The sequence below is a fragment of the Phragmites australis genome, chromosome 15 (assembly GCF_958298935.1).
Source record: "Phragmites australis chromosome 15, lpPhrAust1.1, whole genome shotgun sequence".
In the NCBI taxonomy this organism is placed as follows: Eukaryota; Viridiplantae; Streptophyta; class Magnoliopsida; order Poales; family Poaceae; genus Phragmites; species Phragmites australis.
In genome coordinates, this window is record NC_084935.1 from 30,275,112 (window position 1) to 30,347,200 (window position 72,089).

Consider the following 72,089-nt stretch of genomic DNA (forward strand, 5'->3'; position numbering starts at 1 on the left):
CATCTCCGTGATTGGCTGCCTACCGACCACACATAGCTGCGGACTGGCTGGCTTCTGGCTAATTATATATATTTTGACTACAAATACATCCATCCATCGTAGCTACGAATTGAAGAGAAGAATCTCAAGATTGCGACCGTGAATTCGATAGATGACTAATAATAGTAGTTGGATGCATGATGCATCTGACGACAGCAGCAGAAGCGGGAGACAATATGCAAGAAACAAACCGCGCGCCTGCTATAGCTAGCTTAGCTGGTCCACACGCCATGGAGCCGGCCATTCATCGATGAGTACCGCTGCTGCAGCTGAGCTCTCAATGTATATGTGGTCATGTACGTGTAAGCATGAATGAGATTGATCGGCAGCATGCATCAAAACTGCACAATTAACGTACAGCAACAGGTTGTTGCAATCGGTACGGTGGCATCCGATGACCGAATCGATCCATCGATATGCATGCATGATGGATGGATGGAAGCGTGCAGTGTTAAGCAACCGCGCCTACCTCACCTACCTAGCTAGCAAATTAAGGTCCATGCATCGATAGATCACATTCGGATAATTACTTATTGATTAGTGCGTAAATAGTTAAGCAAGGGAGAGGATGGAGATGAGTGAGTGAATGATTATATATAATTTGATTTGAAACTATGCTGCAGCAAATACAAGCTAAGGTAGCTGGTTCCCATGCACGACTTGGAGCATCTTCAGCAGATACCGGAAAGCGTGCTCTCCAGCAGATACAGCAAACTTGTCGCCATTGCCATCGCGACCTCCTCGCTCGGCAAAGGTAGCGAGTCCTTCACGCGTCGCCATTCGTTCGGACCATTCCGCGTTCCGGCGTTCAGCTGCTGTGCACGTCGGTGGGAGGAGAGATAAGGCAGCAAGTTGCCAAATGCATCAAAAATTCATTCCTTCTCTCCTCTTTTATAAATTCAAAAGATAAACTTATGAAGTTCCTAAAATCACACTGATTTTTTCTCATATAATAAATAACAGAAAACCCATTTTAACTTGTTCCAACTAAAAACCTGTTACAAATTGTAAATGAAAATTTCCCAAATTTGACTGTTTTTTATTTCCCTTGAATTTTTAGTGCATAAATTTAATTCCTAAAAATCAGGAAAAAATTATGAATATTCATCTAAACTAATGTACTAATTTTTAAAATCATTGGCAACCCTAAGTTACATGGGAAATTTTAGTGTTTAGTGTGTGCTGTTAATGCTTGCACTTTAACCGTTAAAATTATAGTTGTTGTAAAAAAAAATAGCCATTACAAATAAATTGGGTACGAATAAAATACAGGTACACGAGATATGGAGAGTTAAATAAAAAAATAATCTGCTAGCGTGTGTAAAAAACATGAAGAAAGAATTTTATGGAATGGATAGCCAAGTGAAGGTATAGAGAGTCAAATTTGACTAGTCTACTGGAGATGCTCTTACACACTCGCGAATATTACTTTTAGCAATATAATTTATAGACGTGTAGTAGAGGCGCACTCTGGCGGGTGTGCGAATGTTGTGCGCGCCATCTTATAATCGAAGAAGATAATATAACTAATTTCTTGAGCAAGCAATGTACTCCCTTCAACTATAAATAAGTATCGTTTTAGGTTACGTGCAACCACTCTAAATTTTAATTATAAATTATTTTTTATGTGTTGATTATATATATTTGAAAATGATATGAATAGATTTCTCTTGAAAATAACTTTCATAACAATATATTTTTACTATATTTTATAAATATATTAAAAATTAGTAGTCAAAGTTGTGTCATGAAAACTATATTGATATTTAAAATGATCATTATTTATAACTGAGGGAAGTAATACTGAATAATGTAACGGTAGAAGCTTAATTGTAAATGTGGATAAAAGCTACGATGGATGGTGGATCGAGACGCGCGACATACTAATAATCAACTCCAGTATATAGGTCAGAGAGCTCTCTCTGAGCTTCGTACTCTTGTTACTCTCGTCTCGTGTCGGCCGGCCGGCCGGCCATTAATGGCAGGCAGTAATCAAATCAAATATATAGAACCCGCGCCGCCCTAGCTATAATAAATAACATGTACGTACAGTTTCAAACATGTACGTACAGTTTAATTTGTTTGATCTCCTCGTTAATACTACATCAGTTCTGTTTTACATATCATTTTAACCTTTGTAACAACCAAATCTATCTCCCAAAATGGTCTCACTTGTCGGTACCATTCCCTTCCCTGTTCCTTTGCTTCCTTTTCTCCCATCCACGATTCAATCTGATTCCTCGCGAATCAATGCAGTGGATCACCGGTTGTCACAGCAATTGGAAAATGTTGATCTCTATTTGAAGGAGGTCACCAAGTTAGTTATTTGTTTGCGCAAAGAGGCTCGAGCGAGGCGTTCAGGCTGCTATTTTTTGTGTAATATTCTCTAGATATACAGATGTACATGCCCACTAACGGACGTTGACGCGGCCACAACCTATGCCCCATGCCCACGCGCCACGCGGCCACAGCTAGCGGTCCAGGAACCTCCATACCTCATTGACGACTGTGTGCGACTCTGCATGATGACTGATGACCCAAGAGTTCTCGACCATGAGATGGAGGCCGGCGGTGCAGGTGCGGGCTCAATCCAGAAGGGCGGCGGTGGCCGCACGAGCACAAGCTAGGCGGGGTATAGTGACGGCTGCAGTGTAGGCTCAAGTCAGGAGGGCGACGGTGGGGGTACGGCTGTGATGCGGCCACGAGCAAGGTCAAGGCACAGCTCGGCAGCTACGGTGCTGGTGTTGTTGGGTTCAACCACTGGATTACGTGCGCAACCACTTTGGATTCACGACAACGTAAGTGACCAGGCTTCTCGACCACTCGAGCGACCAGAAGTATGGAAGCACGCAAACTCACGACCACCAGTCACGACCAGCTTGAGCGACAGTCGTACGTGCTTGACCACGACTAGTCTGGCTATCCGCTGTGTACGTGCTGCTCTCGGTCACGCCGATCGACCAGCAACGTCCAGCTACTCCTGAGTCGTGTACTACTCGGCAAGGACGATCTCGCGTATCTCGACGAGAAGCAAATAGAACGTCAAATAGCAGAAACTCGACGAGAACAATAAAACAAGGCAAAAACTCTCTGTAGGAAATTTTAGACTCTAATCAACTCGTGACTTGCACGACTCTGTATCTTGCTTACAAATTAGAGATCACAACTCATATTTATAGCGACCTGCTAACCCCGAATCCTAACACGAATCGTGTCATCCCACGATCCGACTCTGACTCGAACTCTAACTACTCCCGTGCATACCGCACGATCGAACCTTGCAAGTTACAACCAGGACTCTAGACAATCGAGTCCCCGAGGCCTATGACAAGGATTAAGTCCAACATACTCCCCCTTAATCTTGTTGTGGGTCTAGATCACGAACTCCCAAAAGATGTCGCATGACTGCTAGCTTCACCGCCAGCAATGCCTTCATTAGAGCGTCAGCTCGCTACTCTTCCGTGCAGATGAAATCTACCTCAATCTGGCCTTCTTCAACACACTCACGGATGAAATAAAACTTGGTGTCAATGTGTTTACTTCAGCCATGAAACACTAGATTTTTCATCAAAGCAATCGCTGATTTGTTATCAACACATAATTTGACTACTTTGGGCTCTTCTCCTGTTAGCTCCCCCAACAGACTTCTAAGCCACGGTGCTTGGCATGCCGTCGCTGTTGCCGCCATAAACTCAGCTTTGCAGGAAGACAAAGCCACCGTTTTTTGCTTCTGCGAGTTCCATGACATGAGGCTATCATTAATGTAGAAGGCCATACCTCCAGTACTCTTTCTGTCATCCATGTCACCAGCCAAATCACTATCTGTGTAACCGGTGAACGCCTTTGTTTCTCCTCCTCTGGTATACACAATACCATAATGCACGGTACCCTTCAAATACCGAAGAATCTGCTTTACTACCTTGTAATCACCGTAGGCATTTCCTTGAATCTGCTTGCCACACCGATAGCAAAAGAAAAATCAGGTCTTGTATAGAGTAAATACCTCAGGCAACCGATGATGCGACGATACTCAGTTGCTTCAACCAGTTGTCCACCTGGATCCTTATGTAGTTGCGCCCTTTGTTCCATGGGGAATTTTGTGGGATTACAATCCAGCATACCAAATTGACCAAGAACCTTCTTTGCATACACTGTTTGCTTGATTGTAATTCGTCCATTTTCTTGCACTACCTCAATCCCGAGATAGTAATTGAGTAATGCGAGATTGGTCATCTTGAACTCACTCATTATCTGCTGCTTGAATCCCATGATCTCCTCTGGACTTTCTCCTATTACAATGAGATCATCAAGATATACTCCAACAATAACTCCATATGTGTTCTTCTTCAGTTTGTAAACCCATTTGAGCCCAATCAGCTTGTGACAAGCTGGTAATACTGTGAGAGTCCATGTGTTATTCTTCTCTATGAACACGATCTCCTTGGCCATAACGTCCTCCCAGACCTGCTATACAGTAGCCTCAAGGTAGCAAGACGACTCCTCTGTCTCTACGAGCATGGCCTCTGTTTCCAAGTCTTCATTGAGATCCACCCTTAGAGCATCTCTCATGATGTCGTCAATGTGCTTGTATTGAACAGGTCCTTCATCTGTGCCACTGCTCCCGCTCGATAGCGGTGTGGCTCTATCATCCACCAGCAATTCAGGTGCCGGCAGCACCACTAGATTGGTGGGGGTTGTTGGAGAGTCGGTAGTCATGCGTGTTGCAACGCGTCTCCTGGTTACTGGCCCTTCCGGAGTCACCTCACCGGCCAGTAGAGTCAATGAAGGAGCTTGATCATCATGTACCTGGACCATCCACAAGTGGCATAGTATCGCCCATCAGCGGCTTAGTGCTAATCGCCTCCTCAACATCAAAATCAAACGGCTCTCCGCCACCTGTTCTTATACACCAGCTTCACTCCATGCTTTCATTGAATTTAACATCATGACTTACATGAATTTTTCCGCGCCGTGGACCAAAGAGACGATGGGCCTTGCAGCCGTCCTCGACACCAAGATACACCATCAGCTGGCTTCGGTCGTAGAGCTTCTTCAGAAGTGTCGTTGTAACCTTCGCGTGTGCAGTGCAGCTGAACACACGAAGGTGCGCCAAATGCGGCTTCCTTCCGTTCCAAGCCTCGAACAGGGTGCGTTCATCCAGCGCCTTTGTCGGCAGAAGGTTCAGCAGATACACCGTGTGCCGCACCGCCTCCCCCCAAAACCTTCCAGGCACGTTCATGCTCTTGAGGAGGGACCTCACCATCGCCATCACGGTCCTATTTGTCCGCTCCACCACGCCATTTTTTTGTGGCTTGTATGGCACGATGAGGTGCCGTTTGATCCCAGCCTCCTCGCATAACTGGGTGAACTCAGCAGAGAGGAATTCCCCGCCGCGATCAGTCGCAACATCTTGATGTGTTGCCCACTTGTGTTCTCGGCCTACAACTTGAACTTTCTGAACATGGAGCAAGCTTGGTCCTTCGACTTGATCACGAACACCCACATTCATCATGAGTAATCATCAACAGTTAACATGAAGTAACTATTACCAACGAGAGTCAAAGGTGTGATCGGCCCATAGAGGTCAGCATGTAGTAGCTCTAGTGGCTTCTCCGCCCTGAAATTTGCCGCTGCGGGGAATAGCTGCCTCGCCTGCTTTGCCAGCAAACACCCGTGACATAACTCATTCGGGTGTGTGATTGGCGGCACTCCTGCCGCCATCCCCTTGTCAACGAGCAGCTTCATAGCAATGAAGTTGACATGCCCGAGTCTCGCATGCCAGAGCCACGCCGGTTCTTCAAGGCTGGTTAAGAGACACACCGGCGTCGCTTGATGCAGCTCGATCTTGTAGAGGCGATTTGTAGTTCGCCTCTCTTTCATGAGCAACCGTGCAGGACTATTATCATACACACGTAGATGTTCAGCATCTATGATCACCTTGTGTCCAACCTTGGTAAGTTGTCCAAGGCTGATGATATTGTTGCACAGTCTTGGAATGTAGTAGACTTCCTGCAATAGCCACTGGTCGCCGTTCTTGCAACTGAACACGACAGACCCTAAGCCCATGATCTGCACCGTGGAGCTATCCCTGAATTTCACCTTGCCAGTGACACCTTCGTCCATCTCTCTGAACTTCTTTTTGTCACCGGTCATGTGATTACTGGCCCCATTGTCCAGGTACCAGACCTTAGAGCTGGAGCCTCCCCTCCATTGTGTCGCACAGTTCCTGCTTCACTTTCTCCTCATTCAGCAGTACGGCTCCCCGCTGGTGCTGTTGTTCTTGTGCTGGCTCTTTTGACACCATGAGTAGTAGTGTCGGCTCGGTGTTGTCAACACGAGTGAGATGTGTCTCCTCTTCCTTCTTCTTTGGTGCCTTGCACTCATTCACGTAGTGCAACATCTTGTGGCAGTTGAAGCACTTGATGTGGGTCTTGTTGCGGCGACCGCCGCCTGAGCCGCTCTCCTCCATCATTGCACGACATCCCGTCGCGACCACCTCTGCCACGGTGTTGGTGGGTGAACACCGCAAGCGGGGATCCTGAGGGACCCCCTTTGAGATTTGGCCGGGGGGATGATTCTGAATCTACCTCGTATGTGAATTTAATGCGAGTATGTGAGATGTAGGCAGGACGGATGATTGTCTGTTAGTGGGAGTAAATGCTCGAGGGATTTTAGACAGGTTCGGGCCGCATAGAGCGTAATACCCTACTCCTGTGTGTATGCTATTAATGCTCTTGGAATGCCTCTCTATGGATCTCTGTATTACAAGATTTTTTTTGTCTAAGTCTAGAGCTTCAGTCTTGCTTCGAGCTTGGTGAACCTCTGCTCAGCTTCTAAGACTCATGCTTCGTATGCTTCGGCTTGTTCAGGTGTGTTGCTCCCTCTCTTCTCCGAAGTGCACCCCCCTTTTATCCTATTGGGGGAGGCTTAGCGTGCCCAGAAAGGAGGGCACGAATTCCCATGAGCTATAAATGGAAAGCAACTATCATGGGGCTGCAGTTTGATGTTACAGGAGGTTGAAAATGCACCCTCGGTCGTCCTGTCGCTCATTACTCCAACTTTAGCAGGTGCATGGGGGGCCACTGGGCAGCCGCCGAACAACCCCGCATGCCCGCTCGGTCAGAGCTGGTCTGACACAGTAGGGGGGCAGGCGATATGCCTCGAGCCCAGCGAAGATATCTCCTAGCCGTTTCCCTTATGGGCCCCATCGCAATAAATGTCCCCACGCCTTCCCGCCAGGCGGTGGCAGGGACTGACGTACTCAGTACGACAGGCGTGAGGGGAATGGTTGGAAGTGACAGGCCACGCTCCCTCTTAAATGCAGCATCGGGCCTCTCACCAATTAACACCTCACCGCTGAGCCCTTGTGGGGTCCACCGGCAAGGGGCTTCTCAGGTCCTCGGGGAACTCTGGGTGCTCGGGGACTACTGTTCATAGCCCTGAGCGCCCTCTCCCGGATATGTCTCTTCTCGGTCCTCGGGGAACTCCGGGCACTCGGGGACCACTGTTCGTGGCCCCAAGCACCCCTCCTGGAACTGACTCTTCTGGGGTCGTCGGGGAACTTTGGGTACTCGGGGACCACTGTTCATGGCCCCGAGCAGCCCTCCTGGAACTGTGTCTTCTCGAGTCCTCGGGGAACTACGGGTACTCGAGGACTACTGTTCATGGCCCCGAGCACCCCTCTCGGAACTGGGTCTTCTCGGGCCTCGGGGAGATGGTCTCCGAGGGAAGTCGCCACGTGGCATTTGCTTTCCTGGCCTCAGAACTCGGGGACCCCTGGTTCCCATGTCACCGACACACAGTCTCTGCCGTTTCCACGACCACCCCAGTCACGGTTGCTGCTAGCTGCATCAAGGTGGGATTTGCCCTTGTTGCTTGATGAGGAGTTGCCACCATCCTTCTTCTGCTGCGCCTGCCACTCAGCCTGAGTGAACAGTAGCTGGCTGTCGCCAATGCTATTGCCACCAGATGCACGTGGGCGAGTACATTCTTCAAATGCCTTAAGCCGCCCCACGGCTTCCTCGAACGGCATCTTGTCCAGGTCGTAGAACTGCTTGATCTCGGCGATCAAATTCAGGAATCAATCCGGCACGGTGTCGAACAGCTTTTTGACCAATGCAGCGTCGTCAAGCGTCTCCCCTAGGTTTGCATACCTGACGGACATACTGTTGAGCCTTCCGGTGTACTGGTCCAGGTTCTCTCCCTCCTGCATGCGCATGGCGTTGAAGTCGCTCTTCAACATTAGAAGCCACGCATTCTTGACGCGATCCGAGCCGACGAACCTTGTCTTGAGACAATCCTAGATCTCCTTTGCAGTTTTCTTCCTTGCCACCTGCATCAGGAGATCCTTCGGGAGCGTTTAGAAGAGATGTGACCTCGCCTTCTTGTCCTTCTTCTCGTCGACGGCCTCACCGACACTGGCTCGACTGCCTCCCAGGCGCCTTGATCTTCCATCATCGCCTGCACACGAATCACCTAGCTCGTGTAGTTCATTGTCGTCAACTGCGGGTACAGGAACGGCCCACCGTCACACTTCCGCACCACCTCGCCCTGAGGTATGATCGACATCTTCACGAGTTAGTGCAACGCACTACGAGCTCTAATACCAGATGTTGGGTCCGACCATTGGATCATGTGCGCGGATCACTCTGGATTCGCGACAACGCAAGCGACTAGGCTTCTCGACCACCCGAGCGACCAGAAGTATGGAAGCACACCAACTCACGACCACCAATCCCACGATCCAACTCTGACTCAAACTCTAACTACTTCCATGCATATTGCACAATCGAACCTTTCAAGTTACGACCAGGACTCTAGATAATCGAGTCTCCGAGGCCTACGACAAGGATTAAGTCCAACAGGCGTGAGCGCAGTAGGGCATAGCCGTGGCAGCGCGTGTGTGGCTGGGCAGGGTACATCACTGTTGTTCAATGTTCATAGTTTCATACATGTACATCAGTACATCACTATTGTTCAAATGTTCAATGTGACATTGTGACAATGTTTTGAACTTCTGATTCAAAATTGTTTGGTTGGCTCGCCCCTGTTTTTCAATTGAACACTGATTCACTGTTGAAGTTGGTGAGTTGATTGAACTTTTTGAGAGTGACATGGGCTGATGAGCATACATGATACTTCTGATTTAAAAGTTGTTCAATGCAATGTTCAATTGTTCATACATGATACTGCAACGCGAGACAACAAGAGCATTTAGTTCAATTGTTTAGACATGATACTGCAATGCGAGACAACAAGAGCATTTAGTTATTTGTTGTACTGTGTTGGTGTATCTGTTCATATACTCACATGCTCAATTGGTCATATGATTAACATTAGATGTATTATAATTATAATTTTTTAGTTCCTTTATAGTACCTTAGATGTTGTCATTGTTATGAACATTTATACTTTGGAACTTGTCATTGTTCAATATTTATGGTTATTAAAAAAATAACTATGTATAATGTAGTATGTACACCTAATTCGTGTATAACCCTTGCATAATGAAAACTGATATATTAGTCGTGCTCGTGGTTATGAGCGGCACGAATTCTCACATGATTAGTCAGGTGGTTTCTGGTTGGTTCAAGTAAATCACAACGGTGGGAGCTATGATTCGACTTTGGTTTTGATTAGAGGTGGATGGAACCTCAGTTGTGGAGCAGGATGGTTGGAACATTAGCTAGAGTTTTAGAGATCTTTCACATAGTAAATAGGTTGCTTTTATAATTGATTGACTACTAAATGACATTTATACGAATAAACTTTTGAGTTAAGCTATTCTTGATATTGATCACATATCATAATTTTTCACACTTGCTGAGTATTCTATGTAATCACGCTCGCTCTCTCCCCTCAACATGTTGCTGCTCAGAAGGCAAAGAATTCGAGGAGTTCTCTGAAGATGAGACGGAGTTTTAGACGTGTGGGCTTTTCGGTCGATTACTTGTGGAGAGCTGAGCCCCGCACTAGTCTATTGTTGTTGTGTACTTTTCTTTTAGATCTTTGGGTTGTTGATATAATAAGTTAAATATTGTAATAAAGGATATCGTTATTTCATTTATGACATCACTGTATATATGTAATTTGATCTTAGCATACATATAACTACATTCAGTTTGGTCTTAAAATCGGCTGTGACAACTTTCAGCACATAGAACAAGGTTCAATAAAATTCTTTCCTCCATGACATGTTTAACTTTCTCAATTTTTCCCATATTCAACCAATGACACCTAAGTCACCAATCCACCACACTCATTCACAATTGAAATTCCACTTCCTAATAACCTTTAATATAAGAACTTTAGTAAAAACACCACATTAAAAACCTAAAACGATATATATTTAATTATAAATCAAGTTCCTAAAATAATATCTATTTGACAACAAATGAGTATATTACTGAGAAGCACTAATCGGAGAAGGCACACTACATGATGGTACAGTAATAATGTCGGATGTTAGTCAGTAAAAGTTCATTATCACTGATAAAATCATCTGTCGGTTAATGAAAATAGCAAACAATGGATCGGCAATTCGTTATTCATGGACAAACGATCTCTCAGTCGGTAAAAACTTGTGCCGACGGGACTTACACAGACTGATTTTTTCGGTCAGCAAAACATTTTACCAACCGATAGGAAGTTGTTGGTAGGTTCATTGCCGACATCTGTCAACGATTTTATGTCGTGGTGCAGTGGCTGGATGAGTCAACTAACCACTCGTACCAATCAAATTAACCAGCATGCAGTTCATTCAACTTAATCATGCATGTAGTACATTCAAAATACAGTAGTAATATAGATAGGTACATAAATATTATCATTCAACTTAATTATGCATGCTCGTGTCTCAACAAACACTATGTAAAAACAGATAAAGGAACATAATTTAGTGACGAATTATTAAACAACTCGTTACTTATGTCATCTCGGGTGAGGACCGGGTATATAACCATCACAGATTATAAGTAATAAGTGATGGGTCATAATATTACTCATCACTTATGACATAAGTGACGAGTAATGATTAAATCCGTCACCTATCATCTGATCATAAGTGACGGGTTTTCCCGCGTCAGTCATAAGTGACGGGTCTTCCCGCGCCAGTCATTTATGATTTGGCATAGGTGATGGGTCTCGTTGGTCAGTCATAAGTGATGAGGCGTAATATGACTTGTCACTTATGCGAGGTAATAAGTGACGGGTAATGTTATCACCTATCACTTATAACATAGATCTGTATAAGAGCTAGCCAGCCACTATGCGGGACGAACAATTATTCAACAATATCGCCCACATTGTTCTGACGATTTTCTCTGATTCCGCGAAAGACTCTCTAATATATTGTTGATTTGAAGTTTGAATTGTTGCTAGGTCTTTAAAGGTTTACATCTTCCCGTTTCCTCTCCTCCTCTAATCCCTATATGCTAGATTTGTTGTATTTTGAGTTATAATCGACCGTTTTGCATATTTATCTAAAATCTTAATACATGTGAGTTATATTTATATTAGATTTGGTACTACTAGGTTTACCACGAGATGCCACAGATCTAATGTAACTGTATGAAATTTTAATCGCACGCTTAACAAAAAATTAAGGTAATTGTTAATGAAGAATGAATGTTTTTACATTAGTTGTAGATGACAGACAGAAGTTGAATGTAACTTGAGACCCACACTTATCCGGAGTACCTGAGCGGGGTGAAGCATTTCATGAGTGTTGTCTTAGCGGATATGAAAGATCGTGGTAAAAGGACAATGTATTGTCCATGTCGCGATTGCATGAATAATAAGAAGTTCCCAAAACCAAACAATGCCCATGCACACTTGGTCATACATGGATGTAAAGAGAATTATATATGTTGGAACAAACATAGCAAGGAATGCCTTAACGAGGGAGAGATGGAGTGGAGCCTCCCTGCCGACAGTGTGAATCAAAGACTTACACCTGATGAAATGGATCACGATATCAAGGACGAGGATATATTAGGGTTCAATGATAATGATCTTGCGGATTTTATGGAGAATGTTAACCAGATGCTGCGGGATGTCGAGTGGTACGACGAGTATAACAATGGCGAGTTTGCTAAATTTTAGAAATTTATGCGCGATTCCAAGACACCCATTTATCCCAATTGTAAGGAAAAGTGCGTGTGTATATTTAAGAACCTAAAGCTTCTACAGTTGAAGGAAACACATGGTTGGACTGATAAGAGTTTTGAAGCATTGCTGGATCTGTTAAGGGACATGCTACCAGAGGGGAACTTGGTGCCTGAGGGCATCTACAACGCAAAGAAGATAATTTATCCTTTAAGATTAGAAATAAAAAAATACATACATATAAGCAGGATTGTATCTTGTTTCGTGAAGAGTATGGAGAATTGGACCAATGTCTCGTCTGTGTAACCCATCGATATAAGCGTAGAAATGATGGTGGTGACGGAGACAGAGGCAAGAAAAGTAAAGGTGGTCCTAGAGAGGTGACGTTGTATTTTCCTATAATTCTCCGGTTGAAGCATCTGTTTGCCAATATAAAGGAGTCCCAATTGGTGTGTTGGCATAAGGAGAGTCGTACGGATGATGTAATGATATGACACCCGGTGGATTCCGGTCAGTACAAGCAAGAGTACTTTATCTTGCATATCATGTTGTTCGTCACCATCAATAATCTGCTAGCACTTTGTAATTTATCAGACCAGAGCAAAAGAAAAGGTGAAGCTTGCCCATATTACTTAGATGACACATGCAGTTTGAGGTTGAACAACTCAAAGAAAATAGTGTACATGCGGTATCGATGTTTCCTTTCCAGGAAGCACCCGTATCGAAATATGGACAAGTAGTTTAATGGTACAAGGGAGAAAGTGTTACCTCCGAAGTATTTTAGCTGAGAAGATGTCTACAATCAGGTTAAGAATACCAACGTTTCCCTTGGCAAGCGAAAACAATCCTCCAAGGATGATGAACAGTTAGAAATGTGGAACAAGAAATCAATACTATTCGAGCTAGACTATTGAGAAAAATTAGATATTCACCACTCTATTACCAACATGCATGTAAAGAAAAATATATGCGAGAGTCTGATCAGTATATTGCTCCAAATGAACAAAAAAGGAAAAGATCATGAGAACGCATGAGCTGACCTTGAAGAAATAGGTTTAAGGCTGAAGCTCCATGCAAATGATACGGACAAAGGAAAGCACCTACCCCAGCAGCTATCACTCTCTCCAAGAAAGAGAAAAAAGAATTTTGCGAGTTCTTACACAGTGTGAAAGTTCTTTCCGGTTACTCCTCCAACATCGCAAGACTTATTTTGGTGAAAGAGCTAAGAATGATTTTTTTCCATGATGAAGTCCCATGATTGTCATGTGATGATGATGTCACTGTTTGCGGTAGCTATTAGGAATATCCTCTCAATAAAGATTTGCGTGGCTATCCTAAGCCTGTGCTTTTTCTTCAATGCAATTGAACAAAAGATGCTCGATCCAGACTCGCTGTTGGAGCTAGAAAGAAGACACTTTGAGACTCTATGTCTTCTTGAGGTGTATTTCCCACCATCCTTTTTCGATATTATAGTACATCTCTCTACTCACCTTGTGAAAGAGATACACTACCTTGACCCCGTGTTCCTGCATCACATGTTTCCATATGAGAGATATATGGGTATTCTCAAGTCGTACGTAAGGAATTGAGCCTTTCCTGAGGGATGCATCATGCAACGTTATGCGACGGAGGAGACATTGGAGTGGTTTGTTAATTATATTGACCCAAATAACCCAATTGGCATGCCTAAGTCTCGCTATGAGGGGAGACTCGCAGGTGTGAGGGTTCTAAGGAAGATGATAATAACTCCTGATCCGAAGGCATACGACCATGCTCATTTTCTCGTACCGCAACAAATGAGTGAAGTGTGCCTATATATCGATGAGCACAAGTACATGCTACTTGAAGAGAATCCTCCCACGATGCCCTCTCCGCCGTCGGATCCTCGGTCAACTGTCGCTGCCGCATCGCCGCTCCTCCCTCAGCGAGTAATCCAAGCTTGCTTCTTTTGTTGGTGAGTAATCCTAGCTTGTGGGTCAACATGGTGTCGGTGGGTAGCAGCCGTGGGGCTCGGTCTGGTGGTTGTGATCGTGTGGAGAGTGTGATATTTAGAACATTTCAGAAGAAGCAACATGTCTAAGCGAACTCGCATGATTAGATATTCTTATCCCTATTAAACATTTCGGAAGCAACATGTCTGGATTCCATGTCACATGCTTATAAATACATTTCATCGATCTCTGTATTGCTTAAACTATAATTAAATTACCTTGTCCAAACCGACTGCTAATCTGCATCAAAATGGTTAGCTAATCTTGTGCCATGATACTCATCTACATGGGACAAGGTTTAGATTTCTGTTGCACCATGTAAAGAAGATGTATGGTTCTCATGTAAAGAGGAAAAAGGTATACGTTTGGTTGATAGTATCCATTGGTCCTTTGAGCAATACTGGCAACCTTGCAATTAGTTGCAGATGAAAATCACTTGCTATAGTGTTAGAAAGAAAATGTCAATACAAAATGTCATTAGAGAAATGCATGTCTACTAGACTTCCCTTTTATACTTTATGTAGTAAGGTGACACAAACCTTAATGGTCGAGAGGTCAATAATCCATCCTTATAGGTTATATCAACAGTAAGCTCAAAGATAACTAATATGCTCTATTTAGTGTGTTGATGTTTTCTGAAACACCGATAAGTGGTTTCATCCTTATATTCTCTAATGCTTTATAATCATACACCACTCAAGTAATTATCTATCTTCTGGTAAGGTTTCATAATTTTTTGATAAGTGGTTTGGGAGTAATGGACATCTGAACATTTGATGTCAGTGATTCAGGCAGATTCAGACATTAGTTTTCAACGGCAAATTATGCCACCCTAATGATATAATAAAAATATGATATAATAAAAATATGATGTATCCACTAAAGTTGTAGATCTTTTTCTGTAGTTTCCGAAAATGTACTTGTTTTCTATCGTAGACATGTCAATGATATTTTCAATGCATTTTTGTAGCAGCCACAAACTTGCAAGACTAATTTCACATGTTTCTTTTTTAAATTCAATTGTGTGTTGTTCAAGTCTTTAGTATTTCTTCATTCTTAATTTCTCCAGTGGTTGTCTGGCATCCTTTTGTCATAGCACATTAAGAATTCAATCATAATGGTTATTGAAAAACATAATTAAGATTACAGTCTATTTCTACAATCGCATTCAACTCACAATTTCTCACTAGTGTGCAAACAGAACAAATTAGCTTGAACATGGATTCAATTGTTTTCAGAATTTCAGCTTGATACATAGACATATATTAGCTCTTCAATTTATATATTAGCTTCTATTGACTTAAATCATCAAGCTTGCAATATCTGTAAAAAAATGCATATAGAGACATCTTAGTGATAGTTTGACTAGTAGATTTAATCACTATGATTATATTACACTTGATCGAAAGAAAATTCTTAACCTTGATTACGCAAACGTCACCCGGAAAGTTTACCCATCTACAGATCCACCAAAACAAAAGGAGAACAGAAAAAAAAAACTAAGATGTACACCGAATTGACGGCAGATCATACATATCTGCACTAAACAACGCACATGCAGTCAATACCTCAACCTGTAGGATCCCAGAAGTCACAACGACGGTTAAGATGACTACCATGTTGCCTCACCAACAGAATGTATCACCACCACTACAGCACATCAAAGCTCACTTGCAAGACACCAAGAAAGAGAACAGCTCTCACAATTTACAGATGCTTCCCTTCTTTCTCCTCTAGGGCCTTTGCCGTGCGGTAGTTTTTATCAGTTCCAAACAACCTAATACATAATGTGGAGCAGCCCGCGTACAAGGATCGATATATAGTTACATTCACGAAGCAATTCAGGGGGTAAGGATCAGCAAAAATTCTCACCAGTCCATGTAGATGAAAGTAGATGAGTAATTGCCCCACTTGGTGTAGAGAACACGGTGATGATAGTCATGGAATTCAGACCTGCTCATGGCAAATATGCAGGTCCGTATCTCAGATTATATGCAGGTACTAGATGGACGACACCCTACAAATCTGAGAACGCAGTTGCATAGCTTCCTTACCCGCCATACAATGGCAAGAAATATGATGGGCTCCATGGGAAGTTGTCTCCAAGACCCTGAGGAGCATCCACACCCACAGAGTGAAGAGGTGGGGGCCGGTGACAGCAGGACAAGCTACTGTACCAAAGCCCAAGAATAAAATCTCAGCAGGGTGGGCATATTCAGATGTTAGGCCGAAGGGCGTAGCATATCTGCTTAGAGTAGCAGATGATGTTAGAGTATGATATTTTCAACAACTAGATTATGCAGTGAAAAGCGAACTCAGTGGTATGGAGAAAGAAATAACAATCCACCGTATGGAGAAAGAAATAACAATGCCGGCGACGAGCGCAGATGGACGGATCAATGGAATCAAATCGTCGTCGTTACCTCCCAGGCGGATTCGAGAGGGGATGCTGCCATTGAAAGGGCAGGCGGCCGGAGAGGAACCGGAGATCAATCTGTCAGTCAGTCTGTCTGTGATGTCTAACACCAGTAACAGCGAGCGTTAACTGACTGACTGACTGCCGGCCTGGTTGGTTGCTCTACTTACTCTATTATTATTATTATTATTATTTGGATGCCAGCAATTTTGACAAGGAACAAAACTCAAATCTTTCTCTTTCGTTTCTCCAATGGAATTAATTGGCTACTGCTAATAATTTATATGAGCACCATTTTAATTGGATGGAAATCAGATCTGCACCATTTTTATTTGTCCACAACTATAAAATTGTTTCTTCTTTCTTTAACAAATTCATCATTCACGGGACGGACACAATTACGAATCCTATCAGCTATCATCACCATACCCTACTCCCGTCAATCCTCTTGCAATATTATTTAGTTAATTATTTGTTGAGATGTACCCAAACAATTTACCCCATAATAATGCATGCTGATTGCTAGCTAAGATTCGTCCCAGCAAGCAAGCAACCATTCGTTTCATTCTTAAAAATTGCAGGCAGGCAAGCCGACACATGAGTGAGTCACCGTGACACCACACCAACCCAGCAGATTAGAGACAACACACACATTACCAAATCCAATTCCTATAATAACTATATATACCCACACAATACGGCTTGGGCTTGCCTTCAAATTTTTATATATCACATGACGCACGCACGGCCTCAAACTTTTAGCATCTAGAATGGTGACTAGAGTAGGTAAATAGATGTTTCAATAATTTTTTTTCGAAATAGATGATCTTCTTCTATTTTATGATTTTATCACCTAACGCACCTCAAAAACAAAGCGCGACATAAAGCACGGCGAAAACACAAAGTTGAACCCGAAAACATAGCGGAAACCAAACTTGAAGATCCAATCAAAAGTGGATCTCATGGTTGGAATCAAACACTAGATTTCACAGCAAACCAATGCATAAATCATCTCCACACAAAGTTTAGAACTTGAGAAGAAAGATTCAAAAATCAAAGATAAGGTTACCGGTTGAAAAAATTCTCTAAATTGATTATCTAGAGACAATAGAGTTCAAGACCCATGATTATACACTCGTATATAATTTTTATACATCTGCAACAAGAAGAATGACTTCACAAGGTATTGAAAATTCAGCCCAAAAATCAAAATAAAAATCACAACGGAACACAAAAAACTTGCAAACTTACTAGGGAACCAATAAATAGAAATTAGAAGGAGTGGAATTTAAGCATATACAAAAACATAAACTTCATTACTCAAAAAGATCAGCTCTATTTTAGACGGATTATAAATATTTTTCACTCAAAACTCTCATCTAATACATGGTAAACACACATCCTTCCTCTTCTCTAAAATCATAACACTATGCTCTCAAATGAATGGCACATTAGGCTCAAGTGTCTGGTTCCCCCTCTCTCATAGTGTTACCTCTCTATTTATAGGTCTAGAAAATTTGACTCCAAGTTTCCTAACTTTTTTTCAAAATACTCTTTCTTTTAGTACACTTCTACCTACCATCGAGGGTATTTTAGTCTATTTTCTTCTCCATTCATCGGACGGTCGTTGCGCCTTTATAACTTAGCTTCAGCTCGATGTAATCTTCACGATGGTGCCACGTACTCCTCTAATCCTTCCATGGTTTTGAGGCCAAACCGCGAAACCCTAGCACACTTCTCAAAGTGTAACTAGCCGTCACTTGCTTCCACCTGAATCAAACGCTCCAATGATAAAGTGTGTCATCCATCTTGCGATCTTGACTACCAGTAAGTCTCTCCCGCTCCCGCTCCTGCTCCCGCTCCCGCTCCCGCTCCCGATCCCTCGGGCCACCTTGTCACTTGCACCGGCATCCCATTCGCTTGACTTTATCAACACGCCATCTTTATCCTTTGTTTCATGCTTTGCTTGACCTTCATGTTATAGTTAGGATCACCCTTGACTCCGTCTAGCCCTTCTTAATCGTCCGGCACCAAGCACCCGCTTAGCCCCGATCACCCACCATCGACCGTCAAGTTACATCCGTCACCTGTATACTATGAAACAAGCAAACACATTCCTCCACACTCTAAAACATCTCCAAGTTAGCACAAAATAAAAAAATTCAACTCAGAGAACATCCTGCAGAAAATGTGAACACCGGAACACCGGTGAGTGTAACATTATCTGTTCTACGAAAAATTTGCTCTCTGCAAGAAAAGGTCCGATAAAAGCTTCTGGTGATCTCATGTACATCACTGGATAATCCGGTGTGTGCCAATTCACCGATCCACCCTTCTGCAACCTCTCTACAACAAAGGTCTGATGCATTCTACGGTGTTAACAATCTCAGCATTGGACTATCCAGTGTACATAATCAAACTTGGCACCAAAATCTCCTCTCTACAGAAAATACTCCAGCGTTCTCAAAGTCCATCACCGGACCTTCCGGTGTTTGCTTTCATTTCTGCTTCAGCACTGAAAATGCTCCGTTGATACCCTATGGTGTAGCCACCACATTCACCTGACCTTCCGATGTATTGATCTCCAATTTGGCTTGAAAATTTACTCTCTGTAAGAAATAGCCTGACGAGTATACACTACCCACACCAGAACTTCTGGTAAACACCGGAATATCCGGTGTGTGTAATTTTTCTATGTATAGAGAAGAATTCGCTAATTTCAAACATCGCCAACTCGAGTTAGACATGAACAAGAATAAGCATCCACAAACACATGCTAACCAAGTTCAATACACATCAACTGTTGTCAATACCTCATCACATGCAAACTAAAGACACTTTTTCACTTAGTTTCTCAATCTCCTCCTTGATAAGTGCATTGACAATCCTCAAAGCACAAAGATTTAGGATAGAAAAAGTGAAGTACATCCAAATGAACAAAAACTTGAGAAAGAGTAAACACAAATCAATTGACATAAGACAGATTGCAAAAGACCGAAGAGAGGCAAAAGACAAGCTAAAACCTCAAAAGAGCAAGAAAAGCTCAAAAACTAAAAAACAAATGCTCCCCCTTAATGAATACACATTTTTCATTTTGCGTTCAGATTTGTTACAAATTTTCTCATTTCTCCTTCTTTGTAGCATATTTGTGCATATTCTCATCTTTGTGCAAATGCTCTCCCACTTTAGCAATGCAAATATTAAGGATAAAATATTGTGCGATGCATTAATATGCAAACCTAATGAGATTTCACAAGTATGCCACAAAACATTTGCAAAAACTAGAAACGTTAAAGGGCTACAGAAAGTAGAAAGTGGAGCTCACAATCGTATAAAGGCCCAAAAAGAGCCAATAACATAAGAACATGAAGCTTTACAAGCTAAACTCAAAGAATTAGTTGGTGTATTAAAATTCACATAGCCAAATCATGTTAAAAGTGACCCCCACATAAGCATTCACTCGTACTGAGTCCATACAAGCATTAAGAACCGACCAACTTCAATCTTAAACTAGGCAAACAAGCATTCATAATAATAAACTTTGCAAACGCTCACATATGAAATCAAGACTTATATTGATCAAGTGATTAAAAAGAATTAAATAGTTAGACATATTTCTTTGAATTTCATTTTATCCTCAAGTTTCCTCTTATCCAAGTAAAGTGTCGTGCAACTGGATACAGCAAACACCTTGAGATCTCAAGATAACCGTATTGGATCACATTATTCAATTTGCACAAGTTATCAATATGATACAAGTCAAAACTCAACTACTATGATTATATTACATAATAAAATGTAATGCAAATATAACAAAAGTAAGATAGAGTATATACAAAGGACAACTCTCCCCACACAATATCATAGGGATGGCACACACCAAACTCTCCTCTCAAATAGGCAAATCATGTAGCATCTAAAGATTTGGTGAATATATCTACTAGCTGGTGTTGGGTATTTATGTAGCTTAATTTAATACCTCTCTTCTCATTGTGGTCTCTTAGGAAGTAAAATCTCATATTTATGTGTTTGGTTCTGGAGTGTTAAACTGGGTTATTAGCTAAGCTTATGGCACTAGTGTTATCACACAGAAGTGACACATTTCTGAAATTCAACCCAAAATACCTCAAAGTAACAACCATACACAAAATCTGTAAGCAACAGCTACATATTTAGCTTCAGCAATAGACTATACAACGCTAGACTATTTGCGAGAAGACCAACACACAAAATAAGTACCCAAGAAGTGATAAGTATCAAAGATACTTTTCCTGTCAATTCAATAAACAACAAAATTCGTATTAAAAAAAACTCGAAGAGAAAGCGAAGAAGAAGCAAAAAACCAAAGCCCATACTCGAGAGTGTACTTGAGGTACCTCATAATGCGTTTCACTGTTTAGCGGTGAGACATCCTTGGTGAAGCCTGGAAGTAAGCACACAAGCAGACGGCGAAGTGGATGTTATGTCTTATCACCGTCAAGTACAGGAGAGAGCCGATCATGCTCCTGTACTCTCGTTGGTCCACCTCCTCGCCATCTTCAACTAGATCAAGTATGATCGAGGTAGCCATCGTTGTTGCTAAAGGTTTCGCATCACTTATGTCGAACTTCTTCAGCAAATCCTTGGTGTAGTTCGTCTGGTGGACAAATGTAACTTACTTGCATTGCTTAATTTACAGCCCAGGGAAGAAGTTGAGCTCGCCCATCATTGACATCTCGAACTCCCTACTTATAGTTTCTGCAAACTTGACCACAAGTATACGAGAAGAGCTACCAAAAATGATATCATCCATATATACATGGACAAGTAAGAAATCATTATCATGCTTGAGAGTGAACAAAATTTTATTAGCTGACCCCATCACATACCTATACTCTAGTAAGAAAGATCTAAGCCTATCATACCAAGCTCTAAGTGGCTATTTAAGCTCATACAAAGTCTTTCTAAGCTTGTAAACTCTATGAGAATATTTATGATACTCAAAGCCTGAGTGTTGCCTAACATAAACCTCTTCCTGAATGAAACCATTTAGGAAAGCACTCTTCACATTCATTTGATACAACTTGAAACCCTTGGATGCCGCGAATGCAAGAAAGATCTTAATAGTTTCTAGCCTAGCTTTAGGTGCAAATATCTCTCCAAAGTCTATCTGCATAACCTGAGTAAAACCCTAAATCACTAGTCTAGCCTTATTTCTCACTACAGACCCATCCCCCCTATCTGTTTTTAAAAACTCATTTTGTGACTATAGTATGAATATTAGGGAAGGCTCTACAAGGATCCAAACTTGATTTCTCTCAAAATTCTCAAGCTCTTCATGCATGACATATGATTTTTATACCTCTAGCAACCAAAAGAATGACTTCACAAGATGCTTAAAATTTAGTCCAAAAACCAAAACGAAAATCATAACGAAACATCAAAAACTTGCAAGGGAAACAATAGAGGAAAACTAGAAGGGGAATTCAAGCATATGTAAAAACATAAACTTCATTACTCAAAGATGCCAGCTCTATTTTAGACGAATTATAAATATTTTTCACTAAAAACTCTCACCTAATACATAGACTAAATACTCATCTTTTCTCTCCTTTAAAACCTTAACACTAGACTCTCAAATAAGTGGCACACTAGGCTCAGTGGTTAGTTCTCCCTCTCTCATAGTACTATTGCTATATTTATAGGCCTAGTAAACACCAAGTTTCGTAACTTTTTTCTAAAATACCCTATTGTAGTATAGTTCTACCTATCACTGAGAGTATTTTAGTCCATTTCTTCTTCATTTATCAAACGACCACGACGCCTTTATGATTAGCTTCGCCTCGACACAAGCTTCACGATGGTGCCACATACTCCTCCAATTCTCTCACGGTTTTGAGGTCAAACCACAAAACCCTAGCACACTTCTCAAAACGTGACTAGCCACCACTTGTTTCCACCTAAAGCAAGCGCTCTGATGATGACGCGTGTCCTCTATCTTGCGATCTTGACCGCCGATAAATCTTTCTCATTCCCGATCTCTCGGGCTGCTTTGTCACTTGCACCGCACCCCCTTCGCTTGATTTTGTTAACACGCCATCTTCATCATTCATTTCATACTTTACTTGATATTCATGTGTACAGCTAGGATCATCCTGACTCCGCCTAGCCCTCCTTGATCGTCCAGCACCAAGCACCCATTTAGCAGCGATCATCCAACGTTGATCGACAAGTTGCATCCGTCACCTGCATACCGTGAAACAAGCAAACATATTTCTCCACACTCTAAAATATTTTCAAGTTAGCACAAAATCAAAAATTTTAACTCAGAGCACATCCTACAGAAAATGTGAACACCGAATATTCCGATGTGTTCTGCTCCTGAACAACAGACCATCCGGTGAGTGTAACATTATCTGTTCTAGAAAAATTTTACTCTCTGCAAGAAAAGATCTAGTGAAAGCTTTCAGTGATCTCATATCCATCACCAGATAATCCGATATGTATCAATCCACCAAACCACCCTTCTACAACCTCTCTGCAATAAAAAATCTGTTACATTCTCCGATATTCATAATCTCAATACCAAACTATCCGACGTACACAATCAAACTTAACGTCAAAAATCTTATCCCTACAGAAAATACTTCGACACTCTCAAAGTCCATCACCAGACCATTCGGTGTTTGTTTTTATTTATGCTTCAGCACTAAAAATACTCCGATGTAACCACCACATTCACCGGAACTTCTAGTGTATTGATCTCTAATTTCGCTCGAAAAATTACTATTTATAAAAAATAGTCTGATAAATACACACTGTTCACACCGAAACTTTTAATGAACACCAAAAACATCCATGTATTACAAGTTGAAATGATGCTGACATACTTATCAAATGAGTAGCAACAGATGCACAAACAAATAAAGACAACTGGAAACATCAGCACGCTTTTGCAATAAAATGAAAGCTCATGGCCTGCAAGCAAGCTCAATGTGCCAAAGTACCAGAGGAAATAAGAAAGCAATAGCCAAGCTCCCAATCTTCACTCCTTTTTCCCGATTCCGTGGGACAGGTTGTAAACTCCACGCCCCTGTATGTCAATTAAGAAAACAAGTTAATGGCTGCACGAAAGAAAGGGAAAAAACATAGTCAGAAAGTCAAAAAAAAAAAAAAACCCTACTCCATCACAAACTCAAAACGTCTTTCACTTACTATAAGAAACATGCTGGAAGCGGCTAACGCAAGTGGGATCGCAACAAACGTGACCACATCTAAACGGCCCTTAAACTAAGTATGCTTGCTCAAGTTTTGGAAATACTACTGCTGCTTAAAGAGCCTCTCCCGAGGCAAAAATGGTGCTTCAGTCATCCTGCGTTACCACACAAGAATCCAAGTAAACTTATGCTACAACAGGATAAACCGCCTCCGACAATCTCATTTCAAACAAACAGCAAACTACTTGGGAAATTTTGATATGAATGCTACACAATAGGTTGTCTTCAACATATGCAACTATTATTGAGAAATCAATCAATGTTATTACCAGTCTTGTACTCTTAAGTCTCTGTAAGAAAAAGCAAACTTTCCTTTAGTTGTTCCTTTGTAAATACTAAGATACAAACTATAACAAACCTGTCTTTAATTCTATCAATCGTTTAACTTGGTTAGCACTTTATGACGTTTGGTGACTGGCTAGAAGCATTAACTTATAGCAATATTCGTGTTGATTATTTGTTCCGGTAATGTGTCTAAAAAATAATAGGATTACCTTCGTGAATCAGAGATCGAACACGAAGCAAGACACACGCGATGTATACAGGTTTGAGTCTTCAGTTAGAGTAATACCCTACGTCATGTGGATAATTATGTATATGTATTCACTTGAGTACAGACAATGTGTTTGACTTATTACAAGAAGTAAATCGGATCTAATCTAACCTAGGACTAAAGTCGCCAAGTACCTTCTGTGTCAAGGTCCTGATGTTTGTCTCGAGTAGCCGGAAAAAAAAGAGCCTCCCCCCAGGGGATCTAGGTCCCTGTCTTATATAGAAGTGATGTACCGCCTCCTATCCATCCATAATCGATAGGGAGTTCTTATCATCCAAGTAGATAAATCTATTATAGATATTAGTCTTCTCTAGTTGGGTAAGCAATCGAGACTTTTATAGTATATGTCTTCTAGATTTCAAGAGTATCAGATACCATAGATTCGGTTCTGTAATATCTGGAGTTGTCAAGTATGCATATGGCACACTGTCCGTATATGATACACTCCTTATGCGTATATGCCTCATAGTTAGATATTCGATAATAGCCCCCTAACTTTACTCAGCAGGGAGAATTTCTACAAGTACCTACTCGAGTACCGTCAAGTCTAAGCTTGATCGAGTAAGGCAGATCGAACTTACAGTCGAAAGAATTGAACAAGAAGGTGCTTTGCTTCGAGCATCGAGTGGAAATACTTTTGGATTGAACGCCATGTTGTTATCCGCACTCCAGACTCGATAAGGGCCAGTAGCATCGATTTATCGATATCTGTCTCTGAGTAGAGTTAAAAAACCTTTCAAATTTTGAAACGACAGGTATAGGAGCATTTAATGCTCGTAAAATACAAATGGGCGTGTCGAGATTCGTATGTCGTCATCATGCCACTTTTCATGCCGATCGAAGTGCCACAAAGATGGGAGTGATTGTTAAAAAGACTAAGTCTTCTCGCACAAACATTCATTTTCGAGGTTTAGTCAGCGACAGCTGGGAGATAATTGTGGCCTCGAACGGGCTCTTGACCGTCATTGGGCGAAGGCGTCAGATCAAAGGTAGGATAATTAACCAGGTGATCAGATGGTTCTGTAATCTCTCATCGCTTTCATACGATGTGTTCTGGGTGAACCTAAAGGGGTTCGTGGTGCGTAAGGATGAGAAATTATTCATCATTATTGTCCTGAGGATGCTGTGCTTTCATCTTCAGATGAAAGGGAGTGCACGTTTATCTTATCAACGGACCATCACAGTAGTTTCAGATCTCTAGTGGAAAGTTTAGGTGGTGTATCTCGAATTTTCTGGATAGAGTAGCTTCAGGGGATCCATCAGGAGCTGTGATGACATTGAAATAATTGATGCCCGGGTTTGAGATCTGGCAACCTAGTTTGATTGGTTCTCGACTGCTCCTGGTCGAATCTCGCGTGTTTTTCCTTAAGGTTGGCGAGAAAATTGATGATCCAACCGAGAACAATGCATTGATGCAGGTTTCTCTCCACGCATTCGGTGATGATATTAGGAGCCACTAGAATAGGAGGTTGCTCCTTAGACGAAAGAAAGATCAATTATACTGGGCATGACCTCCAAAGTTGTACCATCAGTACCCGGAGTTAACAACTCTGGTCGAATTCTTAGCTTTCACTGAGTGAACTCAACTTTCGAACGTGACGATTATGACGTGCTTGAAGTTTCCAGAACTATAAAATCCCGTGAGGGGGATTTCAAATGGCATTCTTGTAAATTGATATCACTGAAACTTTCTCCTTAGTCGAGTAGTATGCTTTTTAGTATGCCTTTGTCTAATGATTGCAATGAAACGTTGCTGATATTTTGCCCATCTAACATGTTATTGTCACTATTTCCTTGTCGACGAAATAGAGTTAGTATGAGTAGATGCAATCTTGATCCGTAGGCATGTAGACCACCTTTAAGACTTATTGATTGAATATCCATTGATATTTGAAAACTCAACTAGACGAACGATTAGAAATATTGGCCCTCGAGTATCAGGAAAAACTCAACAACCAAGCAAAGACCGCGAGAGCCGAACAGAAGGTCATGAAAACCGAAAGGAACACTGCTATCATCGAGCGAAATGCTGCTACCACTCAACAAGACGCTGCGGTCTTGGCACTAAAGAGCTAAAAGAACAAACACTTGACCACATGCCTCAATCGGCCTTTGCGAGCGCCGCTACGTTGCTCGACCTCCTCAAGAGTTACAACCCCGCACTCGACGCCTCGGCAGTGACAGTCGTGTTTAACTGTACCACCGATAGCAAGACTTGTTCACAGCATCCAGTCTATGATCCCGACCTTTGTTGAGTCGCTAGGGCTCAGCATGCCTGATGATGACAGTGAGGGGAGGCCCTCAAGTTGATGACCCATTTGACTCAAAAACACTTGAAGCTTGTTTTATGATCTGGAAATGTCTGTAACAGTACTATCATTTTGCTTGTCTAACATGCTACTATGTGCTATTCACTTGCTTATGAAATAGAGTTAGCATAAGTAGATGCAACAACCGATAAGTATGTGATATAACTATTCTTGATACTAGATGATTGTATACCTGTTGATACCTGTAAACTCGGTTAAACAAGCCATTAGATGTGAGAAGACCGTAACAATAAGGAAAAGACTAGTGTAAAACTAGAAATAGAACACATGATGACCTTTTGCAAACTTTCACTGACTTGCGTGTTTAACCAACATCTGAACATGAGCTCGATAGAGGATACACATTGGATCGACTAGAACTTTATAACTTTTTTTAGCCGTTAGATGTAAGATGTCTGATAATCTCTTGTACCATTATGCCTTATTAGTGTAATTGTCCATCATCAACCCGACATCTGCCTTTACTAGCTCTTATCCAAAGCAATCGATGCAAAACTAGATAAACTTTTGCAAAAAACATATATAAAATTTATGAAAAATATGATATTATTATGTAACTTCCGACTCTATGGCCGAGGAGAAGATTACTCGATCTAAGAGTAGAAAAAAGATCATACCGGTACCATTGAAGATATGTGTTGCTATAACTCTTGACTATCTACTCGATGATGGAATCGAGTGAGGAGTAAAGCCGTAACATCGAAAATATGTGATATAACCCCCGACTCTCTGCTTGATGTGATAATCAAGGTAGAGAGTAGAGCATATGCATCAAAATATACCTGACATGGCCCTTGTCTCTTTGCTCAATAACTGAATTCGAGTATAGAATGGAGCATAAGTATTCACACAACATGGCTTCCGGCTCTCTAAATGATGTGATAACCAGAGACAAAGAGTGAAGCAAAAGCATCGAATCAAAATTATATGATGTAGCCCACGGATGTCTACTCAATGAATGAATCAAGTGGATAGTAGAGTATAAGCATAAAAAAACACGCGATGTAGCCTCAGCTTTTTGATTGATATGTGAATCAAGACAGAAAAAAGAGTGTAAGCATCGACACATTACTCTCGACCACATGCTCGAGTGCGTTAGCCCCCGAGCACAATGATTTTATTTCATATGCATGTGTTTGCATGAGTCACTAACAATCTTTAAATACCATCACATAGCAAAGATGTTATGATCCTACGATAATCCCTAGGGAGGATAGTCGAGCAGCGTTTGCTGCTAGAGAGAGGACTAGACTATAATTTAGGTAGACTTAGATTAATTCTTCTTTGCTTACCTGGAATAGATGTTGTGTCCTCCTTTATATAGGAGTCAATCCCAACAATTTAGAGTAACAAATCTTATCTCTAAGATTAGCTAATAGATCTCATCTCTAACTAATTTAACTTGATATCCAAGCCATTAAAAACTAAAAGGCATCTACAGGCTGCTGAACGCTACAGCAACCCATGCGCTACAGTAGACAAACTATGGGGCATATCTTATTGAATAAACTGTGAGCAAAGGAGAATCTGTTGACAAAATAGCGGAACACCGCCAACAGCTGCAGGAACGAATAATGCAGTTTAATCATTTGCTCAACATTCTTATCAGTGAGGAGCATAGGCATTCTTATCAGTGAGGAGCATAGGCATCGACCTACCATGGGATGAAGACCACTTATACGGTTTGAATTCACAAGACGCTATCCAATCAATCTGTTAGTATGCGGTTCTAGTTTATCTAAGGGATTGCTTGATGAATCACAAGGTGTGGATTTGATGAATCACAAGTATGACTGAATGAAACGATGAAACCAGGAGGGAGGTCCACTCCAAACAATATCTCTAATAAATAGCAGAGAAAAGATGTATGATGAACAGTTTCAATCAAGGGTTGGGATTTCTACTAGGGCGGAAAGGAATCGAGCGAGCTATGCTGCTTACCTCGGATCGAGCAGGGAGGGGAGGAGCCGCGAGTGCTGCTGCTTCGGCTGCCTTGCCTTGGATTGGGGGAAAATCCAAAGGCCTTTTTGCATAAAAGTTCCCTACTCTTCCATGTATTACAGAAAGGTCCTCCCACTTTTTCAGTTGAGTTCATACTGAGCGACCAGAATGAGAATAGAAGAGCACTAGAAACACTGCACGACATTGCCGCACTTCACTTGTTTTTCCTACCTATTGTGTGGCCCCCTGTTTGGTTAGTGCTGGGGTCCTATATATGACAGTATCCAAGCTTTTGGATGGATGGTCAGAGCGGCTGGCATCATCATTCTTGTGGCCGCTTTTTGTTGGCCACAGAGACTTGGGGAGACAATCAAACAGGTGACCAGGCTCAATAGTTTGCTGAAAAAACAGATAAAGCAACACAAATTGAAATATTAATTAGAACAGGACAACAGTTCAACAGTGGGTGTGTAATAATAATTGAGTATCTTACCTGTACGTACTCATCAGCTGCCTAAACTCCTCTTCAATCATCAGGGTAGACTTAGCCAACAGCTTGTTGACATGATTCAGAACTCCTTCGCTGCTCTTGAAGTTCTTATTTGAGGAAAACATCACCTGAGGACCCTTCAATATGGCTGCCTCAGCCTAAAGTCCGAAAGCAACATTTATGCAAACTAAGTGAAGCTGCCAAAATTCTGAGGTTTGAAGTTGAAGCTGGACAAACAAAAAAGGCAATTAACAGTAACATAAAGAACTACTATATTTTTAATTTCAGTTCAGCAAGCTATCAATTTAACATTGCAAGATGATCCAAAAATAATATTCTCATCAGAAGAAATGCTAATGGTAACCCATAGAAATGCTAACGGTAACCCATCTTAATCTCCTGATGCTAAACATATAACTTGATGGATCTCCTAATAGACAGAATCTTACTAGTAGTACTATCCCTGGCACTGAAAACCCCATATTTGTTTGAATGATGACAGCATTGAACCTAATTAATTAGGTATACAGCTTAAACACATAAAAAAAACTTGACTATGCCACGAAACAAATTAAATTGAGTATCATTACGACTGATGGGTGGAGCCGGAATTATGATAGAAAACAATCTTGGTATCTTATAAGGCGTTCCAAATATAGATAAAGCAGTTGGTTATATCTTATGTTAATAGTACATCACAGTAGTACTGCCTTTGTCCATTGCGGCCACTACATTTGTTCTGAGCCACCAGGCGATATATGGAACAAAACCACCTAAAAGGTAAGCATCATGTGAACAATTCAATTAATGAGACTCTCGCAGCATGATTTATGGCCCCTGATACAGGTTCATAAAGAGAATCTGCTCGATGAATTTTGATCCTCAATGAGCACAGTAATAAAAAGAGTAAATTGTGCAAAACTACACTACGATCATCAAAACTATCACAAACCTACACTTTTAGAAAGCTATTTCACAGAACTACGCTTTTTCTATCCTTTTGTATCACAAAAGGACACTTTTCCTCTTCTATTTCACAATCACACTTACTTTGCATCACTTTATCACAAAACTACACTTCTTTTGGTTTAACTGTCACAAAACTACAGTTTTCCTCTCTTATTTCACAAAACCACACTTACTTTACATCACTTTATCAAAAAACTACACTTCTGTTACTCTGGCCAGATCTGATAAGATGGGCTCACGTATCATACTCACAGGCTTCAGCCCTCACCATTTGATGACGTGACCGACTACGCCATGTCCTAATTACTTGCCAAGTTAGCAGATCCTATGTGATCTTTGGGCTCCTCTTGGAAGCTACCGATCTAGTGCGAGTTGAATTCCTGGATGCAAAAAATTGATGCTGGTGGGGGTTGACGTGTCACCATTTGGGCGGCTAAATCAATAACTCCTGGAGCTCAAATGGTGCCTACTCCATTGCGATGTTACTCCAGGAGTTGATGGGCCAATGGCTTGGCTGACCGCTAATGGGCCTTAAGGGCTGATCCCGCGAAGACTGGAAACAGGACCATAAATGGGATTAAAGTGACTAAAAACAGGAAATCGATAAAACAGGCAGGATGATTGCATGAGTATGTAGCAGCAACAAGGTAATGATTGCACTGTAATAACAGGAACTGGCAGCACCTGCTTTATTTTCTCCCCAGATTCCCACTTATACTTAAAGTTGTCAACTTAGTTCGGCGGGGTGAAAAGAGGAGAAAGCACACATACATGAGCTTGCTTAAAATGGTCTGGGTATTTAGTTTATCCCTTTTCATTTTCAAAAACCCAATGCCCCCTGTATTATCCAACTCCTACACGGGTATATAACCTAAATTTCGGGAGCAGTGAGTAAATTTCAGGTCACGTGAAAATGACCAAAAGCACCAGAGGGTATTTCCTCATCTTCAATTACAAGTGTGAAGTTGCGAAAAGGGGGAAAACAGAAGCACAGGTAGTATCAGTGCAATTTCATCCAATAAAGAATTACATGAGTATGTAGCAGCAACTATACACAAATTTCAAATCTTGTGGCAAATTCTACTTATTACTACATATCTAGACATGGGGGAAAGCACACACTTGAAAGGAAAGAGAGGTCAGTAATGCCATTACTATCCCATGTTAAAAAGAATTAATTGCAAAATACTGCAGGTGTCAAATCCTTAAATTTTTTCCCCATCTCCCTCTTTTCTCTCTCTTCTTCCTCTCTCTTCCATCTCACCTGTCCCCCCCCCCGCCCGTGACCCCGCCGCTTGCCAACGCCGCGCCGCGCTGTCGCGTCGCCGCACCGGCAGTCCTCGCGCCCCGTGCTGCCTCGCGCCCCGCACCACCTCGCACCCCGAGCCACCTCGCCCCGCACGCCCGCCCGGTCGCCGGCCTATATAAAGGGGTGAACAGTGTCAACCCTCCCCCACCTCACACCCACTCTCTCCCTCTCTCCGAGCACCCCGCCTCCTCTCTCCGAGCTCCCTCGCCGCCAGTGAGCTCCCCTGGCCCCCTTCTCTCTCTCCCTCTCCCTCCTTTCCCTCCCTTGTAGACGTACCTGGGCCACCCTCCCGTCGCCGGGCCGCCGCCGCCCTCCCTGCTGCCGCGCCGGCCGAAGCCGTTTCCTCGGCCCGCCGCCGCCCTCCGGGGGGCAAGGCCCACCACCGCCCTCCGCCGACGTCGGAGCGCCGCCGCCGCGCCACCTTCGCCCGTCGCCCTCTCCTCTCTCTCCCTCCTGTTCTCTCTGCTGCCTGAGCCCCCCCCTCTCCTCTCTCTCTTTTATCTCTCTCTCTCTGTGTAGCTAACAAGTGGGCCCCCTGAGCCCAAAGCTGAGCCGTCGCAGCTGAGCCTGAGCCTGAGCCCAAAACAGAGCCCCGAGCCCACCGACAAAAAAATCGAGCCGAGCCGTGAGTCGCAAAATCGAGTCTGAGCCGAGCCGTATACACTGAGCCATGAGCCGAGCCGCGAACCGAGCCCAACCCGAGCCGACCTAAACAGAATATTCCGGGAATATTCTCCCCTTTTCTTTTTTCTGAATTTCTCTCCCGGCAAAACTTCCGAAGCCCGTTTCTCCTCCGTCCTAACTCCGTTTTCAACGATTCTTCCACCGATATTCATCTAAATTCGAGATCTACCCAATCGTGTCGATTTCATAATTTTTGTAAATTGTTTGGTCATTGTTTTAATCGTTTGATTGATCGTGTATGCCTTTATCGTTGTTGCGATTGTTAGAGGAAGGAGCATTCGAGGAAGACCCCGAGGACCCAGAGTTTGAAGAAGGAGCAGACGAGGACTTCAACGAAGGCAAGTCCTACAACCGTTGATCATGTTGATCCTATGTTTTTAAATACAATCCGTAGAGTCGTTGTTTCAAACAATAGGAGTATGCATGATTAAATTAATAGTTATGATTTTAAAGAAATGCTAGAATAGTTATGACCCAGCTTGTTTATCCCATACCTTGTCATTGTTACCTTTATTCCGTTGAAACACTAGAAGGTTCCCAACATCAACTATAATGATTGTTTGGATAAATGCTTGTTTACTAGTATGCTTAGGATTGCTTTGCGCAAAAGAAAGAACTAGATTATTTACATATATTAATCATGCCTTTCAAAAATAAGAAGTGATGTGTGCTTGGTGCGTGTGCAAGTAAAACTTGTGTTCTTGGGAAAACTCTAGAGTAGTGTTGACGAGGGTGAGTAAGGTACCCCACAAAGGTGGGAACTACCTTGGAGCAAGGTTCGCCTTTGTGGTGTTCTTACTGGGAGACTCTTTCCTCGGTCGTATAAGGACCGGTTCGCTGTGACATCTCACCTAGTATCCACTCGTACAACCACATGGCCTGTATGGGCAGGACTTGACCTAACCCCTCTGACTTAGTGTGGTACCCACCCGAAGGTCGGTAGTGGCAATGGGGACCAGGAGAAGACTTGGGTGGTGCGTAGCCCAAGGTCCGGCTGGTGATATTGTTGAGGCTATGTCAAGCCTTGGGATTGCTAAGTGGTCCTTCCCATGAATCTTCTAAGGCTCCTGGTATCTTAGTGCCCCATGAGTGGATATTGTGACCTCGTTGTGAGGTCGTTGCGTCTCGTTATGACAGCTTCACCAGTTGCTAAGGTGGGAGCCTGTGCATATCTTATGGGTAAAGTGTACAACCTCTGCAGAGTGTTAAACCTATCCGGATAGCTGTGTCCTCGGTCAAGGACATGCTATGGTTTGGTCACAATGATTAGCTTTTCGACGTGAGTATCTCCTTGGTGTGTGAGTGGGTTGTGTGCCCGTGTTTTCGAAAAGAAGGGTTTTGGCTTTGTGCCCTAAGCCTCCTAGACTGTTTGTCCGCTGGCAAAAGACTTGTGGGAACTGGCGGGACGGATGTATCTTCCCCAGGGCCATCAACCCCCATAACCTCAACTTATGTGTTCTCTTCGGAAGTATTTTTATTAAAGATAATCTTTGCAAAATGAACCTTGCATCAACAAAACTAGCTTTCCGCAAAACCTAAAAGACTCTACAGCCTTATCCTTATCTACCTTTAAGCATCTAATTTTCCCCCTTGAGGTAGGACTCGCTGAGTACTTTATGTACTCACACTTGCTAATTGTGGATCCAGATAATCGAAAGGCCGACTTCGTCGAAAGAGAAGATGAAGATTAGTGAAGCCGGTTTCGTCTGCACTCAAGCTGCCTGTAGGGCATGGGTCGCTTTTATGTGTTTCTGCTGTGCTATGAGGGTTTGTTAATTTACGTCTTCGGGCATCTATTGTAATGAACTCTGTGTTGTACTCTATTATCGTATTTAATCGATGTATGTCTGTGATATCTACTTCTGTTGGAAGTCGTGTGTACCAGCTACTGATCCAAGGACTGGTATGAGCTACACGAGATGACCCCAAAGGAGGGATCCGACAGTAGGAGTTCAATGTGTATACATCAACACATCCACAACTACACGGTAGATTTATAAGAGCAAAACAAAGTAGAATTGAATCAAACTTTTAGTTCCTATGATTACCTGTAATTCAGGATATATAGCTAACTCTAACTTGAGAAGCCTGGTTGGAGTCCTCACTTCGCGGGATAAAACAACAGCCCAACAGGGAACAAAAAGTAAGGATTAGGTACTCATAAAACATACCGTGTAACAATTCTCACATCTATGTGCACCGTGAAATGCATCCAGATGTAGCGACATAAACTATGGAAAATAACATCAATAGGGTTAAAGAAAATAATACATCTTGCTTGTCATGAACTGTGGGGCAATGGCATCCAGAAAAGCAGGAGCATAATTCTCCCACATCCATCCACCAAAAAGAGAAATCCGTCCCTAAAAATAATTAAATAACAACAGTAAATAATTAAAATGAATAAGTTTCCATAAGTATTATAACACAAATAGAACACTAAAGAAAAAATATACCTCTATGGCCCATACAACATTCACATGGCCCTTTTCTCTTGCCAATTCAAGTGCAGTGTTACAATCATCATTTGTTATAAAAGGATTAGCTGCAAGAATACAGCAATAGATGTATTTAACAAAGGACTATCACGATTCACGAGAGAGGAATGAAGTATTTCATATATAGTTCATCATATAGCTCTATGTGAGAGAAGCAAATGGAGAGTCTGCTCGAGTACTTTCTTGGCAGCATGGTGCAATGCAGTCTCACAATGTGATCCTGCCAATGGAAAAGGGAAAGGATTAGAAACGTAATAACAAAAATAGTAAACTCTTCAATTAAGAATGCATCCAGGGATTATTCTAATGGCCACAAATAACGTTGTCAGCAACTTGGAAGGATCACATCAAATGGTAACATTTCATTCAAGCAGAGTTGGAAAGATGTGTATCAATACTGTATTACTGTGACGTTACATCTTGATTTGATTTCGCAGAACATCCAATACTCAAGGCAATCTAAATGGAATGCAAAGCTAAGCCTTCTTTCAGTTAACCCCAATTAAGCCTGGTGGCCTATTTGACTAAGGAGTTCCAGTGCTACTAACTTTAGGGTGCTACTTCACTTCCAACATATGCACAAATTTTCACCCACAATGATATCAAATTTAGACTTGTGCAGTTTTTGTGCTTGAGTGAGCCCAATAAATTAACTTCAGCTAATTTCCTAGAACATAACCAAAAGTAATCATTTCGTACCCAGCCCACTGAATAAGACATAAGAAGAGCATCCATCCATACCAGGCCGGTACGCATTCACATTAGCTCCCAATTCAATCAGCACCTTGGCCACATTCAGGAGATCAGGCCGCATGCAGGCGACCATCAGGGGTGTCTTCCCTTCCTTGTCAACCCACTGCAAGCAAACATTTGGCACCACCAACAACAACTCAATGAATTCCCAACCACAAAAAACAAGTGCCACTCTGAAGAAAGTTAGAAGCGGAGTAAACTTGTATCCTGACCTCAAGGCCTGCGCCCTGCGCCCGGAGGGTGCGAATCCTATCGACGTTGCCGTAGTTGACCTGCTGGTACAGCAGCTCCTCCTTGGACTGCTGCAGCCCCATCCGGATACAACAAATACCCAAAACTGGAGCACGACGACGAGGAGGAGGAGGAGAGCAATCCACTTGATCAAGACGCCCGAAAATCGGATTTTTGGCGACTCAACTGACAGGGGGTTTCTCCGCGCGCGCGGGATCCGAGGGGTCTCCGGGGTGGCGGCGATTCAGGCTCAGGAACCCGGAGATCCCAGCCGCAAGAGGAGGCCGACGGGTGGTTGGTTGCCGGGGAGGTGGGGGTTGGATTGGGGTGCAGATGTGGTAGTGCGGCGCGCGCTCGGGGGCGGGGAGCTCGTTAAAGGCGCGCAAGGCGGCGAGCGCCCGCGCGGGGTGGTCCGCGGGGACGCCCAGGGCCTGGTGGTGGTTGACGAGGTGGGAGAAGCCTCGGCCGCGGTGGCGGTGGCGGCGGCGAGGGGCGCGGGGAGGGAGAGGTCGATGATGGGGATGGAGACGCAAGGAGGAACGAGCGGGACGGAGGCGTAGGGGTCTGGGTGGAGGAAGAGCGGCGGCGCTGAGAGGGGAAAAGGAAAGGGGAGCGGGAGCGGGAGGTGGGCCCGACGCCGTTTAGATATATAGAGATAGAGATTAGAGGACCAGGCTGAAGAGAGGAGGACGAAACACCCCTCCCTCCTCTTCCATTGGAGAGACAAGAGAAGAGAGAGCGAGAGAGCGCGCGGCGCGTGGGTGCGACGCGTCCCATCGTCTTGGACCGGCCTGCCTCCTCGCCGGAATCCACCACCACTAACTAACCCCAGCCCTAATTCGCCCTTCCCTAGCTAGGGTTTCCCCTCCTCCCCACCGGATGCGATGGCCCCGCCGCCGTCCTGGTCGCGCTCCGTCACCGAGATCGTGCGGGGCTCCCACCAGTACACCGTCAAGGGCTTCTCCCTCGCCAAGGGCATGGGTCCCGGCCGATACCTCGCCAGCGACACCTTCGCCGTCGGCGGATACCACTGGGCCGTATACCTCTACCCCGACGGCAAGAACCCCGAGGACAACGCCAACTACGTCTCCGTCTTCGTCGCCCTCGCCTCCAACAGCGCCGACGTACGCGCCCTCTTCGAGCTCACCCTCCTCGACCAGTCGGGCCGCGGCCGTCACAAGGTCCACTCCCACTTCGACCGATCCCTCCAGGCCGGCCCATACACGCTCAAGTACAGAGGATCCATGTGGTAAACGCACGCATCCTTCCCGCCTTCATTTCCCAGTTTCAGCTTCTGTCCTTTATTAATTACTTATTTTTGGCTTCTAGATGAAAGGGGCCAACAATTTCAGCTTCATAGACTATTTACGACCAATGACAGTACTGTTAGGTCCAGGTTTCTACCAGTCTGAATATATGTTGAGGGTTATGTCCCACCTGGTGCGTGCTACTTCCTACATTAATTCTGGGGTAAGGTTAAGGAACAAGGAATGCCAGTCGGCAGTGGCAGTTTGGGTTTAGTAATTCAGCGTTGATGTGCAGCAATGGCTCATGGTCTTGTTTGGGTTCCCATTTTTGGCTTGCAAGAAATGGAAGTTGCATTCTAATTAACTCGGCTAGGGTTTATTTACTGTTGGAGCCAGTACCTTCATACTGTACATCATAGTTCCTTCTACTGTTTTCCGCATCTTTCCTTTCTCTGAGTATTTGTATTGTCCGTTTTGCCTCGCAATGGTAATTCCTGTCTCTTTCCTTTTCAGGGGTTACAAACGCTTCTACAGAAGATCAATCTTGGAAACGTCTGATTTTCTGAAGAATGATTGTCTAGTAATGAACTGCACCGTAGGTGTTGTCAAGAACCGTATCGAAACACCAAAGAACATCCAGATTCATGTTCCACCATCTGACATGGGCCATTGCTTCAAGGAGCTCCTCAGACTCGGCATCGGCTGCGACATAACTTTCGAAGTGGGTGATGAGGAAGTCCAGGCACATAAATGGATTCTTGCTGCTCGCTCCCCAGTATTCAAAGCTCAATTCTTTGGTCCTATCGGAAACCCTAACCTACACAGAGTTGTTGTGGAGGATGTGGAACCTGTTGTCTTCAAGGTAATGGCAACATGCAGATCGCAAGACTTTGCAGCATATTTTTTGTTGGGGAATCCTAATGCCTTCTTTGCCGTCTCTACTCTATTCTTATGACACATGTTCTGTGCTGTTGTAGTGTAACTTATATCCGGGCAAATTCACTACTTGAGGGCATATTAAGTTTCAATGTACAATTAGGTGCAATCCTTTTGCTTTGGGTACCAGATAAACATGAAAGATTCCCCCACAAAACTTAGATATCGACATGTAAGTTTTAGCGTTGTAGGATCCTTCGAAGCTTTCAATTTCGAACACAGAAGGTGGTAAAACCATAGAAGTATATCTATATAATAAGATAAGTTTATAGTGCATATTAAATATTAACATGCTTCCCCCTTTCTTTCCTTTTGATTATCATCTGTCCAAATTTTACAATTTTGTTACTCTCAATTGTTAAATATTAACTTAGAAATTTTATATGTAGTTAGAGTAAACTAAGAACTACTTTTATAATTTTTATTTTCATGTTGATTTGGTGCCCAAACCAGAGACGTTTTAATTATGCTCTTGCACTTGATACCTCCTCAACTAAATCACCATAAAATAAGCATCTTTGGTCTCATCGCATATAACAGTCTGGGTCTTTGTTTTGTTAGAACCAATCCAGGTCTGTTTCTGTATCACAGTTTTTCTTAGCTTCTCAAAGTTTTGAACATTTCACTTCGAAAAAAGAAGTCCATGTGTTTCTATTTGATTGAATAAATATTGCCTTATTGTAATGTTACATTTTTCCTCCGAATTCAGGCAATGGTGAACTTCATATACGCTGATGAACTCCCTAGCATTCATGAACTAGCTGGATCTGTCTCGATGGGGACATCAACAGTAGTAGTGCAGCATTTATTGGCAGCGGCTGATAGATATGGTTTGGAGCGGCTACGTCTCCTCTGTGAGGCAAAGCTATGTGATGAACTGACTGCTGAAACAGTTGCAACAACCTTAGCCCTAGCTGAACAGCACCATTGTGCTGAGCTGAAGTCTGCCTGTCTAAAGTTTGCTGCTGTTCGAGAAAATTTGGGAGGTATGACTTTTGTTCTCAGGAATATATGATATGGTATATATGTAGGCTTTTGTTCATGGTACACAGCACTTTGTGTCTTCTGTTGACCAAGTTTTGCGCAGATTTAGGCTAATTTTCTTATAAGTTTTGAGGACTGTATCTGATCATTTAAAGAAAAAGTATTCCCTACTCCTCTGTGATGTTATTGTACTGTAATTGATGGTTCCCCTATGGGTTAGAGAACTTACTTGAAGGGGTTATAATTATAATTTTACTGTTACTCCATAAAATTTCTTCTCCTAGTTTTGATCCAGAGACAGCTACAAGCCAAATAGACAGGAAGGTAGTGTCTGATGCAAGTGTGGTTAACAGATAGTGCATATATTTGGGAAGGAAAGATGCCCTGAAATGCAGGCTAGAATATGCTTAGCTGCAAATAAATGTGCATTATTTACATGTTTAAGGCTTATTTGCTTTTTCAATGATAGGTTGGATTGTACTGCCTTTTATTCACTTATTTCAATGTTGTGATAGAGTGGGTATGGCTTCCTTTTTTGGGCGTTTGTATCTGGCAGTTAGAGTGGTTCTGAGAGTATATATGATACGCATTGTAACCCTTTTCACATTTCAAATAATATAATGTGCATTATTTATATGATGGTGTTAGATTGTACAGAATGTGATAGGATTGGTAGAACATTCATTCCTTTTTTGGGGGAAAAAACATCCTAGTGTCCGAAATGTATGTTGATATTTTGCTCAGGGATTTTAGTGAAGTATCAAGATTGATGAATACATAATGCAATGTAGCATCCATATTCTTCCTTTTAGGAAGCAGTTACCTCGGTATGAAATCTTTTGGAGTGCCTACAGTACAGTTCGTTCTATCTGATGCTAAGAACTCAGAGCTGTAAGTTCCAGAAGTCAGCATCTGTGCCTGCATGTGGTCTGGTGGTTGTCGGTGGGTGACTGGGTGGTCATGCAGGCACACACTCTATGTTACATGGGTGCATGTTTGGTGCTTAATAATTACAGTGTGATCCTGTATCATTCAAAGAATTGATTATGGATTCTAGTTCCAACATAATAATAACCTTTTCCATCATTTTTTTCTTTTAATAATAATCAGTGTTTACACTTCCCTCCTCTCCCCTCTCTGGTGTGGTCACTTTAAATGCTTGCTGAATTGATATCTGATGCCTATATTATTATGCCCCAAATGCTCTTTGGCGAGTTTCTAGAGCAATACCATGAAAACTACCATCACGTTCAGATAATTCAGCTACAAAATTATGGATGGAGCATAATGTCATTGTCACTATTTTATTCTTAGAAATGACTGTTTATAACTTGATGAGTGTTTCTGTGGGACGATACTGTTGCAAGCAGTATGACTGTATAAGAGGATTTGTTATTTATGGACTCTACCTGTGGAAGTTAGCAGTCCATGGATAGGAGCATGTGGAAGTTAGCAGTCCACGTGGCAGAACCATGACTTATGCTATTGGTCTCCTTTTACCGTTATTACTACAACTATATTTACTATTACTAGTACCTTTTTACTTTTTATTTTTCTCATCATCTTTTTTGTTGGATCTAGCCTACCCCAACTTGCTTGGGACTAAAAGGCTTTATTGTTGTTGTTGGACTCTCTAACTGTGGAACTTTATACTTTAGTTGCGTTCACTAAGTCAATACAAATGAAGAAGCATGTTATGATGCATTTGACAACCTACTCTGTTATTGTAATTTGACTGTTTTGAAAAAGATCTGCCCCTACGATAGTTCTTCGCCATGTTAATTGTTAAAGTAAAACAGTTTGATAGCACATTCAATTTTGCAAAAGGTTGTTTGGCGCTCTTTGTGCAGTCAGTAGGCTCCCAATTGTTTGGTAGTTGGTATCAGTGTGCTTTTGCAAATAAAAGATTTATTGTTCAGAGGGTAATTTAATTGTAGACAAGTTATAAGCCATTTAGATTATGATGCACCGATACCGACACGGGGATTCACCATGCTCCCAAATATGCCGATACGGTGACACAGCTATATACTCTAAATAATAGTAATAATAATAATAATAATAATAATAATCAAAGATTGAAAGTAGTTTAGAAGGTGATGAAGTAACCATAAACGCATCAACCAAGTTCAGACATAGAAAGTTTAGTGTTTCAAATAGCCAAGTTCAAACAACCAACAGCAATGCTATGGTTTGCAGCAAAGGTCTATGAATATTGATCGTAGCTAACACCCTCTTTAAAAAAAGGGAATCCCATCTAGTGACCTTTAGTAGTGGCCAACACTCTAGCCAGATCGATTTCGTCCTCTCGAGAAGAGAAGACAGGCGTGCTTGCCTAGATTGTAAGGTGATATCTGGAGAGAGTATTGTCCCTCAACATAAGCTTTTGGTGGCTGACTTCCGCTTCCGGATACGTGTCCAGCGGGATAAGCGCGCTAAAGTCGCTAGAACGAAGTGGTGGAAGCTCAGGGGGGAAGCGGCTCAAGCTTTCAAGGAGAGGGTAATTAAGGAGGGCTCTTGGGAGGAAGGAGGTGATGCAAACAATATGTGGATAAAGATGGCGACTTGCATTCGGAAGGTGGCTTCCGAGGAGTTTGGGGTGACGAGGGGAAGTAGAAGCGAAACGAAAGATACCTGGTGGTGGAACGAGGATGTCCAGAAGGCTATCAAGGAGAAGAAAGAATGTTTCAAACGCCTACACCTGGACAGGAGTGCTGACAACGTAGAGAAGTACAGGGTGGCGAAGAAGACCGCAAAGCGAGCAGTGAGTGAAGCAAGAGGTCGGGCGTATGAGGACCTCTACCAGCGGTTAAACACGAAGGAAGGGGAAAGGGACATCTATAAGATGGCCAAGATCCGTGAGAGGAAGACGAGGGATGTCAACCAAGTCAAATGCATCAAGGATGGGACAGATCGACTTCTGGTGAAGGAAGATGAGATTAAGTTCGACCAGCTGTTCAATGGAGGAGGTGAGAGCTCTTCCATTGAGCTGGACGACTCCTTTGATGATGCCAACAGGCGTTTTGTACGAAGGATTCAGGAGTTTGAGGTCAAGGAGGCTTTAAAAAGGATGAAAGGAGGCAAGACAATGGGCCCTGATGGTATCCCTATTGAGGTGTGGAGATGCCTTGGAGACATAGCAATTGTATGGCTAACTAAGCTTTTCAACCTCATTTTTTGGGCAAACAAGATGCTCGAAGAATGGAGGCGGAGTATATTAGTACCAATCTTCAAGAATAAGGGGGATATTCAAAGTTGTACTAATTACCGTGGGATTAAGCTGATGATCCATACGATGAAGCTATGGGAGAGAGTCATTGAACACCGCTTACGAAGAATGACAAGCGTGACCAAAAATCAGTTTGGTTTCATGCCTGTGAGGTCGACCATGGAAGCTATCTTCTTGGTACGACAACTTATGGAGAGATACAGGGAGCAAAAGAAGGACTTGCATATGGTGTTCATTGACTTAGAGAAGGCCTACGATAAGATACCGCGGAATGTTATGTGGTGGGCCTTGGAGAAGCACAAAGTCCCAACAAAGTATATTACCCTTATCAAGGATATGTACGATAATATTGTGACAAGTGTTCGGACAAGCGATGGTGACACCAATGATTTTCCAATTAGAATAGGACTGCACCAAGGGTCAGCTTTGAGCCCTTATCTTTTTGCTTTGGTGATGGATGAGGTCACAAGGGATATACAAGGTGATATCCCATGGTGTATGCTCTTTGCAGATGATGTGGTGCTAGTCGACGATAGTCGGACGGGGGTAAATGGAAAGTTAGAGCTGTGGAGACAGACCTTGGAGTCGAAGGGTTTTAGGCTTAGTAGAACTAAAACTGAGTACATGAGGTGCGATTTTAGTACTACTAGGCACGAGGAGGATGAGGTTTGCCTTGACGGACAGGTGATACCTCAGAAAGATACCTTTCGATATTTGGGGTCGATGCTGCAGAAGGATGGTGAAATCGATGAAGATGTGAGCCATCGAATCAAAGCTGGATGGATGAAGTGGCGCCAAGCTTCCGGCGTCCTCTGCGACAAGAGAGTACCACAGAAGCTAAAAGGCAGGTTCTATAGGACGGCAATTAGACCTACGATGTTGTATGGCGCAGAATGTTGGCCAACTAAAAGGCAACATGTCCAACGGTTGAGTGTAGCGGAGATGCGCATGCTGAGATGGATGTGTGGCCACACAAGAAAGGATCGGGTTCGGAATGATGACATACGTGATAGAGTTGGTGTAGCACCAATTGAAGAGAAGCTTGTCCAACATCGTTTGAGATGGTTTGTGCATATACAACGCAGGCCCTCAGAAGCGCCTGTACATAGCGGAAGAATAAAGCGTGCGGATAATGTCAAGAGAGGTCGAGGTAGACCAAACTTGACATGGGAGGAGTCTGTAAAGAGGGATCTGAAAGACTGGAATATCACCAAAGAACTAGCCATAGACAGGGGTGCGTGGAAGTTAGCTATCCACGTGCCAGAGCCATGACTAGACTTACAAGATCTTATGGGTTTCATCTCTAGCCTACCCCAACTTGTTTGGGACTGAAAGGCTTTGTTGTTGTTGTTGTTGTTGTTGATTGAAAGACAAGCCTGTGAATATACAGAACGAAAATTAGTTGAATCGCAGCTGGTCAGTTGTATACAAATTAAAACAATGCATTCAAGTCGAGTTCAAACCTGCAGAATGAAACATTCTTGCAATTATAGCATCCAACTGATTACGGAGATCCATGGCCCAAGCTTTCTCTAATGGTGAAATAGCTCCCCTGCGCTTCCTTGTTGACATGTCCATGCTTTGATGAAGCAACACTACCAGGAAGTCACCGATCACCGGAGGGGACAATCCGTCAATTAATCAAGGGGCAAAGTCAATTCGAGGAAGAGCAGAGGTGGCGTGTGGATACAAGGAGGGAGGGTAGGGGTAGGGTTATCGAGGGAGGGGTGGCTTGGTGGGCTGTGGGCCGTGTCACAGAATTGTCTGTTAATAAAATTCTTTATTTTTGAGGTATAATTACCCGATACGTTTCAGCGACATGTCGGTGTCAGACACCAATATGGCACCAAAGTGGAGTGTATGTGCATCATAGCATTTAGATGCCTCCTTTAGAGACCTTTGTTTGATGTGGTTGTATGATTAGTCTATTACTCGGTTGGGCCTGTAGTTATGTATTCAGTTGTTTTGTGACGCCTGCATTTTATTACTAAGTTGTCTTGTCTGCTGGAGTTCTCATGTTCTGCTGTTGCTTTTGTTGTTTTGCTGCAGCTGTCATGGATACTGAAGGGTTTAATTACTTGGAGGAGACATGTCCATCCCTACTATCTGACTTGTTAGCAACTGTGGCAGTAGTGGACGATGATCCTTCATCAGTTAACCGAAAAAGGGGAGTTGATGGTAACGAAGATGCAAATCCAGTGGAAAGTGTTGAGGCTGGTGAAAGGCGCACCCGGAGGAGGGTTTAGCTAGCTAGCTGTCAACTAATGTAGATTCATGCCGCCACTCTATGCTTTCCCGTGATCTGTATGCTATGGTGGGAGTTATGTCAAGTGCTTTGGTTGGCAAAGGTTTGATTTGGACTCCAGAGGCTTGTGAATAATCAGTTTCTTATGCTGATAATTTTGTTTTGCAGCAGTAGAAATTGTAAATGTGTTGTGGGCATGAAAAATGGATGGTGCCAAGAAAGATTTGACGTTTGCCACTCCTCTAAACAAAATGTAGGATGAAAAAGATTGCCATGTTTAGATGCTCAGCTCTGCTGACTTGATGAGCTGAAGTGATTTCCTTTGGTATTCACCGATGATGACAGACTGATCATTGAACAAACTATTTTATTTACAGTCTTGTGATGTAGCTTCATCATATCATACATTCCAGTCTTGTGATGTAAGTACAACCACTGTTTTATTTACAGCACAACGAGCAAAGCCTCGCTTGCTTACATTTCTAGAATAGAAAAAGTTTTGTTACGGCAACTCCTGTACATAGCGTTCGTTATCCAATAAACCACAAACATTAATTCCAAGGAAGAATCAATCAGGTGGCCAACTTGTTTTGAGCGTAGTGATGCTACTGATAACAAGCCATGCTAGATCGATTCGATTGCTGAAACACTGGAATGGATTTGTTTCATCTCCTCCGGTGCAAGAGATGCATCAGTGGGCACAGAATCTGCATCTGGTTGAAACCTTGCGATGAAGCCTGCTTGCGAATAATGAGATGAGATGAGATTCTTACAGGGGTGCATTCTAGCTAGCAGGATCTTGGAATGACGCACGTACCTCGATGACAAAGCGAGCCCAATGGTTGTCATCAGAGCGACGCTCCAGCACTCCTTTGAGCATGCTCACCTCAAGGCCCTTCAACACATTCGCCATCTCAACAAAGACTTCGTAGTCCTCGCACAACATCTGGATGCAAATTTTTTTCTTTTTTTCTTTTTTAAGAGAAGAAAAACAACCATGAATGCATGAATGAATGAATGAATGATACCTCGATGAGCAGATGACCAGGCTGATCAAGCTCTTCAACTCTCAGAGGGCACCTCTCAAGTTGCTTCTTGCTCTCATCACTGGATTCCTCCTCCTCCAATGCATTCTCAATCTGTTTCGGTGTTGTCACCATGGAAATTATTAAAGCATGACACTGGTGGAAATACAATCCCATCAAATCTTTCTCAAGCTTACCTTTTCAGCTCTCTCGGATACACTTTGAAGGAACAGCATGTACATTATGGTTTTGTCCAATAGTGCATCGATGCTGCACTGTATATGCAAGAATATGTATGTAATTAGCACTTGCCACCTTACCTTTTGTGGCATACAATCAAACACAATTTAAGGAAAGATGGTTAGAAATCAAATGTTAGAAGCTGAACCTTTGATGCGTTTGGAATGAGCTCCCTCAACTCCTCCATCCTATCTTGGATCAGCTGTCTGTCTCTCGGTCGTTGCCTTTGGTGCTCAATTTTTCTGCATCTTCTTTTGATCTCTGCTGAATTTATCATGTGTGTATATTCTTCAACCGTACGACCTCTGCATTCCTCACTTATGGTCTTGTTGATTTCTGTAGGCAATTTATCAGTCATTGCAGAACCCATGAAGCCTTCATTCATGGAGATAGGTGAAAGTTCTTGACCACCTGGGAGAAGATTAACTGACAATTCATGCTGCCTTAAGGCATGATTTTCTTTCTTAATTTGTATCTCGCATGAATCTGGAGAATCAGTTGGCCCAGGAGATTCACCATTTGCATTATGACAAATTTGGTCGACTATAGTATCTGGTAACAATTCTGCATAACTGTTGGTTTCAAGCTGCAAGTAAGGATCGGCATTGTTGTTGCCATTCACTTGAAGGAGAGCATGGCCTGTATGTTCTTGTTGTCTTTTCAACCTACCACTCTGAATGAACACTCCCTCGAGATCTTGGTCGAACTCTGAATGAATTGAAGAATTTGAAACCAGGACATCATCATTTTGAACAATAGTGCTTCCATGAGTATGCTCTTGATATTCACGTGTCATATCTGTCAGGTTAAAGCCATCGATACTTTCGTACTCCCAGGGTCCATTGGGGCGACCCGTTAGACCTGTTCTGTAAGCGCCTGTGGTGACATCTTCTGATACCGGAAACTCCGGCATAGTGAAGGGATGTGGTAGATTAAGGTGATCAACAGTCAAGAACTGAGCAGAACTCTCGATCGCATCAATAAAGTCATGGACGTCTGGAGGATCTGCAATAGGTTGCTTCAAAGTATTTGAGTAGCCAGACCCGGTGGCTAAAGAGTTGTGATAGATTGAGGTATCGTAAAGCTCATGGAACAAATCCTTGATGAGTGCCACCAGTGCTGAACTTTCGAAAACCTGAAGGATGCAACGATGTTATGAAGATATAAACCCTGTGGCTGGCAGACATAGATGAAGAGCTTTAAGCCCTTCAACATATTGTTTCTTACAGTCGTCCAACCATAACCTCTTCAAGGCTCAACCACTATTAATGGTTCAGGATTCTCCAACCATTCTATTCCTCTCCTCTTAATAGCAAAATGCCGCAAGACAAAACGTGAATTATTAAATATTAATCAAGATGAACATACCATATCTAAAGAGCCCAGTTGAAGAACCCCGTGAGGGATCACCGGTACAAGCAGAACTGACTACAGGTAAGAAATGCTAGTTATCAGCTTGGCCAAGCATATGTTGGAAGCGCTGCTGCTTAATATAGACATACATTGTCAGTGGATAACTGAAAATATAAGTTTCTTACCTTGATTCCTGCTGCAAATTGAAGATGCCAGTCATGGTGATGCTGAAAAGTAAAGTTGCTGAAACCACATCCCGTGCTATGCAAGTTGAATATTACATGAGTTGTGGACTGGTCTGGTAACTGTAAATTAACTCACCTTATATAAAGATGTTGAACAAAGCTCATTAGCAGAAATCCAGCAATGTTGTCCTGTAAGCGCTACTTTACCAATAATCCTGTCAAAGTTGAAAATATTACAGGCTGCAGCTCACCAAAGAAAGAAACTGACAATAATCACAGACATTGAAAGTATGTTAATCACAAACAATTGCATCTAACGTTAACTAAAAGAATTTGAGTAGTATGAGAGCATGCTTACTCTTCTCCAAGAGGGTAAGAATTGCTAGACATTCTCAACAATGCTCTCTCGATGCGGCAAAACGGATAGATTTGGTACTGGCCATTGTTGCAGCAAGAGGACAATATTATCTGATTCTTACTAACAATGGAGCCAGCACAAAGATCTCCCATTTGGCTGTCTTTTATCGCCTTATTAACATAGCTGTCGCCCCAAGTCAAGATCCTGCAAATGTATTTGCCAATTACGAAAGAGTAAAATGATGACATGTTATAAGAAAGATCACCGACAGAAAATTCTTATTAGCTCTCATGAAATCGTAGCATCTCTAGTGACAGTCATGACTTATAAGCCACGAAAAGTTAATAGAACGAACTTGAGTATAGTGTGGTAAAATCATTGACTTAATGCAAGAATCAGTATTATTTTATTTTCTTTGAATTCTTGTATTGTGCTACCAGAGAAGCAAGGAATCTAGCTAACAACCAATACGACTTACCCGCTCGTCTCGCTTTTGAATGACCAGAAAACAGCATACTTCCATAGACCATCAGAACACAAGCCTTGTAACAATGGTGTGAGATGTGTGCTCATCCCCATGTGCCCACAGCCAGCTTTCACAAGGATGGAGAGGTGCTAACTGCAGCGATAAGATGCTCGACCGGCTTGCTTCCACCGCAGACAAGCTCGCCGCTTGATCAGTTGGCCCAAGAAACCCAGAAGCAAAACTCCCATAACTCTCCTAAGCCTCCTTCCCTCAGTCCCTCCCCCACTGAATCTCCTTGCAAGACTAATTGCAAGAAGCTCAAGAATTGCAACCTAGGAACACAAGTATCTTGGACTTTCTGCAGGTGGTTTCCATCACAGTCTGGCAAAACTTTGAGCCAACTGTGTTCAGCACAATATTGGCCTCCAACGAATTCAGTGACCGGGCTTATGTTCAAGAGGTAACATCTTGACAGCAGCTCCTGGAGTCTGTTTTGAACGCAAGGCTTTGTGCCCCAAGGTCCGGTACTGCAGATTTATATATAATTCAGATATCAGAAGACATAACCACAAAATAACTCACAAAATTAAAAAAGTTCAGTGCGAAAAGAGCAAAGCCAGCTCGCGCTCTATACATTTGAGATTCCGTTTTATTCCCCCAACAACAGAAAAAGGAATGAATGAAAAATGAGGGGTGAAATACCACAATAACAAACAATCTGACGTTAAAGAAACAAGAAAAGTAAGTCAACAAGAGATCCGCAAGAAAAGGCTCGATTGTAGCTGACAAGGTTTTAATCGGACCTGAGACTCTTATATGATCGATCTGAAGAAGAAGCAGATGAGAGAGGAGAGGAGACCAGAGGTGGCACCAATGAAAGCTCAGCTGAGCAGGAGGGCGGTTGGGTTCTTTCGCTGGTCCCTTTAACTCTAGTGAACAGCCCTGGAGGGGTGCAAACGGGGCGGGCGCCCCGGCCCCCCAAAATCCAGAGGCTCTCCCATACCGTATTTCAGTGGTGCATGGGTATTGATTTTTTATTATGGTTAATTCTTTTTACAAGCTAAGAAGACTATTGAAGTTAATTACTTTTTTTAATAGTTGATATGGTAAATATTTTATTGAAAACTAGATTCGAAGAACTCTAAGCATTCAAAAGTATATTTGAGTTTTTACTAGCTCGACAACCTTAAGTCATTGGATGACATTGAACTGAAATATTATCGTGTTAAATTTGTAAATATTTTATCTCTAGATGGTTCATATGATGTTGAGTTAAATGATCTAATGTCTGAGTTAAGAGTTATGCAATAGACTTTACTAGATAGACCAATGTCTTTTATGAAGATTTTTTATATGTCGGCGAAGCAGATTGTTATCATAATATTTCTATTACTTATTGAATCTTATTTACTGTATATGTAACTATAGTGTCAGCTGGAAGAAGCTTTTCAAAGTTGAAATTATTGAAGAACTATTCGATGTTCATAATGTCTCAAGAAAAATTAAATAGTTTGACAACTTTATGCAATCAGAAGAAATTGCTAGATGAGATTGATGTTGATACCATCATAAATGAATTCACATCTAGAAATGTTAGAATAAATTATTTAAGACGATCTCTAGAAATTGTTTGAGGTAAGTGTTGTTTTTTTATATACTTTAAGTGTTTTTCAGAAACAATTTTTTTAATACACCGAATATTATCTTTACAATTTATATATTAATTAATTTTTTATGTTTCAATTCAATAAGGGATCGTTTTTAGTTTCGTCCTGGCCATTAAAATCTCAGAACCAGCCAGAACAATTTACTGCCAATCAAACATCTCCTGTGAATATGAATATTGCTCCTGACGCAGAGAGGAGAAAATAATTTTCAAAGGAGCTGATCTTACGACATCTTCAACCGATTTCCTTTATCTCATTCGATAATATTTATTTCATTCCAAGATATCAAGGAAGGAGCTGCGCCTTTGGAATGATTGACAAGCTACCAATATACCACCTATTGTTCAAGTTGTTCCATTCCATGACGTCAGTCAGCAGTTCAGCAGTTGCAGATCCCAGGCAACGTGGCAAGAGGTGAATCAAGTAATAACAAGTTGAATATATGCTCCATTATAAAGTTGGTTTGTTGTCGAATCCAAACTTACAACAAGTCAACACATTACTATATTGGTTCTTGATTTTTTTGTGAAATAAGTGAAGTGCTTCCGTCACCAAAGTAGTCTATATCAGTGCCATCAGTGTTGTGCTTGGACAACCCCATGTTGCATACCCGTCTCAGTGTTGTGATTGGACAAGCAACGTAGGTGATCGAGCTATGGTGGTTCATTATATAATGGTGCCCTGCTCTGAGATAGCCTAGGTGAGTCGTAAGAATACAAGCAAGGCGCACAACAGACGTAAGAATGCATCTCTCTTTTCTCCGGGCATGACAAAAGCTGATAAGGATCGTGCTGAGCATGGCCGGGCAGGCATGGAAAACGTCAATAAAATGAAAGCTTCGATGATTCGATTCTCCCTGCCTGGTACATGTAGTTTGTTTCTGTTGATTCAGTCTTGTACTCTTGTGGTTCAGTTGGTCCACTCATATCAAAACTAGTATTTCTGGACTGCCGAAGGAGTAAGCCTATGGCATAAATTAGTTTTTCAACTCCTCGCAAAAAAATATATATATAATTCTTCAACTGGCAGAAAAATATATTATCTGATGCTGAAAGCTGTTGAATATATATTACTTGTCGGTATCGAATTAGGATTTGGGCGACTCTTGAATGCCGTTTCAAACAGGCCAAACTATCAACAAGTAGATTGCAGATACATACCGCTCCCTCTAATTGCAAATACATGTCATCCTAGACTCGATGTGCAACAATATTACAGGCATAACTAAGTGTTATCATGACTAGTAAGCCAGAGATGCTTCTAGCTAAACATTGGTTACATAAAGCAAATCAATGGAACAACTTTACAGTGAGATGTATCACTCGATCCTGTGACAGCCAGGTCGAGACTAGAGAACACCGATGCTTGGTTGCAGTAGAGCCTTGGCAATTCACTTCATGATCTTGCCTCAACCTCCTTCCCAAGCTCAGTGCTTCTATCTCGGAAATACTGATGATGACGAACATAAGGATGCCTCTCATCCTTCTTAATTGAACGGTGAACCTCTTGCCTCCCCACCCCCCAAAAAAGAACAAACGGACAAAGAAAAACAGATACAAGGATCTTCTTGAAAAGCAAGAACAATTTCAAGAACATCACGATTTGTTTCTTTGATAATTAGCCAAAGAACCCTATACAGAAGTAAAGCACCGACCTCGTAAAAACATATACAAGCACCAACAACAGGAGGGAGGTAGTTCAGAATCTTGACACATGTTCTAGAAAGCATAAGGACAAATTTAATCAGAGCCTTATAATATGCTGTATTTTTTTATGTCTATAGAACATAAAAGAAACTTACAAATGTTTTTGAGCATGTATTTTGTAATTTACAGAGTAACTAACAATGCCACTCAAATATTTACGTATAGTGGAACTGCGTTCAAATAAGTGGATAGATGAGGATGAGGGCACTATCCATGAAATATGCGGAGCTTAAGCAAGTCAAAGGAAAGAGCAAAATTACTCACAATTCCACCAACATCTCTTATGAATAATGTGCGCCTTTTAAAATCGACTTTAAATACTGCAGTACCTGTCAACAGCAACTGCATAGAGTAGAGCCATTTCTCAGACATTCAGAATTAAAAGGAATTGTAGCTAACCTGACATACTCTATAGAGTACTCCCTCCGTTCGTAAATGTATGACATTTTGGACATCCATATGACTCCAATATACAAACTTTAACCACTACTTTTTATATAAAAATGATAACAAAAAAATGTAAATTCACGATATTATGAAAATAATTTTCACGACAAATCTAATGATACTAGGTCCATATGACCAATCCAAAGAGTTATTCTTTGACTACACATTTTCTTGGATGTCATACATTTACAATTGGAGGGAGTATAATAATGATGTAGCTCCTTATCATTATCTTGAACTGCCACGGGCCTTCATAACGTCAAACCTTTGTATTCCTGCATTTAGGGACAGATGGTCTCAATATTCTGATCACAGAAGCCCTGAAGCAACAATGTACAGCTGCATACAGAAATCTGGACAACTCAACTAATAGCATAAGCACATCTTATGCTTGGATGCATCAAAACTGTATTGGCTTAATGAGTTCATTTTTCACTGATGTTCTGAAGAAACCATATTAAACATATTTTGTCTTTCGAGCTTTTCTAGTTAATTTGTTATCTCTCTCACTCCTTCATGCAGAACTTCGTAAGTAGGGTAACTAATGTGTCCCTTCCTCATCAAGTCCTCAACAAGTATCTTCGGTGCAGCAACCTCAGGAACTACTCCAATTCTCATCATGATGTGAATAATAGCAACAACTTCAGAAATCCGATGGTTCACTGCAAGTGAATTTATTACACGGCCAAAAGTTGCCATCGATGGAACAAAACCCTTGTTTATCATTTCTACCAGATGCACATACGCACGGTCAACATTCGCAGCCTTACATGACCCATCAATTAGAACACGATAAGTATATGAATCAGGTGTATATCCCTTGCTGACCATTTCATCAAAAATCTTTTCAGCCATTTGCATCTTCAGCTTACTTGAATATGCACCCATCAGGATATTGAAAGTGTCAGCTGTTGAAAGTGTACCCTTTCTCATCCAACTTCTGAAACAGTAGGTACGCTCCATCAAGATCACCATTCCTACAGAATCCATGAATCGGTGTGTTGAAACTAACTGCATCAGGAACTAACCCTTCTTGACTCATCCTCACTATTACCACAGAAGCCTCTTCCAGTTTATTGATCTTGCAAAAATTCTCTATCAGTATGTTTGGCGTAATAGCATTTGGTCGGCATCCTTTAAGGATCATCTCTTCGAATGTTTCGTTGACATCCTTAGCCTTGCCAGCTTTGCAGAGACCATTTGGAACGGAGTTGTATGTGATAGCATCTGGGGTGATGCCATATGTCCACATCCTTTCAACAAGCTGAAGTGCACTATCCAGCCTCAATCTCTTGCAGTGCGCGTCAATCAATGTGTTGAAGGTAAACACATCCGGAAGGTATCCTTTCACAATGGCATCTTTCTGGACCTTGGACTCCTTACAAAGTCCGCGTATCAATGTGTTGTAAGTTACAACATCTGGCTCGATGTAGGCGTCCATCACCTCCACGAGTGCAACATCCTCACCCAACCTGCCGCCTTCGCAGAGCCCCCGGATCCATATATTGTAGGTGAACTTGTTCACCGACATCCCCCGCTTGAGGACCTTGGCTACAAGTGCGCCGGACTCCATGATATCCCCTTTGTGGCAAAGAGCGTGCAAAACCTTGTTGAAAGTAGCAACGTTAGGGAAGACATGCCTACCGAGCATTTCATCGAACAGGTTCCGTGTCCATGGGCATAGGCGACCGCTCTGGCATCACAGCCACGGTCCGGCAACGTGCGCAAGAGGCGCAATGCGACATGGGGGCGGCCAGTCAGGCAGAAGGACTTGAGGCGGATGGTGTGGGTGCGTACGTCAGGGGCGACGACGGTGGCGGCATCATAGCATTCCATTCCATTTCAGTCCAGTCCTCTGCTTCTGCTTCTGCTTCTGCTTCTGCCTCTATTTGCTCACAATCACAACTGGACTAGTAAATAAATAAATTACAACAAGGGAGGGAGGGAGGGAGGGAAGGGGGCTATTTCGCAAAATATCCAGATATGGGTCGCAATGCACAAATAGTTGTATGGCCCACCAGTTTATCGGCCCGTCTCATTAGCTCTTGGACTTCGTAGCCCATCCAGGGATTTCCTATGAACCGAGTGCAGCGGGAGCGGGAATGCGAGACCAACTATTTTTGAGATTCGCGCATGGGGAAGGGGGTACTCTAATTTTCTCTTCTCCTCTCAACGGACGAGCTCACCCAAGCCCTAGCTCCATCGAAAAGGTTAGGAGTTAGGGTTCTGAGTTTCAGGGGCCTCCTCTCCCCCGACTATAGAAGCTGAGAGGCAGGCTAGACTGGCAAAGGCGACAGTTGGTGTAAGAGCCGACTATGGAGGAACGATGGTGTGCAGGGTCGAGACTTGAGAATCACAGACGACACTACTACAGAAATGATCATCATTGCCCCTATTTCATTACTGGTTCAGAAATAAATAATATTAATAAAGTATCACTATCAATTCTTAAAAAACCAGAAGTAATAGCCCATCCGGCAAAAATCGTCAGGGATAATCAAGTATCGTTGCCGATATTTTAATTGAACCAGTAATGATACTTGATTATTACTGTCGGTTCTAGCTATGAACCGGCATTGATAATGGAGGCATTATCACTGTCGATTCATTATATTAACTGATAATAACAATAAAATGCATCCCATATTCGAAATTTCTTAAATTTTTTCATACCGAATTGAATGGAGATAAACTTTATATAAAAATTGTAGTTCTCTATGAGATCTACAACTTTATAGTTGATAATTTTTTTGTTTAAAGTCATATAGATACCCAAATAATCATCTAAAGACTATCGAAGGAAAATCACGCAATTGACTACAAAGTAAATTATCGGATCTAGTGTAAAACTAGTAAGAATGATTGAAAAAGCCACACATAGGGCCACAAAGTTAAAAACTGTAACTTAAAAGATTTTTATCGCGAGTTTGGTAACTCGGATTGATGAAACGTTTGTGCAACACTGACTTTAGATGTAGCACTATGTCTCTAAAAAATTTTAGGCAAATTAGAGAATGTCAATTTTCAACCAAAAACTTTAGAAATGATCTTCTGAGCTTTTTTGGGGTCAAGAAAGTACTAGTGAAAACACTGTTATTTTTTTTAGACCCCTCCTTGTTAGCTTCGAAAGTAAAGGTCGAACGTCAAAATCGGACTGGAGATAAATTTTTTCATACGGATTGGAGATAAACTTTTTTATACAGAGGCAGATGGAGACAAACTTTATATGAAAGTTGTAGCACTCGATGAAATGTACAAGTTTATAGTTGACAATATTTTCATTTGAAGAAATCTAGATACCCAAGTAATCGTCCAAATATTTAAGCAGGAAAAGTCAAAAGAATAAATTATCCTATCACCAAATTATCCTATCACCAACCCAGGTATTAATCAAATTGAGCAATATCAGTAGAGTTTTAGCACGCAAAACAATTGTTGCCTAACTTCACTTTGTGTGATTGTTACACGCCAATTTGTTGTCCACATCCATGTATGAGCAATTCCATGTAACGATGTTAATGATTTTGTTCACTTGCAACGCCAAGGACAAGTAGCCACTCCAGGCTCCTTAGAGAAGTAACAAAGGAAACATTGATTCCGTAGGGTTAGGTTTCTTGATCCAGTGTTCATTGTAATTCTTTTTAGATTTTCCATAGTACTGATTAGTCGACGCTATGATGAATTTGGAGTTCTGTGCCTACCTTAGGTTACATTAATTTCGCTATTTTTTCGATTAATTAGTGGCATATCCACTGTGTTCATGGTTCGATCAGTTTGTGAATGCCGGGAATCCTAATTTTAACAATATCGTAACTTTAGATTAGGCTTATAGTAAATCCCTGCTCCAATATTATTTAGTTCTAGTAAATTTGATTTGTCGTAAATCCAAAATTGGGCTTTTGGAAAGAGCATTGTTCTGTTACGGGAGGGTCAACGAAGTTTATATTCATCTATTTTTGCAGCTTTAATTTTCATTCATCTCACTATAGTTACATCACTTTACCATTGCAGGTTAGGACTGCACTGTTCAGGGATAAGATTCTGTTCTACATACTTTGCCACCCCTTGAACGAGATAAAGAAGCTTCCTGGTGGCCTAAAGACAATTAGGCCCTGACCTTGATCCCAGATATCATGATCACGGGATATCGATATTGCTTTCAAGATTTGGTCCACTGATTTCCCTTTATTTGATTCTATCACGCAACTATGCTATGAGTTTCTTTGCCATGTGGGCTCTACATTATGAAACTCAACTGCTCTGGACATGAAATGTATCTTCCATTTTCAGTATGTGATGATCTGACTGTCATGTGTGGGAATACTATCTAAAAGACATGTTGCTTCATGACCATACCTGGGATCGGCCACAATTTCTTCCTGCATCTCAGAGCAGTGTAAACTATTTTGAATTTAAAACTGTCGTAACTAATGCACTTCATTGTAGTAATTGATTCAACATCTAACAGTTAAAATATGTTATTGAGAGCAGTATTTGAATGGAGTGCATGTAATTGAATTACTATTTATTGTTGTAATTGCCCAACCATAAATGTAGTAAACACTACATGGCGTTCTCATACATATATTCCCTCCAGCTTCACTCTTCATCCAAACCACTACAACATTTTATCGTCAGTGATATATCATTTTATTGTCAATAAACATGTCAATTGTAGTAACTCAATTTCCAATTCATTCCCGCGGTATCCTATATATCTAAAATGAATACAGCCACTACAAAAAATGTAATAATTACCACACTCCATTGTCGTAATTGATGTTAGTTTTTATTGTTATAATGGCTGTATTTAAATATCGTAATTACTTCAATTGTTACGGTAAATTGATGTACATTTTGTGGTAAACAAAATATCAGATGACTTTCACCTAGTCTAGACTGGTCTATATTGGTGGTGTGCGGTAATCAGACTAGCAGAGGCCGAGTTGGTCACGGTTTGAGTCGGGCTTTTGGAGGTCTGAGTTGTTTTTCATGTTCATGGTTCATGGATGATGCTTAATGATTTATGTACGTTACATATATTGTGCTTGCGCTAATTTGAGTCAAACCACACTATTACATTTTTTTAGTAAAAATGGAGCAGCATTTTGTAGTAGGAAAAGAAATATCTCATTGTCAGTACATGGTAACAGATGCGGCAATTTTACGGTATCACAATCAATACATATCTTTGTTTCCAAATATAGTCTACATTGATTTAGTTGCTGCATCGGACACTAGTAGGGGCCTAAGTTCATTCCCGTAGACTCTGCCTGGTAACAGAGCACAATTACAGCCTAGACGTGGTACGCGGTTACGTGATTTCCGCTTGTCTAGCCGAAGCGAACAACACGTCTTGCCTATAGTTCCGCTCGGCTCGGCTCACGAAAGAAGCCACGATCGTGCGCACCATGCGGGAACAGGGACACGCCAAGCTATAGAATAGCCTATTTGTTAGCTGGCTATAAATTATACCGTCCCTATATGTATATGTATATATATATACATATTTATATACATACATATATAGAGTATATTTATTTTGCAGGTATGCTCAACTCCCATGCATGTTGCACACATGCACTCCGGGTGGGTCAAATGCATCCCGTGAGCCAACTCCCACCACTCCATACATGGTCAAAGGCTGGTCAAAGGAATCCCACCTCCTCAATCTAATTTTGAAATATTTTTCTCATAAATTGTAACTCCGATTAATGAACCGCTTGAAGCATCTTACTTTGAAAAATATGCTTAACAAAACTAGATCCATCATGGATATGCTTTGACAAACTTTGAAACAACTGCAACCATTTAGTCATTATTACTACCCATTGCAATTGTAGGCACAAATTGGTTACAACTATATGCATAGCGATATTACAACTTACCTATCCAGGCTAACTGATTGTAACTAATTACGATCATGTTGCAATCGGTAATGTTGTAACTATATTGTTCAGTATGTTGTAACTAGGTTGACTACCATGTTGTAACTAGACCATACTCAATAATGCATGTAGTAACTAGATTGTCTACCATGTTGTAACTAAAGTGTTTATCATGTTGTAACTAGAGTGTCTACCATGTTGTAATTAGTACTCACTCAATATTGTTGCGATCATGTTACAATCGGCAATGTTGTAACTATATTGTTCAGCGTATTGTAACTAGAGTGTCTACTATATTGTAACTAGTTCACACTCGACAATACATGTCATAACTAGATTGTTCATCATATTACAACTAGAGTATTCACCATGTTGTAACTAGAGTGTTCACCATGTTGTAACTATATTGCGATCCTAAAACTTCATCAAAATATAGCCTTCATAGATTTTATTTTGTTAAGCATATTCTTTTCCAGCAATATGCTTCAAACGAATAAAAAATTGGATTTGTGGTTCTAGAGATACTGCATTTTAACGATTCGAATCAACAAAAGATTCACTGCATGCATGCATGCTTTCTCTGGTGGGTATGTTTGAATGTGTACGTGGCATCATTAGATTGCTCCCATGGTTTGTTGGCCCATAGGAGGTGGGGTTTTGCTCGTTGACTAGCTTATGCGTAGTGCGGGTCTGTTATGAGCGTATGCGCAGAATATACTCACTGTACATATATATATATATATATATATATATATATATATATATATATATATATATATGAAGCATATTTGGTACTCCCGGGAGTATGTACTCCCGCATACGTATCTCATAACATAGAAAATATCTTGTGTGATAAATGATATGCACATGGAGCATATTACTATATAAGATCGTCTAAGTGATATGTATACTTTTTTAGGTGGTTTGTATATTTTTTTAGTATATTATATTTTATGTACAAATATAAAGGTATTATCAAAATCTATTAAAATTGATGGACTTCTTTTCAATTTTTTCATGTAGTTCACTTTGGAGTATCTTAGAATGAGTATATAAGTATACTTATAGTGATAAAGGAATATATCCGATTCATTTATGTGGTATATTATAGTAGAAATTATGTACTCCCAGGAGTACATACGTACGTACATACATATGTATGTATGTATATACAATATGTGTATGTATATATATATATATGTATATATACAATATATGTATGTATGTATATATATGAATACCTATATATATATATGTATATGTATATGTATATGTATATGTATATATATATATATACATATGTGTGTGTATGTATATATAAGTATATGCATATATACACGTATATGTATATATGTACTGTCGGTGTAATAGGTAAGGGGGTGCCCCACGTGGCGGGTCCCGCGCTGCCAAGTGTCAGCATGCATATGGTAGTGTCAAGACCACGACCACACCGCGTGACCAGAGCAAAGCTCGCATGACTAGCCCCCTAGTCGTGCAGCGAGGTCCTACGACCAGCCCTCGCTGGTCGTAGAGCACGTACTCACCTACCCAATCAAGTCTCACTTAATGCTGTCTACTCGAGTGTTTTTTCCTTCCCAGGCACTTACTTTCGGCATGGCATGGTCGTGGGGTAGGGTGGAGTTGCAGTGACCCATCCCGTAGCATTTAATGTCGTGAGATGGTCTGACGGGTGAGCGTGATGGCATTTTGTGATGGTACAGGACGCGCAGGACGACCAGAGCAGGGCATGCATGCCTATCCGACATCATGATGGGCTAGGGGTAGTTGGCTCTGTCATGGGTAGGTCTGCCACAAGGTTTGGCATGGTCTATTTGTTTGTGCATATTTTTCCTTGGTATATAAAGGGGTCAGGACCTTGTTTGTGGAGGCAGAGAGGACATTCTATAATAAGTTCACACAATTCATAAGATAATACACATAATGTAGGGCTATTATCCCATGGGAGGTCTGAACCTGGATAAATCTTGATGTTCTTAATTCTAGGTTCATACACACGTATAGGAAACATGAATCAATGCGTACGTCGTCCGATATACCCAGGATTATAGTGAGGAATCATCCCCCGAAAGTTGGTGTGCCAGGTAGGGGTGTGTTTTTTTGCATTTTTGCATGTATTGATACTATGGTTGGGCTACCCGTGAATGGATCCCCGACTGCTGCGGAGTCCCATTTTGAGGACCTCGGCTGTCATGAGGCCTTCGTCATGGGATACGATCAAAATGAACCTAGTGTGCTCCAAGCATGGGATACCGGTCCAGAGTCCAAGGACTCCGAGCCCGAGCAGGAGGTTTGCATGGCGGCCCATGTAGCAAGAGAAAACAGCGATGCACGTGTCGTGGGAACCAGAGGCAAGCCCCAGGCCGTAGGCCAAGAGGGAAACCCTCCCGGTGCTAGGCATGAGGGAGGTCCTACCTTGCCCCAGCAACACCGCCCGGAGGAGCGTGCGTGTGAAGAGGAGATCGTGGCGGCATCCTCGTCGAGGCCATCGTGTCTCGCCACTCCACGGCCGACAGCTCAACTACGAGGCCATGACCCCTCACGCAGAACCTGCAGAATGCGCGGGTACTTCTCAGCCACCCACCGGTGGTAGTACCGGAGGGTTCGCCAGTAACACCATGGCTGTGCGATCTCGCCCTCTTAGTAGAGACAGCTCGGCGCTAGACCGTAGCGGCGGCTGCCCTGTGCTCCATAAGGAATGATCGGGATGGTGGCCGACCAGGGTCACGGTGGGCTCCACGGTAGGAGGAAACCCACGCTCCCTCGATGGTAGGGAGTACAAGGTGACCCCCACCACGCTAGGGCAGTCCACCTGCTGACCTGCGCGACTTGCTCCACCACTGTGATCTCTGCCACATAATCTAAGGCTAGAGGGCCACCTGGAAATAGGAAGAGCTTGCCTGATGAGAAGAGGAAATGGGCAAGCAGCCCTGCCACTCATATTCCCCTCGTTGGGAGGCGTCAGAATCCTCCGTCCCCTCACCAGGGTCGTGAGACCGTTGACTCTCTCCCCAATTGTGCGCTGCCCAGCGACGAGTGGCTCCCCGTTATAGGACGGGGTACAATGCTTTCTCGGCCAGGCTGTAAAGGTGCGCTGGTTGGCCGAACAAGTTTAGTCCTAGCCAAAAAAATACGATGGCTCAACCAACCCAGAGGAGTTCCTACAGATCTAAACCATTATGGTGCAGGTCGTGAGAGATGATAGGAAGCTCTTGTCAAACTATTTCCCAACAACCCTGGCAGGTTCAGCACGGTCCTGGCTGATGAATCTCCCCCGCGGGTCTGTTCGGTCCTTGGAAGACTTGTACGACCAGTTCATCATCAACTTTTAGGGGACCTATGCCTGACCAGAGGTCAAGGATGACCTGTATCAGGTGAGGTAGCGGCATGGAGAGACGCTGCGAGACTACATCTGGTGTTTCACCAAATGCCAGAATATCATTCCAAAGATCACGAGCGAGTCCGTGGTCATAGCGTTCCGGAGGGGGTCAGAGACCAGAAAATGGTCGAAAAGCTGGCCACTAAGGAGGTCCAGAGCACCATCAAGCTCTTCGAGCTCACAGACAAATGCACGCAAGCTGCTGAGGCTCAAGCACGCCAGATCGGCATGAAGCCGCAACCGACCTCTGACCAGCCCGCTTCTCCAAAAGGAGTCAGCCGGAAGGAGAAAAAGAAAAACAAGCGCAAGGCTGGACCACTCGAAATCATGGTTGTCGAACAAACTAGCCAACCACACTGACGCTTTGAGAAAAAGGATTGGAAGAAAGGTAGAGGCTACTGCCCGATCCACTGTACCGATGCCCACGACTTAGACCGAATGCAAGGTCGTGCGAGGCATTATCGACCAGGAGCTTAGGGAGCACAAGCCCAGGCACAACGATGATTATGAGGATGGGGCCAACCTGACTAGTCGGCTCTGGGATTCTAGCAGGCCGAGCACATGGTTCACCATATCTTTAGAGGAGCCATGACGAACTCCTCGAAAAGGGAGTACAAGTGGTGGTTGTGAGGTATGCGCGACCATGACAGGTCTGAGTCCATGACTAAAGTGGTTGGAGGTCCCCCTCACCTTCTGCCAGTTCGACCACCCTGCATGCGTCAAACGCCCTAGATGATACCCCATGGTGCACAATGTGTAAATGGGACACGTGCTGGTCGATGGAGGGAGTTCCATCAACCTCCTCTTCGTGGATGCGCTAGACGCTGTGCAGATCATGAGGAGTACATTGAAGTCATATCTTCCTTTCTTCGGGATCACCCCAGGCTCTTTGGCCAAGTCGATGGGATGGATCGAACTACCCATCACCTTCAGTTCGCTGAACCACTTCAGGACCGAGATGGTCCTGTTCGATGTGACGGACTTTGGGACCGCATACAACACGATCTTGGGTCAATCGGTAATGGCCCAGTTCATGGTCATCGCCTACTATGCGTACCAGGCAATGGTCCAAGGGAGCCAATACCATAGTGGACAACCGAAAGACGGTCGTACAACATGACAAGAGGAGCCTCGACATGGTGGAGCTGGCTCCCAGGTTGCAACCTGAGAACATAGGGCTCAGAGGTCGCCCTGAAAAGGTCCACATCACCGCTAGTTCTGCCAATCGACTCAAGGCAGTATGCCTAAGTGACACCGACCCAACCAAGATGGTCCAGATTGGGGCCGGTTTGGACCCCAAATAAGAACTCGCACTCATCACTTTCCTTCGATCCAACACAGATGCCTTTTCTTGGAGTCCGTGTGATATGCCCAGAGTCCCTAGGGACGTGATCGAGCACAAGTTATCAGTACGACCGGAGGCGCGAACGGTAAAGCAGAAAGTGCACCAGTTCCTGCTCGACCAAAAAGAAGCACTTCGTGTGGAGATGACAAGCTTCTGGAGGCGGGCTTCGTCCAAGAGGTGCAATACCCGAAGTGGCTGGCCAGCCCAGTCATGGTGCAAAAACCCAATGGTAAGTGGAGGATGTGCGTTTATTTCACCGACCTCAATAAAGCATGCCCAAAAGATCTGTTGCCCCTGCCCCGGTCTTGACCAGCTCATTGACTCAACTACTGGTGGTGATCTGCTATCCTTTTTAGATGCCCGTTCAAGGTACCATCAGATTAGCATGTGTAGGGCAGATGAGGAGAAAACTGCTTTTGGAACACCCTTTAGAGTCTTTTGTTATGTAAAGATGTCTTTTGGCTTGAAAAGTGTCGTGCTACTTACCAACGGTGTATTCATCTCATCCTTCGACCACAACTCGGTACAATTGTCGAGGCATACATCGATGATGTGGTTGTGACAAGCCAGACCAAGGACGACCTGGTCGCAAACCTTGAGGAAACGTTCAACAACCCTCATAAGTATCACAGAGGTTGAACCTGGAGAAGTGCATGTTCGGTGTCCTGTCAGGGTAGTTGCTCGGCTTCCTCATGTTTAGTCGAGGTATAGAAGCAAACCCTAACAAGATCATAGACATTGATCAGATGGAATCCCCAACCAGGTTAAAGTTCAGAAACTAACTGGGTGCGTGGTTGTGTTGAGCAGATTCATCTCGAGGATGGGAGAGAGGGGGTTGCCACTCTTCAAGTTTTTGAAGAAGAACGACCACTTCCTGTGGACGCCAGAAGTGGAGGCGGCCTTCCAAGATCTCAAAAGTTACCTCTCCTCCCCTCAGGTACTAATCGCTCCTTGACCAGACAATGAGCTCCTGCTCTATGTCGCAGCCACTCCACAGGTCGCGAATGCAGTCCTGGTCGTTGAACGAGGAGGTCTTCAGTGACCAGTATACTACATCAGTGAAGGCCTACACAACGCGAAGGCTCGGCACCCACGGGCACAGAAGCTGTTGTAGGCCATACTAATGACCTCTCACAAGCTCAAACGCTACTTCCAGGCCCACAAAATCAAGGTAATCTCCTCGCTCCCGATTAGGGAAATCCTCCGCAGCAAGGATGCAACAGGGAGAATAGCAGAGTGGTCAATAGAGCTCAGGGAGTTCGATATTCAATTCGCCCCACGAACGGCTATCAAGTCCCACGCGCTGGTCGATTTCGTGACTGAGTGGTCGTCCTTTGATCTTGAGCATGAACAACGACCAGAGGTGGACGAGCACTAGACCATGCACTTCAACGGATTGTTCATTCTAAAGGGAGTGGGGGCTGGAGTGGTCTTGACATCACCAACCGGGGACACCCTAAGGTACGTGGTTCAATTATGTTTTCAGGCCACTAACAATGTTGCAGAGTATGAGGGCCTCTTATCAGGAATGAGAGCAGCCTCCGCACTTGGCATAAAATGTCTGCTAGTGTAAGGGGACTCACTATTGGTCGTAAACCAAGTGCAAAAGGAGTTTCAGTGCTTTGACCCGACAATGACAGCATACCTTGCTGAAGTGACAAAGCTGGAGTGACGCTTTATCGGTTTTGAGGTTAAGCATGTCCTCTGCAGGGACAACTTCCTTGCCAATGAGCTAGCATGTCTAGCTTCTTCCTTCAAACCTGTCCTAGTCAGAGTATTTGAAGAAAAACTCACATGACCATCCACCATGGTCTCAGGCCAACATGAAGGGGATATTCTGCATGAAAACAGAGCACCCGAGGTAACACCTTTGGAGTCAACGCCTCCCTTGGTGCGGTCCTTGGACGGCCATCATGTGGTCGCCCAACTTGATTCGGCTACGACCTGGATGGATTAGATCTTGGTATACCTTCAGAATCGAGCTATCCCTGATGATGACGCGTTAGAAGAAAGGGTCATGCGGTAAGCCCGCAGATACTCCCTGGTAGAAGGACACCTTTACTGTCGGGGGAGCAACAACCTTTTACTAAAATGCATCACTCAGGAACAGGGGAGCACAGTGCTCTATGATATCCACGGAGGCATATGTGGTAGCCACACTTCATACCACACTTTGGTCAAAAAAGCGTTTCGGCAAGGAATCTATTGTCCCATGGCCCTCCAAGATGATTGCGAGCTGGTGAAATAGTGCGAGCCGTGTCAGTACCATGGCCAATAGACCAACCTACCAGCCCAAACACTGCAAACTATACCACTCTCTTGGCCTTTCGCTGTCTGGGGGCTCAACATTGTGGGACCTTTCCCAAAGGCCCCTAGTGGTTTTGAATTCCTGTTTGTAGCAGTCGACAAGTTCACTAAGTGGATCAAAGCCGAGCGTATCAGAAATATCACCGTTGCAGCGGCGATTATGTTCATACGAGGGTTGTTAGTGCAGTTTGGCAATCCAAACCGCATAATTATGGACAACAGGACTCAGTTCGCCAGTAGCGCTTTCAGAGACTACTGCGAAGAGATCATGACCAAAGTTTACTACCTGTCGATTTCGATGTCCGATCTGGAGTGGCTTGGTCGGAGGTCTCCAAGACCTCGTCCATGACTAGGCATAGTACGTTGACCTCAGGAAGACCCTACAAATGGCCATCGGATTGCGGTGGAAGATGCTGCGAGGAAAAGGATAGAGATAGATGGCGAAGGAGACAAAGAGCTCTGAGCGCAGAAGATGAAGAGCTCTGAGCGCAGAGAGGCTTGGGGACTATGAAAGATGGTGAAAGGATTCGTGGGGAGCTATGGGTACGCTAGTTTAAAGGGCCGCCGTGGTGTCTCAACCGTTGCTAGGTCAGGTTTGCGCAAAATTCGAAAGGACGCGCATGGGGAACCGAAATTCCCTCAAGCCTGGTAGCAATTAGTGTTTCTCTCTCCCACGTCTTTTCTCTCTCTCCCACATTTTTTCTCTCTCTGTCTCCCATATTTTTCTCCCTCTCCGGATGTTTAACCTCCCTCGGGATACGATTTCCTGAGTCGATCATTAATGTGGGCTACATCGACGACCACCCGGGGCCCAAGTGGTGCAACCGGACCCTCCCACGACGACGTGAGATGTGACGACCACTCCCTGGGTAAACTTATGGTCACTTGGGGCCCAGGAGGTGGGACCGGACCCGTCCAAGACCACGTGGCGTGCAGCGACAATGGACCTCTATAGCGATAGTCTACCATATCCACAAGGGAGCTTTGGGGCTACTGTCGGTGTAATAAGTAAGGGGATGCCCCACGTGGTGGGTCTCATACCACCAAGTGTCAACATGCAGCACGTATTGTCAAGACTATGGTCACACTGTGCGACCAGGGCGAAGCTCCCATGACCAGCCCCCTGGTCATGCAGTAAGGTCTTGCGACCAGCCCTCACTGGTCGGAGAGTAGGTACTTATTTACCCAGTCAAGTCTCATTTAATGCTGCCTACTCGAGTGCTTTTCCCTTCCCCAGGCACTTGCTTTCAGCGTGGCATAGTCATGGGGTGGTGCGGAGTTGTAGTGACCCATCCTGTAACATTTAATGTTGTGGGATGGTCTGACAGGTGAGCGTGACGGCGCTCGGTGATGGTACATGACGCGCAGGATGACCAAAGCAGGGAAGGTATGCCTATCCGATGTTATGATGGGCTAGGGGTAGCTGGCTTCGTCATGGGTAGGTCTTCCATAGGGTTTGACACGGTCCGTATGTTTGTGCATATTTTCCTCTGGTATATAAAGGGGTCAAGACCTTGTTTGTGGAGGCAGAGAGGCCATTCTGTAACAAGTTCACCCAATTCATAAGACAATGCATATAACGTAGGGCTATTATCCCACGAGAGGAATGAATCTGGATAAACCTTGGTGCTCTTAAGTCTAGGTTAATACACGCATATAGGAAACACGGATCAACATGTCCGTCGTCCGATATACCCAGGATTATTGTCATGACTCATCCCCCAACATGTGTGTACGTATGTGTGTGTATATATGTATATACATACACGGGGATGCTATTCTACACCTCGGCCCAACCCCTCCCCCTCCCGGTGCCCGCCATGTGTCCCGCATCCCCCGTGCTCTCCATGTGTCCCTGCCCTGGCCCCCTGCGCCCCACCCTATGTGCAACTACTAACCACTGACACGTGAACCAGCTACTGACAACTACTAAAATAAAATTACTGAACAAAAACTACTAACACTACTGAGCAACTACTTACACTATTGACAACTACTGATATTACTGACACAAACTACTGAATAATTTTACTATAACTTTGAACTACTGAACAACTACTGACACTACTGATAAACTATTGATACTAATAACACAAACTGCTGAACAATTTACTATAACTTGGAACTACTTAATACTAAACTATTAACGATTATTGACACTACTGAATATTTTTTCTATGACTTGAGACTACTAAACAGCTATTGACATAACTACTGAGAAAAACTACTAATAACTACTGAAACATCCGAATCATATAAAATTACTGAAGAATTACTGAATGACAACTGCTAAACAATTACATAATAAAAACTATTGAACAACTAATGTTCTGGCGGGCAAGCACAGGAGCACGTTGGGACACGTTGGCGGCACGAGCATGGACGTGCAACACGTGGCAACATGAGCTAGGGCATGCAGGTGGGCTACTGTGTTGGGCCGGGGTGTAGAATAACTGTGTACAATAGCACACACATGTGTATATATATATATATATATATATATATATATATATATATATATATATATAAGTTGAGCTGAGATGGGATTTTACTTCCGATTCTAGTGGCTATCAAGTGAACAAACATTTGACATCTCATGTTTTTTTTTAGGACTTTTACAGTACACCTAAATAAGTGCATGCCGTCTATTTTTCTCATCTGGTGGTTTAGATTGGCCCAATGATACTCTATCGCCCATCAGTATCATGGGTATCATTAAAGAGTATCATGGGTATCATAAGGGTAGGATTGAAAATAAAAAACCATGATAAACTTGTAAATTATATGTTTAATTAGGAAAGGTCAAAATATTAGTTTATTCTTCGGATAAGCTTTCACTTATTCTGTTCATTTCATTTATTAGGGTTTCCACCCTCCGTCGATCGGTCGATGATGGGTGGTGAAGGTCCGAAGTCCGATCAGTCAATGACGTAATTACCCCTAAGGGTATCAAGATAATTACAATAATACCTAGTAAAATGGACGGTTGGATCACAACAATGATACTCTCCACCATCTAGTATCATGGTGTACTGTAAAGATTCTCTTTTTTTTTCCAATGACAATGGATGCTGGAAGCTGAGCTGAGATCATGAGCTACTCTTCATTTATATTTTGTAGCCTTATGCATAACAAAATTAATTAAATCAACCGAACTATAACTGATTTTCATAAAGCAAGCGAAATTCGTTCGGTTAGTGTTTATCCATAAGGATGCTGTTCTATTTAATTGAACCTAGGTAGCTATTGCTACCGATCGAGAAAGTACGTAGTAGCGAATAGAATGGAACCGAATGTTACAGACTACTATATAATAAAGCACTGATATATGCAGCTGATGCTTCAGCTGTGGCAAAAAAAAAAAAAAAGGAATGGTTTGGTTTTGGTCATCCTCAAAGGCACACAGAGAGAGGAGAAAGGTATGGTTTGGTCACCAATGCAAACAGATGAGAACGACGAACAAGATAGGGAGAGGAGAGATGCCTGTTAAGTTGTTATCTAGTCAAGATCTATCGAGTCCATGTCAGTCACCAGTACTTGCTAGTTTATACCCTGCCCACCTGTGTGAGAAGATCAATGATGGGATTGATTAGGTGGACCTACTTCCCCATGCAGTTGGCCGGCAAACTATAACTAACCAACGAACTAACTTTTGGATTACCCTACCAATCCCCTATCGTTATTCAGAACAGCAGCATTACTTTTCTAGCTCAACATATAGACGTAGCATTTACTGCATATTACTACAGTGTTACGGCGCCGAGATCACCCAAGTTTAAGTAGTCTTCGTGTAGGATCATTATGCGCAAACATGCAATAGAGAGAGTGAATAACTGAGGAAGCTAAATTCAAATTTTAACACGTTAATCAATTCTGGACAAACTGTTATCATATCATAAAAACGATATTTAGAAAGGTCCGACAGACCAATTGTACTTAAATTTTAGCGGTACAAACTAGACAACAATGTGAGATTATTGTAACAAAAATCAAGCCAATTGGATCTTTAGATCAAGAGTTATGAAATTTGAAGCAAATTATGATAGATGGTGATGAAAATAAATTAAACACTAAATTCACAATTATGCTAGAATTACACAAATTTAACCAACCGAACTTTTTAGAATTTTACTTTGATGCTCTAGGATAATTTTGGATAGATCAAACCAAGACAAATTTCTTATTCCAAACCGGCGGTGAAAAGGGGCAGTGATGACCCTTTCTGTAGTAATATGGTGAAGATTAATTACAGACAATATGTCTATAATTGAATTGATGTACCTTTGAGATCAGAGATCGAGCACGAAACAAGACACACGATGTAGACAGGTTCAGACCCCTGGTTAGAGTAATACCCTACGTCTTGTGTGGAGGTTGACTACAAGCAAGATGGCTAGACCTATTACAAGAAATACATCAGATCTAAACTAAACTAGAGTCGAAATCGCCAAGTCTCTCCGAGGGTCTTGGATGCTTGCGTCACGTTGCCTAGGTGTTGATCTGCCCTAAGTTATAGAAGTTGTACCTTGTCCTTTTTCCCGGGGTGTGGGTCTCCGCCTTATATAGGGCCCTAGCGTTGCCCTAAATCCAGCTATAGTCGATTAGGAGTCTTTTGTCTTGTCGATCAAGGCAAGGCAGCCAAATCCAACTTGGATACTAGTCGTACTCAAGTCGGTTATCCCGATCAAGACCTTCCTAGTATGGGTTTTTAAAATCCCCGAATATACCGGGTCCCGTAGATTCAGGTCTGCTATATCCGGAGTTGTTAAAGATGCGAACAGGGTATCCTGTCCATATATGATGTACTCCTTATATGTATATACCATATAATTAGATATTCGACAGTAGCTCCCTAACTCTACTCAACAGGAGGATTTCTACAAGCGCCTACTCAAGTACTTCCAAGTACAAACTTGGTCGAGTAAGGTAAATCGAGCTTGTAGTCAAAAGAATCGAGCAGGAAAAAGCTTTATTCTAAGTAGCGACTGGAAATGCTATTGGGTCGAGCGCCCTACCGTTGTTCGCACTTGAGACTTGAGAAAGGCTTGAAAACTCGACTTCTCGACATCCGTCTCTGAGTAGAGTTAAAAAGAACATCTCCGAAATTTGAAATGTTGGGTATTGGCGCATTGAATGTGCTCGAATGGATGTGCAGAGATTCGCACGACACCATCATGGCGTCTTTCACGCTAAACGATGCGCCATAGCAACAGGAACAGTTACCAAAGAAACATTGAGTTTCAGGATATTTATTTGTACAAACCTGGATTGTAGCCATTCTTCATCTTCTCGCCACCAGTCCCTAAGACTTCTCCTTCCTTCACTCAAACGCACGCCGCCACAGAAAAATCTCCACTCCATGGCTTCCAACCCCTCAGAGAACGCAACCTCTCCATCCTCGCCAGAGAAAGACTCCAACTTGAAGGCCGCCAATGTATCCCCCAAGCAGTTGGATGAGATGAAACTACTAATAGAGGCTTGGGCGATCTAGTCGATGAAAGAATCAAGTCTCAAGGAACTTGAAGGTGAAGTCATCATTCCTCCTCAAGATTTGGCCAACTGGAAGCTAGCAACGGGTGAGGAATTCCCATCCTGCCAATTTGACCACGAGATTGTGGTTTTTAGGTCCTTTTTCGCTGTGGTTTCAATGTTCCCCCTTCTAAGTTTCTCCTCAATGTACTCGACTGCTATCAAATTGAGCTCCATCATTTAAACCCGATCGAGACACTACTGTTGCCGAACGGGGCGCCATGATTTCAACGCTTCAGAAGCTGAAGGAACATATCGTCGATCACATGAATCAGTCGACCTTTGTAAGCATCGAGACAATGCTTGGTCTTCTCAAAAGCTACAACCCCAACCTCAACACGTCAGTAGTGACGGAGGGGTTTGGGTGTTCAATAGAGGAGGCAGCAGACATCATTCACAACATCAAACCTCTAATTCCTACCTTTGTCGAGTCCCTGGGGCTTAGCCTGCCTGATGATGAAAGTGAGGGCATTCCCTCTAGCTGATGGTCTATTTGACTTGAAACATTTGAGACATAATCCCTGGTTTGGGGATGTCTGTAAACATTGCTATTATTTTGCTTGTGCTACCATTCCCTTGCTAATGAAATAGAGTTAGCATAAGTAGATGCAAAAACTAAGTAGCACATGACATTACCATCCTCGAGACTTGTTGATTGAATATCGATTGATGCCTGAAAACTCAACTAGACATATGATTAGATGCATTTATCCTCGAGTAACCACTCGAAGAAACCGCTAGGATAAAGAAATAACATAAATGATAATTTTTATGCAAATTTTCACCGACCTGCGTATTCGACCAACGTGCAAATATGAACTCGACACATAGGATCGACTAGAAATTTAGAACCTTATGAGCCATTAGGTGTGAGATATCTAACAATCTCTGATGCCGTTATGCCTTATGAGGTGTAGTTGTCCATCATCAACCCAACATATGTCTCTGTTGACTCTATCCAAAGCAGTCAACGCAAAGCCAGATAAACTTTTGAAAAAAAATATATTTACAGAATATGGCATTACTATGTAGCCCCCGACTCCCTGGTTGAGGAGGAAAATACTCGATGAGAGAGTAAAAAAGAACATCCCTGTACCATCAAAAATATATGATGTAGCCCCCGACTCTCTGCTCAACAACTGGATCGAGTGAAGAGTAAAGTCGTAGCATCAAAAGTTTGCAATGTAGCCACCGACTCTCTGTTTGATGTAATAATCAAGCCAGAGGGTAGAGCTGTAGCATCAAAAGATACCCGACATTGCCCTTGACTCTTTGTTCAATAACTTAGTTCGAGTAGAAAGTAGAGCATAACCACTGGCATTAAACAATGTAACTCCCGACTCTCTATTTAACATGATAGTTAAATAAAGAGTGAAGTATAATGATAAAAAATGTACAATGTAAACACCTGACTCTTTACTCTATGACTGAATCGAGCGGAAAGTAGAGCATAAGCATTAACTCCTTCTCAACCACACGCTCATATGCGTCAGCCCCCAAACATATGGTAGCAATTTTATCATAGTTACCAAATAAACTCGAACAGTCGGGTAGGTGAGCATTAAAAACCAACTCCCGCTTGTGTTCGTTTTCATTGCAACCTTTGATTTGATGCATCATAATGACATTGCACCCCTCTTTGCAAAGGTTAGACAAGTCATAACGCCTCAGCGATGCCTTAAATTCTGCCAGACATGCCGCGTGACCAAGGCAACCTCGTTATCACATCCAGTGTTATCGAATCTTGACGGCTCCGTCTCCACAGTAGAACCCATTTCCATAGCTATAAATAAGGAAATTTGAGGTTGTCTTTTCTCACCTTGCCTCCTTCCTTTCTCCCTGCACATTGCCCAGTAGAACTCGTAGAGCTTCAAACCATTGCCTCCACTCCACCGTCATCTCCCAAGCCAAGTCCAGAAACCAAAGGAGTAGGACCTCTCTCCCTAAGGCCTCTCTCCATGGTTTCTCCC

General features: G+C 42.7%; 4 protein-coding genes, 1 long non-coding RNA gene and 1 pseudogene across 8 annotated transcripts; 1 reads left to right on the plus strand and 5 right to left on the minus strand.

Annotated features, from left to right (window-relative positions):
* Window positions 1-15,842: 15,842 nt before the first annotated feature.
* Window positions 15,843-17,515, minus strand: LOC133892309 (very-long-chain aldehyde decarbonylase GL1-11-like; annotated as a pseudogene).
* A 5,752-nt stretch (window positions 17,516-23,267) lies between these two features.
* On the minus strand, window positions 23,268-27,465 carry LOC133893634 (uncharacterized). The gene is made up of 2 exons (XR_009904542.1): window positions 27,308-27,465; window positions 23,268-23,623 (listed from the first exon to the last, which is right to left on the minus strand). It is a non-coding gene; the product is annotated as an uncharacterized LOC133893634 (long non-coding RNA).
* Window positions 27,466-34,338: 6,873 nt separating this feature from the next.
* LOC133892310 (probable E3 ubiquitin-protein ligase XBOS34) lies at window positions 34,339-35,648 on the minus strand. The gene is made up of 5 exons (XM_062332993.1): window positions 35,547-35,648; window positions 35,323-35,437; window positions 34,793-34,801; window positions 34,540-34,628; window positions 34,339-34,446 (listed from the first exon to the last, which is right to left on the minus strand). The coding sequence occupies exons 1-5, from the start codon at window positions 35,646-35,648 to the stop codon at window positions 34,339-34,341; spliced, it is 423 nt and encodes a 140-aa protein (XP_062188977.1).
* A 540-nt stretch (window positions 35,649-36,188) lies between these two features.
* Window positions 36,189-44,518, plus strand: LOC133893633 (BTB/POZ and MATH domain-containing protein 3-like). Its single transcript, XM_062334714.1, has 4 exons — window positions 36,189-36,814; window positions 37,326-37,674; window positions 38,458-38,734; window positions 44,011-44,518. Exons 1-4 carry the CDS (start codon window positions 36,450-36,452, stop codon window positions 44,205-44,207), a joined length of 1,188 nt encoding a protein of 395 aa, XP_062190698.1. The 5' UTR covers window positions 36,189-36,449; the 3' UTR covers window positions 44,208-44,518.
* Window positions 44,519-44,556: 38 nt separating this feature from the next.
* Window positions 44,557-48,797, minus strand: LOC133893632 (transcription factor bHLH155-like). Of its 4 annotated transcripts, none has more exons than XM_062334712.1 (11): window positions 48,637-48,797; window positions 47,846-48,360; window positions 47,368-47,571; window positions 47,146-47,224; window positions 47,010-47,051; window positions 46,840-46,899; window positions 45,620-46,606; window positions 45,429-45,506; window positions 45,235-45,345; window positions 45,024-45,101; window positions 44,557-44,943 (listed from the first exon to the last, which is right to left on the minus strand). In XM_062334712.1, exons 2-11 carry the CDS (start codon window positions 47,944-47,946, stop codon window positions 44,872-44,874), a joined length of 1,812 nt encoding a protein of 603 aa, XP_062190696.1. In that variant the 5' UTR covers window positions 47,947-48,360; window positions 48,637-48,797; the 3' UTR covers window positions 44,557-44,871. The 4 variants fall into 4 exon arrangements, with proteins under 4 accessions (XP_062190696.1, XP_062190694.1, XP_062190695.1 ...); XM_062334710.1 differs by having other exon boundaries at window positions 45,024-45,152; XM_062334711.1 differs by lacking the exon at window positions 48,637-48,797 and adding an exon at window positions 48,536-48,630 and having other exon boundaries at window positions 45,024-45,152.
* Window positions 48,798-50,642: 1,845 nt separating this feature from the next.
* LOC133893158 (putative pentatricopeptide repeat-containing protein At1g74580) lies at window positions 50,643-53,522 on the minus strand. The gene is made up of 2 exons (XM_062334129.1): window positions 51,302-53,522; window positions 50,643-51,218 (listed from the first exon to the last, which is right to left on the minus strand). Exon 1 carries the CDS (start codon window positions 53,302-53,304, stop codon window positions 52,558-52,560), a length of 747 nt encoding a protein of 248 aa, XP_062190113.1. The 5' UTR covers window positions 53,305-53,522; the 3' UTR covers window positions 50,643-51,218; window positions 51,302-52,557.
* Window positions 53,523-72,089: the final 18,567 nt, after the last annotated feature.

Coding starts and splice junctions, on each gene's coding strand:
- LOC133892310 (XM_062332993.1), bottom strand. CDS start 35,648: ATGGGGCTGCAGCAGTCCAAGGAGGAGCTGCTGTACCAGCAGGTCAAC. Junction 35,438..35,546: donor CGCAGGGCGCAGGCCTTGAG/GTCAGGATACAA, acceptor GTTTGCTTGCAG/TGGGTTGACAAGGAAGGGAA. Junction 34,447..34,539: donor ATGTTGTATGGGCCATAGAG/GTATATTTTTTC, acceptor AATTATTTTTAG/GGACGGATTTCTCTTTTTGG.
- LOC133893633 (XM_062334714.1), top strand. CDS start 36,450: ATGGCCCCGCCGCCGTCCTGGTCGCGCTCCGTCACCGAGATCGTGCGG. Junction 36,815..37,325: donor AAGTACAGAGGATCCATGTG/GTAAACGCACGC, acceptor TTTCCTTTTCAG/GGGTTACAAACGCTTCTACA. Junction 37,675..38,457: donor TGGAACCTGTTGTCTTCAAG/GTAATGGCAACA, acceptor CTCCGAATTCAG/GCAATGGTGAACTTCATATA.
- LOC133893632 (XM_062334710.1), bottom strand. CDS start 47,946: ATGGGGATGAGCACACATCTCACACCATTGTTACAAGGCTTGTGTTCT. Junction 47,225..47,367: donor TCTTACCCTCTTGGAGAAGA/GTAAGCATGCTC, acceptor CAACTTTGACAG/GATTATTGGTAAAGTAGCGC. Junction 45,153..45,234: donor CTGGTCATCTGCTCATCGAG/GTATCATTCATT, acceptor ATTTGCATCCAG/ATGTTGTGCGAGGACTACGA.
- LOC133893158 (XM_062334129.1), bottom strand. CDS start 53,304: ATGCTCGGTAGGCATGTCTTCCCTAACGTTGCTACTTTCAACAAGGTT.